This window comes from Oncorhynchus keta, chromosome 13 (genome assembly GCF_023373465.1).
Source record: "Oncorhynchus keta strain PuntledgeMale-10-30-2019 chromosome 13, Oket_V2, whole genome shotgun sequence".
NCBI lineage: Eukaryota > Metazoa > Chordata > Actinopteri > Salmoniformes > Salmonidae > Oncorhynchus > Oncorhynchus keta.
Genome location: NC_068433.1, coordinates 46,686,582 through 46,758,670, shown reverse-complemented (window position 1 = coordinate 46,758,670; position 72,089 = coordinate 46,686,582). Strand labels below are relative to the sequence as shown.

The 72,089-nt window shown below is 42.8% G+C and overlaps 1 protein-coding gene across 1 annotated transcript; it reads left to right on the top strand.

Annotated features, from left to right (window-relative positions):
- Positions 1 to 18,472: 18,472 nt before the first annotated feature.
- On the top strand, positions 18,473 to 46,990 carry LOC118392450 (leucine-rich repeats and immunoglobulin-like domains protein 3). Its single transcript, XM_035784455.2, has 19 exons — positions 18,473 to 18,931; positions 22,484 to 22,555; positions 22,664 to 22,738; positions 29,108 to 29,242; positions 30,849 to 30,992; positions 31,343 to 31,486; positions 31,748 to 31,891; positions 32,824 to 32,967; positions 41,376 to 41,456; positions 41,628 to 41,699; positions 42,327 to 42,398; positions 42,661 to 42,824; positions 43,413 to 43,751; positions 43,851 to 44,132; positions 44,325 to 44,783; positions 45,053 to 45,214; positions 45,399 to 45,539; positions 45,671 to 45,943; positions 46,231 to 46,990. The coding sequence occupies exons 1-19, from the start codon at positions 18,729 to 18,731 to the stop codon at positions 46,494 to 46,496; spliced, it is 3,372 nt and encodes a 1,123-aa protein (XP_035640348.2). The 5' UTR covers positions 18,473 to 18,728; the 3' UTR covers positions 46,497 to 46,990.
- Positions 46,991 to 72,089: the final 25,099 nt, after the last annotated feature.

Genomic DNA, 72,089 nt, shown 5'->3' with positions numbered 1-72,089 from the left:
TTCGAAGGACACTTCCGGTTATGGCGGGAAATACCGGGTTACCAGGGGAAAAAATGATTTATTCTCGGCATGGAACATTTGTAAAATACAGGAGAAATATTCAACCCTTGCAAATGGTGACTTTAAAACAGTTACAGAGTTGAATGCCTGTATTAGGAGAAAACTGAGGATGGATCAACAACATTGTAGTTACTTTGCAACAAAGCGCTAAAGTAATACTACAAATAAATTGGCAAAGCAATTAACTTTTTGTCCTGAATACAAATTGTTATGTTTGTGGCAAATACAATACAACACATTACCGAGTACCACTCTCTATATTTAAAAACATAGTGGTGGCTGCATCATATTACGGGTATGCTTGTAATTATTAAGGACTGAGGAGCTTTTCTAGGATAAAAAAGAAACAGAATAGATCTAAGCACTGGCAAAATACTAGAGGAAAACCTGTTTGTCTGCTTTGCACCAAACACTGGGAGATGAATTCACCTTTGAGCAGGACAATAACCTAAAACACAAGGCCAAATCTACACTGGAGTTGATTACCAAGAAGACAGTGAATGTTGCTGAGTGGCCAAATTAGTTTTGACTTAAATCTACTTGAAAATCTATGACAAGACCTGAATATGGTTGTCTAGCAATGATCAACAACCAATTTAAAGAATTGGAGCTTAAATAATTTTGAAAATAATAAAATGGGCAAATGTCGCACAATCGAGGTGTGGAAAGCTCTTAGAGATTCACAGCTGTAACCACTGCCAATGGTGCTTCTACAAAATGTTGACCCAGGGGTGTGAATACTTATGTAAATTAGATATTTCTGTATTTAATTTTCAATACACTTACAAACATTTCTAAAAATGTTTTCAAATTGTCATTCCCGGAGGATTGTATGTAGATGGGTGAAAAGACATTTCTGTAACTCTACGTGTGGGATAAGTCAAAGGGTTATAAAGACTTTCTGATGGCACTGTATACAGTATATACTGTATATAATACTATAGTAGTCTATTGATGCTAGGGAAAATGTCAGGGCTGCAGCGATCCATAACTTCGGTTGGGAATTCCTGCCCTCCCTCTACATTCTGAGGCAGTTGCTGAATAAACATGGTTAATTCAGCATTCTCAACAGAGATATGATAGTGATTACATGTAGCCAGCAGTGATTATTTCAGTGCAAAAGTCCTAGACCCTTGCAGACGGGCAGTTGCTGCTCTCATTATTCCATATTTATCCTCCTGGAACCGGGTCTGCAGCTCAGTCAGATGATTTATATATATTTTTTAATCATATTTAGATATTTAAAATAATTCCAAAAGTTGCTGCCCTTATTAATTAAGGGCCTCTTCACTCTCCTTAAGTCCACATAGTGTTATGTCCTGTTTGCTTTGGCATGATCACGATTCCTTTCTACAAATGAATAGTCCATGACCTCCAGGTTAAATTGATTTAAAAGTTTATTTACTCCTGGTGTGATTGCGATGATTTGCACTGTAGCCTTCAAACTGATCCAGTGCAAAGTAGTGGGGTTGGCTAGCCTGATGATGCCTGGCAAAGGTACTTCCAATCATTATATCTGTCTCTAACAAATTAGTCTTCCATAGTGGCCTCAGGGAAATGTCTACACATGTTAAAGAAAACAGTGTCCCTTTTCGAACTGCAAATAAAACTGTCCATACCACTTCCATGAGAAACACCACACTTTCCATCGATCACTGTAGTGGGGAACACTCGCATGTCATGGACTCGTGATGACATGCTCACCGTGACGAGGTGGGGCCGGGCGATGGTGAGCTAGATTGTCTGTGGAAGTCGAAGTAGTAGCCATGCTAATATCCTCATGGGCTACCATTGACATGAGCAAATAATTGCAGAGGGTCAAAACAGTTAGCTAGCTAGTAGGCATGTTAGATCAACCAATTAGATCCCAGGAACTGCCTACTGCCTTTTCAAAAAAAAATAACAGTCAGGAGACAATACAACACATCAAATTTGCCAAGTCTTGGTTGATCTTTGCCATGCGCAATTCAGTCATCATGCACTTTTGAAGGTTATTTCAAAAAACCTTCCCAATTAAATGTTGACTACAAAGTCTACCTGGCAGAATGATATCATGATTATTTCTATCAATCATGAGGGCATTTGCTTTGCAAACTCTGCCATCGCATGTGCACTGTAGGACTACATTGCACAGTACAGAAACACCACTAGCCAAACATCTACACAACTGAATTAAAGAGCAACTACACCATCCCAAAACATATTTTTATAGATTTTTCCAAGTCCTAAAAAATGGTCTCCTGATGTACAGTAGTTTGGGCTTTGTTGTGGACTCACATTGTTGTATTGTTTCTATAAATAAGTGTGATTTTGAAAGTTAAATCTGAAAAAAACTATAGGAAAAGAGAATTTTGCACACGTTCTTCGACGGGTAGGCTGTTTGGATTTTTTTTTGCATAATTACAGGACTGTATACCCACTTCTCCAGGCACCACTACACCACTGCACATGCCAGATAATGACAAAACACCTGATGCCACTAATCATGCTAATTGCAATAACCTACTACAAGGTACATAACCAAACAGATTATGTTTGCCTCACACGGCGCCTGTCTGAAACTGTAATTAGGCATACATTAATCCAAGCACAAATGTTACACTGTGCACATGGACATAAAAGTACATTTTATTCATCCATCTTGAGAAGTGATAGTTCGGCGTCCCATTGTGACATAGTTAAGCGGCTCTGAGAGCACCATCCCCAGGGGACACAGACGGACGCCACCTCCCTACAATTCCCAACCAACATGTCTCTGGTACACATCCTCTATTCATTTGAATGTGTTGACAGTTGGAGAAATTGCTTGAGCTGCGCTGAGAATTAGAAAAATATGAAATCCAATGGTCCAATATTCTAGAACACTGCTGTGTGTCCGGGTACACGCTTGGTACTCTGATAGAGCCTTTAGGCTTATCCAGAATGTGTCAATGATCTATCTTTCTGTATCTGACTTGGGGAAACCCCTTAGGCCTCATAATCACTCTCAAATGTCCATCCAATCAAAATCTATTGTCATTGTTCCCACTGTTATATTAGACATAGGAACATTCCACACACTATGCTTAGCCTGTAGGCTTATGCATGAGTGAATCCTCACTGAACAGGATACATTTCTGAAGGCAATGAACTCTAGTTTCTTGTTTTTTTACAGAAGTATCACACAAACTGAGTAATGTATTGACTGGAATAGAGAGCTACTGGTGCATGACATGTCAGTGACACAGAGATGCTGTGATGTTTTGCTCTCTGTAGCACCAGTGTCATGGCAGGATGGATTCAATTCATTGAGTGCATTGCTTCCATCATCACTGGAGCTGTACGTTAGGCTACATAGACAGTGGTAAAATTGCAAGGAGTATGAAAAGGGAGGAAACATTGTAGTCAGTGATACAAATCCACATTGTCTTTCGCGACAGCCCATCAAACATAATTTTTGGAGTTGCCCTATTATTGAAGATGTTATACACTACATGACCAAAAGTTTATGGACACCCGCTCAACGAACATCTAATTAGAAAATCATGGGCATTAATATGGAGTTGGTCCCCCCCCTTTTCTGCTTTAAAAGCCTCCACTCTTCTGGGAAGGCATTCCACTAGATGTTGGAAAATTGCTTCCATTCAGCCACAAGAGCATTTGTGAGGTCGGGCACTGATGTTGGGCGATTAGTCCTAGCTTGCAGTCGCTGTACCAATTCATCCCAAAGGTGTTTGATGGGGTTGAGGTCAGGGCTCTGTGCAGGCCAGTCAAGTTCTTCCACACCGACCTCAACAAACCATCTCTGTATGGACTTCACTTTGCGCACTGGGGCATTGTCATGCTGAAACAGGAAAGGGCCTTCCCCAAACTGTTGCCACAAAGTTGGAAGCACAGAAACGTCTTCAATGTCATTGTATGCTGTAGCAAAAGCCAAACAAAAACATCCAACTAGTATGTGCTTTCTATGAAGTATAGAAGTTTCAAGTGAAAGCCAAGAAAAATAAATGAGCTTTTCACTGCTGTAGTAAGTATAGTTACAACAAAGGACTGTGTGTATTTTAAATTGGACCAAGAGAGAAAAATACCATAAAAACGTTCAAGATAAGCACCTTCTTTGATGGGAAAACACCATCATAATATACAGTAAACTAATCGCCATGGTGCATGTAATCAGAAAATAAACAGAAAGTGAAATTCACAGAACAAACATATAAACGCAACATGCAACAATTTCAAATATTTTACTGAGTTACGGTTCATATAATAAAATTAAGTAAATTATTTAGGCCCTAATCTATGGATTTCACATGACTGGAAATACAGATATGCGTCTGTTGGTGAAAGATACCTTTAAAAAAAGTAGGGGTGTGGATCAGAAAACCAGTCAGTATCTGTTGTGACCACCATTTGCCACATGCAGCGCAACAGTTCTTATTCGCATAGAGTTGATCAGGACGTTGTTGATTGTGGCCTGTGAAATGTTGCCCCACTCCTCTTCAATGGCTGTGCGAAGTTGCTGTATATTGTCTGGATCTGGAACACGCTGTCGTACACGTCGATCCCAAACAGGCTCAATTGGTGACATGTCTGGTGAGAACTCGACATTTTCAGCTTCCAGGAATTGTGTACAGATACTTGCGACATGGGGCCGTGCGTTATCATGCTGAAACATGAGGTAATGGCGGTGGATGAATGGCACGACAATGGGCCTCAAGCGCTCATCACGGTATCTCTGTGCATTCAAAATGCCATCGATAAAATGCTATTGTGTTTGTTGTCCGTAGCTTATGCCTGCCCATACCATAACCCCACTGTCAGCATGCCAGTTACACGCTCCCTCAAAACTTGAGAGAAATAAACTTGTGCATATGGAACATTTCTGGGATCTTTTTATTTCAGCTCGAGAAACATGGAACCACCTTTTTACATGTTGAGTATATATTTTGTTCAGTGTATATTCAAAGAGTGTGTGAAAATAGACTTTAGGCACACTGAAATGAATTATTTCAATAATCAATATTGGCTAATCTAAAATAACGAATAAATAAAAAATCGATATAATAGTATGTATTGCCATGGGCCATGTTGCCATGGGCACTGTTCTTCGTATGACTGATGCCAACTGATCACCACCAGGTGGCAATATTGTCAATGAATATGTGTGTTGCCCAGCACATGAAGTGACTGGGTGATGTGTAGTAAATGCTGGAATACAATGTTGTTACTAGTAATAACCATGTAATAACAAATGTATAAGAGTAAATTATAGTAAGTTACCAACTTGTGTTCTGTGTTAACTGAAGACCTATTATTAAAGGATAAGGATTTGTGAGAATGTCAACATGCAATATGTGAGTTTTATTGCGGTGGTTGTATTTATATTGGTTTTGGCATGTAGAATTCATACTATGTATCCATATTCATACTCCCCTCTTGTAGTTTTTCTGTCTTGAGGTTTCCAAACCAAGATGTTTTTGCAAGTTGGTCTGTGCTGCTTTTTTTGCAAATTGATTGCTGAACCACAGTGCTTGCTGTGCTAAGCACATACCCCTAAAGACAATTCTTAATGGCTGTGCTTCATATTGACTGTAGATAACTTTTCTTTTTACTTTCCCAATCCATTCTATCTTTCGATCTACTAATCCGTTCAGATGTTAGATGATATCGCTCTTAGTTGATTTTATGGTAGTGTACTACTGTCCCAAGACTTTCAAGTCAATTAATCTCTAACTTCTGCCCCGAGATGTCACTAGTCACTAGAAACATCCCATGGAGGCTTCAAATAACCAGGAAGAAAATCAAGATCCCAATTAAATCAAATTCCATTGGTCGCATACACATATTTAGCAGATGTTATTGCGGGTGAAGTGAAATGCTTGTAAAAAAATATATTACTGCAAAGTTCCTAGGGAGCTAGAAGCAGAGCTGCCATGTCTATCGGCGTCATCTTCTGTTCAATTGTTGCTTACAACTTGACTTAGACAATAGTAAAGCAACTGTGCTACTCATGACAAATATTCTCATCCTGTCAACTCAAAATATGCAAGCCTGCTAGAGTACTGCTTAAGTGCACTGTACTTCTAATTCAAGCTTTATTTAGACACCATTTGATCCAGTGACGGATAAGACCACCGTAGGAAGCGGTTCTCTCAACACCTTAATGTTTACTGCTGTTGTCACGTTGTTTCCACAAAGGCAGGTGTACCCGTGGAAAAGAGCTTGGGTGTTTTGGTGACCCCTTTGAGAAGCTGCAGCTGGGGGTACTATAGCGTTGATAGGTGGAATGGAGATATGGAGGGCTTCCCCTTCCCCCATTCTTACCTCACCACCTCCCCCTGTGACATTGTGGGGGAAGAGAGGAGACAACCAAATCAAATCAAATTGTATTAGTCAGGTGTGCCGAATACAATAGGTGTAGACCTTACAGTGAAATGCTTATTTACTAGCCCCTAACCAACAATGAAGCTAAAGAAAAATAAGAAGGAGTCAGGAGTCTTATGGCTTTGGGGTAGAAGCTGTTTAGAAGCCTTTTGGACCTAGACTTGGCTCTCCGGTACCGCTTACCGTGCAGTAGCAGAGAGAACAATCTATGACTAGCGTGGCTGGAGTCTTTGACTATTTTTAGGGCCTTCTTCTGACACCGCCTGGTATAGAGGTCTTGGATGGCAGAAAGCTTGTCCCCAGTGATGTACTGGGCCGCACGCTCTACCCTCTGTAGTGTCTTGCGGTCGGAGGCCGAGCAGTTGCCGTACCAGGCAGTGATGCAATCAGTCAGGATGCTTTCGATGGTGCAGCTGTAGAAATCTTTGAGGATCTGAGGACCCATGACAAATCTTTTCAGTCTCCTGAGGGGGAATAGGTTTTGACGTGCCCTCTTCACGACTGTCTTGGTGTGCTTGGACCATGTTAGTTTGTTGGTGATGTGGACACTAAGGAACTTGAAGCTCTCAACCTGCTCCACTGCAGCCCCGTCGATGAGAATGGGGGCGTGCTCGGCCCTCTTTTTCCTGTAGTGCACAATCATCTCCTTTGTCTTGAGCAGGTGTATTCTTACCAAGCCCTCTAACCAAGGCCTTTCCATGCTTTCACATAACACACACAGAAACGGACAGGCACACATACATTCACGCACACGTACACACTCATGTGCACACACATACACACAGTTTCTGTCCTTCTAAGGAAAAAATTCAATGTATTTCTTTGCTAAAGTTCCTTATACCTACACAAAGAGTAGTGTGATTACTACTGAGGTATCCCATGCTGCCCTGAATAAACAACACTAGCCTTGCACGGTCGATCTACAAACAAAAGCTCAGGATGGAGGGAGGGATAGGGGAGGTAGGAGGGGGAGGTAGGGTGCATAATCAGCACTCCACAGGGAAACCTATAGGGGTTGTCTCTGTGGAGTTCACCCCCTCTCCCCCTTGCTTTCCAGAGGTGGTAAGGCCTTTTGTCTTTTTCCCTGCCCCCAATTCACCAAGCTCCCTGCATCTTCTTTGTATTTGACCTACACAGGGAACTGGGCTGTGAAATGAGTTATGCATGGTTATTTTGTCCCTTTCCATTTAATGATGTATTGTAATTGATAGCACAGTCCTTATGTATCACCTTGTGGTCGCCATTCACAGGAAATGCATCAGCTAGGCCTATAGTAGGTCCTCTTGCAAATGAGAAATCAGTTACATATTATTAGCTCTACATTGTTTTCCTTGACATCCCTTAACACTGCTGATTACCCTTAACACTGCTGATCACCCTTAACAATGCTGACCTGAGTGTTAGGGGGTTGCATGCCTGTCTTCAAGTCTTTGAAATGCAAATTCTACTAAACAGCAAATATCTAACTGATTTTGTCTTGAAAACCTGGAGATAGTTTCAAATTTATCAGGCTGATACATTTTTGGAAAAACCTTAGAGACCAATGATTTTGAAGAATGTTCTCCAATGGTCCACCATATAGGCAGACCTGGAATCAGTCTGGACTGAGACAGGGAGGTACAGTATGTCAGTATCAACCTCTGTCATGGTCCTAATATTGGCCTTCTCAGCTGTGACAGCTAGCTGGAGATTTGGTGGATCCATCATGCCTGTCAGGTTCCCTGCAGTACTGTGCTTTGCTTCACATTAAAGACTTTCTAGACCGGAGGCCCTCTATAGCAGGCAGTCCCATCTAGAGATCTGGAAATGCAAATGCGCTACGCTAAATGCTAATAGTATTAGTTAAAACTCAAACGTTCAGTAAAATACACATGCAGGGTATTGAATTAAAGCTACACTCGTTGTGAATCCAGGCAACAAGTCAGAGTTTTAAAATGCTTTTCGGCGAAAGCATGAGAAGCTATTATCTGATAGCATGTAACACCCCAAAAGACCCGCAGGGGACGTAAACAAAATAATTAGCATAGTCGGCGCTACACAAACCGCACAATAAAATATAAAACATTCATTACCTTTGACCATCTTCTTTGTTGGCACTCCTAGATGTCCCATAATCTCTATTGGGTATTTTTTTTCTCGATTAAATCGGTCCATATATAGCCTAGATATCGATCTATGAAGACTGTGTGATAAACAAAAAAAAATAGCGTTTCATAACGTAACGTCATTTTTTAAAATTAAAAAAGTTGACGATAAACTTTCACAAAACACTTCGAAATACTTTTGTAATGCAACTTTAGGTATTAGTACACGTTAATAAGCGCTAAAATTCATCAGGAGGCGATGTACCCTCCAAGCTCGTCATCAAGCTCGAGACCCTGGGTCTCGACCCCGCCCTGTGCAACTGGGTACTGGACTTCCTGACGGGCCGCCCCCAGGTGGTGAGGGTAGGCAACAACATCTCCTCCCCGCTGATCCTCAACACGGGGGCCCCACAAGGGTGCGTTCTGAGCCCTCTCCTGTACTCCCTGTTCACCCACGACTGCGTGGCCACGCACGCCTCCAACTCAATCATCAAGTTCGCAGACGACACAACAGTGGTAGGCTTGATTACCAACAACGACGAGACGGCATACAGGGAGGAGGTGAGGGCCCCCGGAGTGTGGTGTCAGGAAAATAACCTCACACTCAACGTCAACAAAACTAAGGAGATGATTGTGGACTTCAGGAAACAGCAGAGGGAACACCCCCCTATCCACATCGATGGAACAGTAGTGGAGAGGGTAGCAAGTTTTAAGTTCCTCGGCATACACATCACAGACAAACTGAATTGGTCCACTCACACTGACAGCGTCGTGAAGAAGGCGCAGCAGCGCCTCTTCAACCTCAGGAGGCTGAAGAAATTTGGCTTGTCACCAAAAGCACTCACAAACTTCTACAGATGCACAATCGAGAGCATCCTGGCGGGCTGTATCACCGCCTGGTACGGCAACTGCTCCGCCCTCAACCGTAAGGCTCTCCAGAGGGTAGTGAGGGCTGCACAACGCACCACCAGGGGCAAACTACCTGCCCTCCAGGACACCTACACCACCCGATGTTACAGGAAGGCCATAAAGATCATCAAGGACATCAACCACCCGAACCACTGCCTGTTCACCCCGCTATCATCCAGAAAGCGAGGTCAGTACAGGTGCATCAAAGCTGGGACCGAGAGACTGAAAAACAGCTTCTATCTCAAGGCCATCAGACTGTTAAACAGCCACCACTAACATTGAGTGGCTGCTGCCAACACACTGTCATTGACACTGACCCAACTCCAGCCACTTTAATAATGGGAATTGATGGGAAATGATGTAAATATATCACTAGCCACTTTAAACAATGCTACCTTATATAATGTTACTTACCCTACATTATTCATCTCATATGCATACGTATATACTGTACTCTACATCATCGACTGCATCCTTATGTAATACATGTATCACTAGCCACTTTAACTATGCCACTTTGTTTACTTTGTCTACATACTCATCTCATATGTATATACTGTACTCGATACCATCTACTGTATGCTGCTCTGTACCATCACTCATTCATATATCCTTATGTACATATTCTTTATCCCCTTACACTGTGTATAAGACAGTAGTTTTGGAATTGTTAGTTAGATTACTTGTTGGTTATCACTGCATTGTCGGAACTAGAAGCACAAGCATTTCGCTACACTCACATTAACATCTGCTAACCATGTGTATGTGACAAATAAAAATTGATTTGATTTGATTTGATTCTCTAGGTGTCCGTCTGGAAAAAATGTCAGGAGAAATCTCAACCAAAACATCCGGTCGGAGACCGGATGGAATCTTTTCCCTTGATTCGGTTTGACCAAGAATCAAAGCCGAAGCAAATGACAAGACTCTAGACATCGTGTGGAAGCTGTAGGTACTGCAACCTCGGCCTCATTTAATCCGGTTCACCTTTAACAATTCCTGGAAGTGGCGCATGGATATTTATTTCCATCTTCAGTGATCAGATTTTCCTGCACTTTTCGATGAAACGCACGTTCTGTTATAGTCACAGCAGTGATTTAACCAGTTTTATAAACGTCTGAGTGTTTTCTATCCACACATACTAATCATATGCATATACTATATTCCTGGCATGAGCAGCAGGGTGCTGAAATGTTGCGCGATTTTTAACAGAATGTTCGAAAAAGTAGGGGGTAGGAGTAACAGGTTAATTATCATGTACCTCCCCAGGAGCATGTAACTTCATGTAAAGTGAAACCCATGGGGTATAACCTTTATTATTACTATGTGGTTACAATGTAACAACCTTTGTGGACAATAGGCTAACAAGGAGAAATAAGGAGACAGCAGAACATTTGGGATTTAAGTGGGTTAAAATCTTCCTAGAAGTCACAGAGGGTGTACAGAGGAACATGTCAAAATGCTGAATTTTGGCACTTTGGCAAGTCTTTATTCATATAAAAAAACATATATTTGTTGAATTTTCCATGTGGTCTATATTAAAGGGCACTTAATTTAATACAACAGGCTTTAACATTAATTTAACATACCAAAGGGATGCAACAAGTACTAATTTGGTGGAACGACCCCAATGCTGATCACTGCTGATGATGACTGGGAAGTTTGGTAAAGTTTTCACAACCAAGTGAGGACTGACCTATTTTCCAATCAATAACAATAACAATTCCAATTTTTTCTCATTTTAGTTCCCTCCTTTCACATCCCTATGTAAGAGAGAGAGAAACATAATGGACGGCACAGAGTACCCGAAGACATCGAAGGGTTATTAAGTGTCTTGCTCAAGGGCAGATCGAAAACTGGCCCACACGCTAACCGCTAGGCTACCTGCCGCCCATTGTGAGATTGAAGGAAGTTTTGGTCCTACTAATGCTTTCTCTTTGCCTCACCAGAGGCCTGGAACCAGTTTGTCTGTCTGCCAGCCTGACCCCTGCTCTTTGATCAGAGAGCTGGCTGTGCTGAAGGAGAAACTGGGAACCACGGACCAGAAACTGGGAGCTGTAGAGGAGATGAGGAGTGTGAACAAAGTTCAAGAGGAAGAACTGAAGACTTTGAAGGAGGGTTTATAGTGTCTGGTTCTGGGCATTTGGACCGATCTCCAGCGACATCCATTTACAGTACAAACGAGTATTCTCCAACATTGGCAGTGGCTATATTCTTCCATTACACCAGCCTTTCCCAAACTCTGTCCTGGGGAACCCAAGTGGTGTACGTTTAATTTTTTGCCATAGCACTACACAGCTGATTTAAATGATGAACTCATCATCAACTTTTGATTATTTGAATCAGCTGTATAGTACTAGGGCAAAAAACTAAATGTGCACCCCTTCGTGTCCCCAGGACCGAGTTTGGGAAACACAGCGTTACACCATGTACAACCAAGGAAGTTTACCATCTGTCATGTCTACGATGAAGAAAGGCTACCTGCGTCTACCTGGTAAAGCACCAAAGAGCGTGACAATGACAGTAACACAGCCGTAGTGAAGCTGGAGGTGGGAGACAGTGTTTACATACAGCTATGGGCTGCCAGGGTTGTCTTCGATGATACCGGAATCTACAATGGTAATGCAGGTTTTAATCAAATACCTATTAAACAGTCATACTATCATAATGTATTTGTTTGTTGCTCTGCTGCATTTAGTCTTGGATGTCAGGATCTTACTACCCTTCACCAAAATATTTATTTGGTGGTTAATTTTAGATCGTTTCTTCTTGTCATACTGTTAATGTTAAAACTATTCACTTAAATAAATAAACAATAAAATGGATAATTAAAGGTGTGTTGCTAAAACCAAAAAAGTAACATGAATGGGGGCTGGTGTGTAGTTTCTTGAGTCTGTCCTGAGCTGTTGAGGCTGCATTTTTATTTATTTGTAAACACGAAAAAACTAACTGTCTATTTACAATTTGACTCAACCCCCTTTTTTCTTCCCTGTGTGGCTCGGATCTCCAGTGGGGGTTAATCTGTGCTGTTGGAACAGCTAGTGTTTCTTTATCATTGACTTTGACTCCACTACTCATTTCTCCTGGTAGGGGAGGTTTCCTCATGTGCGAAGGGCCCAGCAGGAGAGAGATCTTGACTGACTTGACTGACGCCTCCTTGTTTGGCCAAGTGCACCAGAAACAAACAAACCACCACCGTTTTCTGGTTTATGGATAATCCCCTATATATTGTAAAATTGCTGTAGCCGTTGTTCTATCTTAATTTGACCAACAAACAAAAAAAGTGTTGTACCTTTTCACTTCATATCTGTCAGGAGACATAACAAACTACAGTAGGACAGATCTTATGGATCACCATCACTGAAGACTATGTTGTCATGGTGATGGATACATGTCTACGCACTCAAAGTATTAGTCTGAAACATGATACATGTATAGTCTCCAGCCACTGAGTGTCCCAGAAGCTATTTGTCAGAAAAACAGGCTCATTTCCTGGGACTGAAATATTGCCTTTATCCATCATTATAAGATGGATGACCTGTCAGGTACCTGAGTCTGTATCAAATACATTGTGATTCTGTGACCCACTGCATTGTACTGGTGAGTGGGAGAGTGGAACAATTATTATATTGGAGATAAACAACACCAAGGGAATGTAATTTAAGATAAGCTGCAAACAAAATCAGGGGTTCTTCATCCATCTAGGCTATCAATGTCCTTGTTTGAGTTGTCAACATAGAAGTTCGCTGCCTCTGGTCTGGATTTATAAGAAATAAAAGTCATGACCGTCAAAAATGTTACATCATTTGGTATGTTTTATTGGAGTAATTATAGGTCATTTGAGACAATCCCTTTTACTGTGTTCAGTGGTTATAAGAAGTAGGGCTGCCAGAGCATGGAGAGTTCTAGAACCTCAGTCTACATGGGACTATGAAAAACAGTACTCATATATGGCAGTAAACAGGACAGATGACCTCTGTGGGACATTTCACACTCACTTGTGGGGACAGTTGTTGTTCGTGGGGACAGGCAAGCCTTATGGGGACAATTAAATGAGATGTGAGACACAGCCACATCCTGCCTGACAACTGTCGCACAGCCCTTTCTGTCATAGTGAGGGACTCACTATGACAGATGCCGAGATGAATGGTGCAGATGCCGAGCTCCACTGTAAAGCTATCTCTGCTCTTCCCATCTATCTGAGAAGGCATCAGCGATGCATCATCGTTTTCCTTCAGATTATGTCGCGAGTCATCTTTTAATAATGCTGGATTCCATTCAGACGTTCAGTGTTAACATCGTTGGCAGAGGTTCAGTCAGGGTCCTTTGGCTCTTTTTTCAGCTCAGCAGTTTTTCAAGAGGGGAAACTCAGCATCTGGGGAACTCATGTCTCCACTGTTCTTCTCATTGCCTTTTTGAACAATTAATAAGAAACCCAGGCCCTGTCAACTCTCTCTCTCTCACACACACACACACACACACACACACACACACATGACCATCATATTGTGAGCTGTGGAAATGTCATTAGATTTTGTCTCCCACAGTGTGAGGTATTGATTGAGGCAGGAATTAGGGCTGTCCTTCACCAGCAATACTGTAGTCATAATGTGTACTCGCACCCAGTGTCTGTGATTGCCTTATACCCTGCAATCCCAGTGTAGTAGTGACTACATTTGGACAATATCTACTTTTAGTACAGCTGTCCCCCATAACAAAATGACTTGTGTTTACTTACTGCTGTAATACCACCTACTTTAGTTGTTATAAATGACTGAAACAAGAGGACAACTAGATAATTACATATCTATAATCAATAGTGACATCAGGCTGTAGACTTTTAGCATTGAACCATAAAACATTCATACAATTTTCCACTAGCATTCTTTCAATGTACAGACATTAGCTACTAGGACCCACAATTTAACAGCAGTACACTTCTTTTTAGAGTCCCAAATTGGACAGGGAAGGTTGTGGGAATTTTATCCACTAAAAACACCTCACCTGGGATCAAACTCGGATCCCACTATGCACGCAGAGAAAGTGGTACTATGGCTTTATGGGTTATAGGGTGAGTGAGGGCTTGTTGACAAATTGCTGGGTGATCGACTGGCGACCACACTCAATGCCCACGGCTGTCATCTCATTAATTATAAGCGGCATGTATCCCTGACCATGAAATATGCATCTGCACACTGCCCTCTTTATGCCACGTCCCAGTCAGCACAATGTTTATTTTGTTTAGGGGTCTCCGACCTGTAATTGGCAAAGGCCACACAACTCAGACCTGAACACAGACCACTTTTGCACCCACTCAGCCACCCATCAACAGAAACCTCACACGGGGATAGGAGGCTTGTGTGTGTAACCTTGACAACGGCCACTCTGTTCTGACACTTGCCTGTGGTAGCGAGTCGATGAGCCGAGTAGTCTGGGAAAAATGATGTTGTTTGTGCATTTTGGTAGTCAAGACTTTTGAGGTGAGATGAGCTCTCATAAACCTGGTACGTGTCTAGATGTGTGTCTAGATGCTCCACATTCCAATGGCTGGTTTCACTCTCAGAAGCATGATGCATCAGTTTTCAGTTAGAATCTCATTTGCTATTGATCCATTTTCAATGTGACACAAACATATGTAGTCACATTTTAGTCACTCAGTCACATTATGAGGTGAAACTGTTCCTAAAATGTTGTATTTTCCCCATGACTGTTTTTAACTGTTGTTTATTATATTTCCATTGGATGCTGTCTATCAACTATTTTCCATGTCCTCCCCCAACCCAAATTAAAGTTGTATCAAGTGCAACTGTGTCTGACATTTTAGATGGAGTAGACTGCAGGTTTATACAGACACAGTACCCCATTCTGACTCTGGGTAAAGAAACGTGAATACACAGTGTCTGCCTTCTGTTGCTTGTAGAGAGACCCCTCCCTCCCATGCACACACACACACAAACACACACACCCGTCAACCCTCCTCAATGTTTTTACTGGCCAACGTTGATACCTGGACCTAGGCATGCTGGGTAGACATGTTTTAATTCTGTTACTATTCTGAGTATAATGACTGGCACCTAGCCACTTGGAGTCCACTGCCATCCTCTGTACGTGCTTCCGAGGACTTCCAGGTCTTCAATGCCTTTATTTTCTTACATTCCAGACACTTGTCTTATTAAACCACACTTGATGGACCTGTAGTTCTCATGTAAGAGAAGAGTACCTCAAAACTATCCTCTGTGTGGGGTGCGGTGGATGTTCGTGGCCAGCGAAGCATCCATCATCTAGGCGCCAAACAACTCGGCAGCCAAGAAGAGAAAATATGATTTCACCAAGTAGGGAATGCTTTAGCTGGCGTGTGTTTTAGCTGAACGAGGGTCTGCTTCAGTGCATCTCCAGACAGCAGAAAAATGTGCGTCTTTGTTGAATGTGTCTCGAATGTTTGTTTGGGAATGTGTCACAATAAATGTCACTCGCATTACACACAGCCAGATTACAAACAAAGCTCTGTTTTTGTAATGTTCTTTCGCTCTCTCACCTTTTCATAAAGGTTTGTGGAGACATGCAAAGACATGTATTGGTTCGCGTTCACCCAGTAGTTTTTATGTTAAAGACTGTGGGTTGGTTGGTTTAACAACTGCTGTTGTTGCACTCATCTCCTTGCTCTCAGTCTGAGAGTGAGACCACTGCAGAGTGTTGAAGCATGAGGAAGCGATCAACTGATCAGGGATTGGACTTCCTAGGGCCCTTTAGGCATGTCACCCACCATCCAGGCCTGGCTGGCCTATACGCCCCCCTCTCTTTCCACTAATCCAGAAGGGGTCCCCAGGGACCTAATAAATCACGGCAGTCATGCAGATAGGCATGCCTTTCCACCCCCAAACTCCCACACTGTGATTGTTCCAGGGTGCTATTACGAAGTCAGACGTTCTAGAAAATGTGCCGTTGTCTGCGGATTTAGTCCAATTCAATGTATTGGAATGAAGTGTTGAAGACTGGTTTTGCTGCTGGTAAAACAACAGATAACACATAGACACAGAACAACAATACTTTTGCTGTCATTGTTTGAGCATTGGCTATAACAGATTGCTGAAAAAACAACTACTGGTTCTAGGCTACGAAAGACAAAGGACCGTTTTTTTCAGGTTGTTACATACTTGTTCAATACTGATCACAAATAAACTTTTACAGAGGATTGAAACCGAGTTGAGTCTCTAATGATATGTTAAAGGGGACCATAATTCTATCTAGTTCTAGTACAATCCAATAATTATTGTTGATCAATCGTTTTTAATGGAAAACTTGACTATCCATTGGATTGAGTGGTATGATTGGTATTGAATGTGGCATACCAATACTGTCTTATCTATGCTTCTCACATTCATATATTGCCAACACACCATGTTGAATAGCCTACCTTATTTAATGTGCATACCTTAATACCTTACAAAAAGATACTCACTTAAATTGCAGCATTTAGTTTTTGCAATTTGACTGCAAACCATTCAGAATATATGCACCTTACATAATGGAAACCCACACCTCTATAATGTTCTTTAGACACTTATGAATTTGGAGTGCAGAGAGCTATACTTGTAAAGATAATTAACAGGACAGTCCAAGAAGATAGCTCCTAATTTGTTGCTGAAGTTTTAGCACAGAATAAAATAATGAAGTTGCTCTCTGGCTGTACTGGCGGCAATGAGAATTGATTCTCCTGTGCCCCAGTTTGCTTGTATTCTGATTCTAGAGGCCAATTTCATTTTCAATTGACCAGGTGACCCATTTTGAATACAAATGACTAAGCTAATTGGGGCAACTGGGCCGAAGGACAAGTCTCACACCTTGCCGTTTCAATTATTGATGCAATAAAGCAGTCAAGAGACTGCTTAAAGACAACAATACACATGCCTCAACTTAATGACTTTCATTGTGAGTTGGAGGGGAAAAGCTAATACAATGTATTTTCCAAACAAGAGGTACTTTGGGGGAAAAGGAAAGATTGAGCAGATTTGGGATAACCAGAGGATGTGCAATTTTCGGATGAAATTGGGGTGAGTTTTTTGTGTGTAATTGGGCAAAAATGGGGGAGGAAATGGAGTCAGTTATGCTGCAAGCAATCAGGACTTATTAGAAGCATGCATTATTCAGGTTGTTTTGCCTGAAGGAGTGGAGTGAACTGCAATTCATGGAAATGTAACCAACTGGTATCAGACCCTGGCCAAAGTACACCTACAGTATGTCCACAGTCACACCTAATAACATGGGAGATTGAATGATAAGCCGAAAGGGAAACAACTGTAAATAGAATTTACAGGAAACTGCTCTTTCACACTCCGCCTACAGGAACGCTTGATACATTACAATGGGCCATGAAGTGTCATGATGTGTCTTTCACATGGTCATAAATAATGACACAGGAGTTTCTTAAATTATCATAGTAGTTCTTGAGTGGTTTTTATTCTTACTTTTATTTTATGTTCTATTTTCTATTATCTATATTATTATCATTGTTGGAAAGAGCTCTCAAGGTGAGAATTTCACTGTACTGTTTTACACCTATTGTATTTCACATGGTAATAAGCAAAGAGAGGGGAAAGTAGCCTTCATCTTGCTAATCATTTATCAGAGATTACACATTGTTAAGCTTTCGCGAATTTACAACCAGTAATAAGTCATAAAAACAAATGACCTTTGGCCATGCGTTCTCAAAAACCTTAGTTTTATCTGTGGTAAGACTATCTTTGACACACATGATCAAATATTTCTGTGAAATGTCTCCATTCATCAACATTATGGTGTAAACAAAGTTGTGTAAAATTGGAATAAAATTCAACAGGAACAGTTGTAAGGTGGTTGCTGGATCGAATCCCCGAACTGACAAGGTACAAATCTGTCGTTCTTGCCCACAGTTCCCCGGTAGGCCGTCATTGTAAATAAGAATCTGTTCTTAACTGACTTGCCTAGTAAAATAAAGGTTAAATTAAAAAATAGGTCTACTATCTACACTCCCCTCCCGGTGCGCATCACTCCAACAACCAATAGATGGGCAGGCTGTTGGGAGCCGTGGAAGTAGTGGCTGCTGCGAGGGCAAAGCAAAAAGTATGCTAGTACAGGCAACAACTTTTACAGAGGTATGGAGAAGTTTAGGTCCCGTAAAAATATTTTACATGTTTGTAGTGTCAAAGGAATACGGTCGAGGAATTGGATTTAAGGACTAAACCGGACAACATTGTCCTTGAGTTGTAACTTTTACTATATTGTATTTTCTCGCGCTTTTCTCTAAAACTTGGGGAGGACTTCAGTGTGGCTAAAATGTCCGCATCTATGCAGCCTCTCAACCCTGCGATGTATGCGGTCGTTTTCTTACTGTTTTCCCGAATAGAACTTATACTTGGATATGATGAAAACACAAGGACGTGTCCGTCTCCATGCACATGTTTTGGAGACCTGTTGGACTGCAGTCGGTTGAAAAGGCGTGGAATTCCTGAAAATCTTCCCGAATGGACCGTACAATTGTAAGTCAATTTAGAAAGGTTTTGTTGACTTGCCATTTTATCTTCACTACCCATATATACGAACAGCTATCTTAATTACTTTCACACCTATGTTTGAAATGAGAAATTTGATAGATACAGGTTTTAACATAGTTACAACAAGTGTATGAATGGAATACTCGAATAGATAAATTACATATATGCAGAGAATTACGTGATTTGTTACATTGTTGCCAACTTTGTTACGTTGTTGCTAGCTGACGATTCGAAGAGAATGAAACCGTTTGAAAACAAAGTTTATTTCCCTTCACATCGAAAAGAAAGGGAAATCAGTCCTAAATCCTTACTTTTTATTCCCAAAGACTGGTTTGCTGTTTAGAAAGTATTTCGCAATGACGCAGGATAGGCCACTCCATTTTCCAAGGTGCAAGCGTTTCGTTTTTTTGTAATTCAGCAGACGCTGTAATCCAGAGCGATTTGATGCATTTTTGTACTGTTTCCCTTGCTGGCCCCGTGTGAGACTCGAACCCACAACCCCGGCGTTGCAAGCGCCATGTTCTACCAACTGAGCCATAAAGACATTTACTGAATAAAAGTCGTGTTTGTCACATTTAGAATTATATTATTGTTTTCTTTATCTTTATTTATTGTAATTTCGAATTCTGAAAGATGTAGTGATATATTGGGTCACTTTACCCCATTGTTTACCATTCCTTAGCAGCATTTGGTGTTATTTCAGATATAGAAAAATACTGTAAACATCAAGGAAATAGGGATTTTGCACTCGAACTACACTGTAATTTAAATCAAACGTATTTCTTGCAATGTCACACTGCCTACAATTATTCCATGTGAATACCTATAGGATATGTGAGCCATACTCCTCAGGAACAAGAGGGAAGCTCAGTCTTGTAAATAATAAAGCAGGCCGTTTTAGAAGAAGATATAACACTAATGACCTTTGTACATCAATGTCCCATTATCAGTCGTTCTACACTAGTGAATCATTAGTTGGCCTACCTACTGCATGGAGTTTTTTTATTAGGATTTTTCCAATCGCCCATTAGGCCCAACAAGACATGCCAACATCAGTAGGCTAGTGAGTTGGTAGTACTGTTTGCTTTTGAGTTTGTTGTTAGTGCAGTGAGGTACAATAATTTGCCAACGTTATATAGTTCATGGAAAACTTTCAACAGGCTTTTGGGATTTTGGAGCCATCACAATTTCCATGAACGAAGAGCATAAAATGCCATCATAAACAATTGATTACAATTCATTTTGACAACTTGTTGAACCTGAAGAGGTTGGGCAACTGTTTTTTCAGCATGTAAATATCAGGTAACATCATGATAAGGAGCTAATGCAGAATACAGATGTCCATTACACTAGGCCCTAGATGAGACCAACTGCTCAATGACAATTGTTTTCCTTTTGTTTATGAGGTGATACCATCATTGAGCCTTTCCATATTATGTGAGCTCAGAAGTTCTTCAGGCCCCAGGGCTATTAAGACAATAAATACATAATGTCAAATGAAGTCACTCCAGGCCAATCTCCCATGGTAATGCCTCAAATAGTTGTTTAACATGTATTAATAAGCAGATGTTCATAGGTCTGCCTGCCTGGCTTCCAGTCAGACTGCACCATGTTGATATATCCTCACTACTAGCTTGGGTTTTTTCTAGTTCATATTTCACAACACATCTAGGCTAGTTAGTCCCCTGTTAGAATGTTTGTTTGGCATTTACAAAATGTGTGCTGCCTGCTCTGGAAATTTTACGTTGCCAGAAAACACAGGCACAGCCTCGTAACCGACCAAAAAGGGAGAAAAAAAGTTCCACATGGGGGGGAAAATTCTTTGCACTCCGGCATGCTAATTTACGAGTGTCTCTCCAGCACATCTTAAACTGCCCGGCCCTTTGTTTTCCAGCACCCCATTATTTCTGCTGAATTAGCATCTCCAGAGCCACCGATGGTACTGATTACGGAGCCACTGTTGGATTAGTTCGTACAAACTCTCTGAAAGAGAGCGAAAGCGAGGGAAGGAGGGATGGATGGAGGGAGGGAGTGAATGTGGGAGGGAGAAGCATTTGGTTTGAGCTTCAGATTTCTCAGTGAGTGAGCGAGGGGTACAGGTTTTACAATTCAAATGTAGACAAGTTAGAATTTTCCCAAGTTTTTTAGGGTTTATAGGAATGTAGCATAATATGCATTTGACGAGGTAAGCACTCAGGAGACTCACTCAACATTGCTGTATTACCAGACTATTCCACCCACAGCCAGTTCTCACCTCACTAAAAGCAGATGTGATTAACTATTAGAATAACTTGGCATTATAAAATAACTTTACATTTTCACAGATTTACCTGAGCGAGACGGGCTTCAGTGTCTCCTGAAAAAAATCCAAGTTAAAGTGTGATATCAAGCCCTTACGTTATGGCACTTCAGAGATAAGGAGAGGAAGCGCTCTGGATTATAATGTGAGAGCTTTAGCTGGTGGGAAAGGGTATGCCTTTTATCAGTTTGGAAGTCAATGACCTATTTTCCCTTGTGAATCTGTATTAGTCCAAGTGCTTTATAACCACATCAAAGAACCAGCAGGTCTATCTTATCTCATTACTAAGAGGATGGATAACTTGGTTTCATTCACTTGTCAGACACGGATAAATGTGTGGCGCACATTTTCATGTCTAATAGACACAGGCCAAGGCCTATATAGCTGTACCGATTTAATCTGGTCCACTTCTGGACCTGGATTTTTGAAGGAAGTGTAAGTGTCAGAAACCCTCAGGGTTTATCTGGACATTTTTGATACGACACATCTCTACTTCTCCCATATGGCCCGATTAGTGTAACAAAAACATACAGCTGCGTGTTGGCAAGGGAAAAAAGTTTCAGAGAGAGAAGTAAAACTCTTGTTGAAGAGTTGAAGGAACTATTTGCTGAAGAATAAAACCAGGGCCAGATCTAGAAAATGGCTTAGAAACTCGCTTTCCCGGCATTGTGAATAGATTACCAGTTGTTCGGTTTTTCTCCCTCCCTCCTCTCAGCTCCAGTTGATGGATTCCAGATGGGGGGCAATCCAAAAAAAGGGTCTGGCACCACAATGTTGATCGTGCACAGCAGCGTCAATAACTCCACAGATTTATAACACTCTGGGACAGGCAGGCTTCTCTAGGCATGTTTTCCACCCCCTCTTAAAAATGGAGAGAAAAAATGGAATCTCTCCCTTCCGTAACTTAGCTGGTTGTCTGTTTTGGCTCGGTGATTCAAGAGCGGATTGGATCCATGAGCTTGTCTGGCTGGATTTTCTCTCAATGTTTATAAAAATAGGCTGCTATGCCAAAACTAGGCCTATAGCTAGTTAGCTTTACTTTTTTGCATACAGTGGTTTGTTTTGAAAATGACTCAGTTGCTTTCCGACATTACTTCAGTTGGAGCTGTATAGGCTAGGCTCACTCAGACAAGTTATGTCTCCTGTTTAAAAACAGAAAGGCCAGTATATGATTGGTTGTGAAGTGAACGGCCCTCCATGTTGTGTAACTTTCCTCTAACAAACGTCTTTCTTCACAGGGACCTGAGCCATAATAAATTGCAGTCGCTCGACAGCACTGTGTTTAGGAAACTGCGGCACCTAAGTGAGATGTAAGTATACTCTGTGTTCTGTACTTCCTAGAGTAAACAACGTCAGTCACAAACACTCTCCCTCCACACCACATGTGACAAACAACCTTTGTGCCTGTGTGTTTACAGAAAGCTAAACAACAATGAATTTGAGACGGTACCTGATTTGGGCCCTCATGCGGCAAACATCACCACCCTCATTCTGTAAGTATTACTTTTGAAACAACCCTCCCCCACCAACCCACCCATCAGAGTTGTCAGTACTAGTTAACAGTGTAGAGCTGCTAAGCCCTGCTCCTCCCTCCTTGGTGGAAGCCCTTTTGGCTGAGTTGGTTCCCAGACTGGGTTGTCCCAGGCATGGCAGCCAGTTTGAGACAAGTCACTCACATGTCTGAAAATGAATGTCATCGTTAAAAATGGAATCGCCAGAGGTGGTTCCAGTGTTTCCATAAGTGCTGATCCAGGATCTGTAAGATTAGAGTTTTCTGTCTGTCCATTTCCGTTATAGATAGTCTGTATGAATAGTGTGGCATTTCATCCATCTGGAGGTTGAGTGTTTGTATACACTCCTAGTAGTATGGCTCCAGAACATGATGGAGCAATGTGGGGCTTTCATGTGTTTTCAAAGACAAATAGACCCATCAGTGTCAGAGGTTTCAAAGCATTGATTTCAAACTTTTCCCCCGGCACAATGTCTCACAAAATCTACGGATAGGACATTTCTCCCCCACAAGAATGCATCCATCTCAAAAACTAGAAGAGGCATATTGCTCATCAAGCCTGAACTTGACAAGCAGTAACACCAGAGAAAGAAGCCAACAGCCAGAGGGGTTTCAGACGTCGGCTATTAGTCAATTTGTCTTCAGACTTTTAGGTGTATAGCCTATAGGCCACAGATGTGGCTGGCGGTATTACCTGGAACTAAAATAAAATACAGTACACCAGGGTATGTTTGATTTCCAGTAGGGCTGATTCATTTATGAACTTCTGAACATTATCCATCAGACAACATTCAGAGGTTTTAGGAGTTGTACAATAGTATTCCCCTCTACTCTCAATTCTCCACTCAAGATGCATATTTGGTTGCTGTTGCTTATTGAAACATATCATGTATGAATAAGAGAACAATTCCAATAGATTTCACCGTTGAATGTTCCAAAGTATGTCAGCCAGCCTAGTTGTCATCACCAATGTGCTTTTGGGAATGATCAATTCATACTTTCTTACCACAGCGTGCGTTCATTTGTGTCTGTGGGTGCGTGCATAGTATTGCCAGTTGCATTGCTTAGTGTCTACTTGGCAACTAAAATCTCTGAGGGGGGGATTTAAATACAAAATCCCTCTCCCCACTCTTTCTTTTTGTTGCTGGTATTGGCATCATTGATGGAGAATATGTGTGTGGTATTTCCTATTGGAAAAAGAACAGAGTTTTGAGAAGCCATCAGATGACTTATTTTTCAGACTGGCGCCTGTAATGAGAAGCAGGGCTGCTGCGTTAGCATCTGACCCAAATGGCTAATAACACAGTTAACACATCATCACAACTTTGTTCCTGTACATTATCAGATTGCAGTAGGACCGCATCAACTACAGTGCTATAACTGATACATAATACACAACGTCTACCTGAAGGGAAACATGGTTGAACGATGAGAGAAAGAGTTATAATGTTGGTTTGGATCCTCGAGTACCCCCCACCAGTACACATTTCTGTTGTAGCCCTGTACAAACACACTTGATTCTTGCTAATTGAGGGCTTGATGATTAGTAGACCAGTTGAATCAGGTGTGTTTGTCCAGAGTTACAATACAAATGTGTACTGTTGGGTGTACTTGAGGACCAGGGTTGGGAAACACTGGTTTAGTAGGTTTTAGGTTATTGCAGTATTGAGTTACAAAGTTACAATGTTTGTTGCCAAAAGCTTTGTAAGCAAGACATCCAGGTATATCTGTCAGCTTAGTTACCCACAGAACTAACACTTTATAAGAAATAATGAATTGGTAGATAAGCAGAATATGAAGCTCTTTCCAGTTCCAACCTTTTCCATACAAAGAGATTGCATCAAACCGTCTTCTCCAAATACCTAATCAGCCCTGGAATCACCAGATAATTTGTAGAGCCCACCAAACTCAACGAGAGGTGGTTTCACAGCAATCTGGTTTAAGCCCCCACCCCCTACCATAAATTCCTGGGAAATTGTTCAATTAATTAAGATGATCACGACTCAATTACTACCAGCTGCAGGGTTATTGCCGTTTGTTTTTACTCTGGGCTGTGGGGTCAAGGAAGTTGACGAGAGCTGCCGCTATGTCTGCCTGGCTGTTTGAATAAGTGGCATTCGATACCCCGGGGCTTTTCCCCCCCTTACTCCCCTCCCAGGCTAGAGTAATGAAGGAAGGGGAAGAAAATCTCCAGTGTGTGCGAATGGAAGGGAAAAATCAGACTGTACTAAATAGAGAAAAAAGGGGGGGGGGTTCAGGATTAGGAAGCCTCCGCTGTTGATTCAATGTCATTGCGTTATTAAAAAGTAGAGTGTTGCTGCCTTTGGTGTAACTTGTTTGTGCATGTGTGTTTCTGACTGACAGCGGCCTCTGCGGTTTAGCTATAATTTATGTGGATTTTTTTTATTCTTTTCATTCAAAAAGGAACATTTCTGTTGCAGCGTCACTTGTCTACAATCGTCTCACACTGTGGTCTTGTTTATGTAGGTCATATTTCTTCAGATAAACAAATTCAGAGTGTGAAGGCAACTCAGTCCAAAAATATAGAGTAGATTTGCTCGAAAACAGCCAAATTAGACACAAGCGTAAATCATATTGAGATGTGCTGCTGTGTGGTCTTATTTCTTTAATGTTTGCTTTTTTTTTTTACTGATATCAATAAAATTCCTTAGAGTACACTTAATGAGTCTGGCAGCACATTTCAGCGGATCTAGGATCAGCTTACCATTAATGAAGAGTACACCGCCTTCTATTCAAATAGTTATTAAGTTGTCTACTATACCCAAAGGCTTGGAGTTTCCTCAAGTTGGGAGACATGCATGTGCTACCTGCTTAAGTTCATGAATAAACAAAGCACAGTTTGATAGATGCTTTAAATTCACCCGGTCATACATTTTAATGTGTGTTAAAATGAGATGTGTGTGTACAATGTGTGTTAAAATGAGAACCTGAGGAGACCCAAACAAGAATGACAGGCAGGTCTTGAAACTATTAACATAGTAACCTTATTTGTGAGAAAATTGGTTAAACAAATTTGAAGTGTGTGCCATCCAAATGGACAATGCACCGCTTGTTTGTCCGTGGAGTTGGCCCGACGGGTGGAGATCAACAGATAAGCACATGAAACTCTCCAGTACACAGCGTTTTGGTTGGCCTTTCAAAAGCTCTCATTAGATCTCTGGGCAGATGTAGGGGAGTAGAGAGAGATGGAGAGAAACTGTTTTGTTGAATGGACCGTAGCCACGTTCTCCTCCACGTCTATCCCTGTAGGCCTCAACTGCACAGTCTCAGTTGATATCACAGTCCTCATCTGCCACAATGTTTAAGGTTAGAGTTGGCTGGGTGTTGAGATTCTGTAGTATGTTGTACTTACAGGTTAATACAACAGGGTTCAATTAATTGCTCAGTGGTCTCTGAGATTCAAGCAAGTGAAGCCATTACCCGTTCCTGTAGGTCCTCACCTAGCCTATCTGTAGAGGGCTGGCCTCTGCTGTGTGTAGTCCATGTTTTGCCAGATGGTCTTGACCACATCCTTCAAAATAGGGGTCCTCATGAGGGTTATAAAAGGCGTTGACTTGTGCGGTCTCTGATTCAGACACATTTCAGTTGAAGGCATTCAGTTGTATAACTGTATATCCTCCTTTCCCTTTCTTTGTACTTCCCAGGACATTACTTTTTTTGTGGATTCTTATGCATATACTTATTCTTATGGATTCTTATGCTCCATAATGTCAAGTTTTCAAAGCCATACGCGAGGCTCGTTTGGCCGTGCTGCTGCTCCAGTTTCAACTGTTCTGCCTTATTATTATTCGACCATGCTGGTCATTTATGAACATTTTAACATCTTGGCCATGTTCTGTTGTAATCTCCACCCGGCACAGCCAGAAGAGGACTGGCCACCTCACATAGCCTGGTTCCTCTCTAGGTTTCTTCCTAGGTTTTGGCCTTTCTTGGGAGTTTTTCCTAGCCACCGTGCTTCTAAACCTGCATTGCTTGCTGTTTGGGGTTTTAGGCTGGGTTTCTGTACTGCACTTTGAGATATCAGCTGATGTATGAAGGGCTATATAAATAAATTTGATTTGATTTGATTTGGTTTGTAGCAGCACACTGGGTTCAAGTGGGAAGTGTGTCAGAGAGTAAGCATTTGGGGCTTCTCCGATGGAGGGACTGCTCATTCTCCACAACTTAGCTGAGGGTTAGCATCACATGCAGCTAAACAGAATCCTTGATGTATCTGGCCCATTTGCACTCAAGCTAAAAAGGTTTGTTCATATATGAGTTGTCTGGTGGTGGAGTCTAGGCTTCAGGGTGATGCTCCACAGCTGGCCAGATGTTTACTGTGTGGGGAAAGGAGAGGGGGTTGGGATACAAAGACCAGGGACTCATCATCATCATCATCATCACCACCACATCACACCTCCCTCCAGCTGACAGGCCCCAGGGTCAGTCCGTCTTTTGTAGAGGAACATGGACTGAGCAGCCAGCGTTGACAGTTTCTTTCCAACTGCCCCCTTCCCTCAAAATATATTGAAGTCCGGGGCTCCACAAAACTGGAAATACAGGTTCTTTATTTTTTTTCTCCCAGCCCGTCTTCTCCTCTTCTCTCAGCGAACATGTAAACCCAGGCCCAGGGGGTGTGTGCCCCTTTTGTTTGGGACCACAGAGGCCGTGGTGCGTGGAAAGTCCTTTGCAAATCTGCACACAAAAGGCTGTCTTGTACCCTCTCTACTGAGGGTGGTGTGCTGCACTGCACCTAGCTCAGCCTGTGGCTGTTGCCTAAATTGTGTTATTATAAAAAAAAAAAAATGAAATCATTTTTTTAGGCAGTGACTGAGTGTTTAAAATGAAAAAAAGGGGGATTTGGTTTCAGCCTCCCAGAACCTACCCTCTACCCCCACCCTCAGCCCCACACTCTTACAGTCGGTTGGCATAGAACCAAGCTTTGAGTCTTGGCCTTGACGGAGGCTAGGCAGAGGGACGTGCTGTGGCAGGTTCTACCCCTACGTGCCCCAGAAACCCCATCAGCCTCTCCTCCCTGGGCCTCTATCCATATATCCTCCTGGTACTGCCTTTGTTCCAGGTTGGACTGACTGACAGACACACTCGTCTGTTTTCCTCTGTATGTTTTGGTGGTAAGGCTGCCAAGGGGTGTCATTGTCTCAACGTGGGGAGCCTAGTCATAAGAGAGGTATGGATGGCAGATTTAGGGAAATGTGTGGAAAATGACTGCTCCGTCCAAGTCAAAGATCCCACTTTCTGAGGCTTCATGATGGACTGAGAAGCTATGTTGCCACTGTGCTCAATTTCTCGCTTGATTGTATCTTCAGTGCTTTTTTAGTCTCGCTTTGGCCAGGCGTACAGCGGAGCTGAGCCAGTTTGAGACTTTGTGTCTGGCTCTCGACTAGTGCTGGTTCAGTGTGTCCGTTTCATTGTTGTTTTCTTATTGGCAGCTTCTTGAACCAGTACTTCTCAGCCATGTCAATGTTCATCCATTTCTCCAAAGGGCTGTATGTTGACATGTGCATTGCATGCATGCACAGTATAGGGAAAATGCTAACATTCACTTTGGTCAGTATAAGGAAAATGCACAAAAAACATGTATCATAAAGAAGATAAATTTAAGAACTGATGCGTTAATACAAGTTATCATTTTTGGGGGGCGGGGTTGTTATGTTAGCCTTGCAACTAATACTGAAATGGGGCCTGCAGTCTGGTGTATTAGAGGGAATTTCTACTCTTTTCCCTCACTCTCCCTTTCCCTCGCTCTCCCTTTCTCTACCCGTCGAGGCCCATACACAAAGACGGCTCTGTACAGACACTGTTTATAACTAAGCAGTCCCTGCACTGCAATTTAGGAGGCGTGCAGCTCAGGAAATTGCCAGCCTCTGCTGAGGCATGCTTTCACTGAGGGAATGGTATTCATCAGCCAAGTAATTGGCAGGTTATTTTTTTAAATACCTTGTTAGTAATTACCTTATAAACAAAATAACACAGCACTAAACCAAACGGCTGTTTTGACCTTTTGAGATGAGTAGTGACATTGGTTAGCCTTAGTATTGCCCCGTCCTCCCCCCTTTCCTAGACAACCAGGGAACTGTGTTATTTTTCATGGTTCAGCGAGAGACTCAATGTTCTAGGAAAAATGTATAATATTAACATAATAATAATGGGAAAACAGGGGTAGCGAGGGTCGAAGGGAAATGCTCGGGCGAGGTTGGTCATTTTTAAATACCGCCCGCTAATTGACTGCTCTGAGTGTTTGTATGTCTGGAAACGTTAGATTGGTGACCCGCGTTGTTAAAATACACTGTATTTTCTATCGTTCATTGAGACGTTCGATCTGTGTTTTCAGAGCAAACAACAGGATCACAAAGATCTCTCTGGAGCAGCTGAGGCCCCTGCAAGGCCTGGAGACCCTGGACCTCAGCAATAACAGCATAGTGGATATCAAGGCTGACTCCTTCCCTGCGCTGCCTCTCAAGAACCTGTGAGTCCGTCCGTTTGGACTTTTTAACTCAAATGCATGCTTAAACCTCCGTCCAAGAAAACTATATAAGTGTGTCGTGTCTTTGGCTATGTCGGATTAAGTGATATGACATGCTATTCTATAAATACATTTCTCCGTAATTAATATTACCTGATTGAGCTAATCATGTAAATGTAATTAACTAGAGAGTCGGGCACCACAAAATAATATTTATAGAGCTGTTATCTTCCGAATAAACTCTTAAAGACCTAGTAATATTTTACATCAATAGCAATCAATATTAATCGTCATCTTAATTCAGTCTCATCTGAAAGTTCTTAGTTATCTGCACGAACCCTGGCTAACAAGTTGAATCAGCAATACAAAATTGGGTTTAATTATTTACTAAATACCTAACTAATCACACAGAATTACACATATACATATTTAAATCATAACTTGATTACAAATTACGTCATAAAGGAAAACGTCCCTAGCTGGGGCGGAACAGATATGACAGCTTGTTACACAAAAGAAAAGGGGCTGGGTTTGAGTGAAAGAGCGGGAAGACTGAGGAACAAAGGGCGAAGCTGTGCTATCGTAAATACAGTATCTTATGCATTCTAAATTACCGCCCATTTGGAAAAGGAAAATGCAATATATATTTACTCTGAGCTGCGCTTTCGGTAGGTTGGTGGTAGATGGAAGGCTGTGTTGCCCAACCGAGTCCTTTGTCCTTTGAAGAATGTCTCTGGTGGTCAATTGGGTACGTTGTAGTAATGTCGTTGTGTGATAGACGGGATACTCTGTTTGTTCCTTCCTAACCCTGATTTGCAGCGGCTGTTGCTAACTCAACGGCTAGGAGGTATCACTTCTGTAGTGAATAAGAGTTCAAAGTTCATACCATTCGCAACCAAAGCTCATGCTAATGTTGGCTTCGTTCTGAAGTTGTTATCTGAACCATTCTGACATCGGACCGTCGTCCTCGGAACAGGAGGTTATGTTGTCGTCAAGGGCTTATATAGGAAGGGAGAGGAGGGTGTGTTTGAAAAGTTTTATCGCCCATGTCCCTTCACAGGGGCGGGCCACTGATTGAGCAGAGCCCTATTGTATGAAAACCCAAATCTCACATTTTAGAAGCTAAAATCACATTTCATCCCAACATGAATAATTTCACATTCAAACATTTAAATTGAACAACAATTCCATGTGAATGCGATAACTCTGATGTGTAGACTTTCCACTGTAGAGTTTATGTCATCTTATCATTGATGAGAATGTCTCAGATGACAACCGAACTGACATAATATTCATTAAGTACCACCGCATATGTTCAATTGGTCGGAATATAGCCAGAATATAGTTCATTTCCCCCCACCTTCTGATGTTCCCAGAATCTCTATGTTAACCACGGGTTTTGCAAATGTAACATCAGTAGGGTAGAGAGAGGGAAAAGGGGGGAAGAGGTATTTATGACTGTCATAAACCTACCCCCAGGCCAACGTCATGACAAGTGTTTGGATCAAATAGTACAATTTTGGCGGAAGAACAACAATGTTTGGTCATTTTTCCTCTTTGCAATTAATTATGTGATCAATATCTCATTATGTATTTTCTTCTCCTCTAGTATCATGAACAACAATCGCATTTCCACCCTGGAAACGGGCTGTTTTGTCAACCTGTCCAGCACTCTGCAGGTCCTCAGGCTCAACCGCAACCGCCTCTCAACCATCCCTGCCAAGATCTTCCAGCTCCCCAACCTCCAGCACCTGTAAGTGACAATTGCTCTTTGAGCGCTGTTGGGGTTGACCTCAAACTATACTATGACTGCTCTTTGAACGGTTGTGTAACAGTCCACGACTTTTCACTACTCTTTGATGTTTCTCTGACTGCTCTGTGAACTTCCTGAAAACACATTGTGACGGCACTCATTGACAGTGTGTTGACGTGTTCAACCACTCTTTGACCACTCTTCCAACAGTCATTGACATCTTCTTGGCTTCTCTTGGATGAATTAGATTCCGTTTCAGCCTCACTTCTTGACTTGAGTGAACTCTTCATCCTTCCCTGCATATATGATGCTGCAGTTCTCTTACGGTCTGGTTGTGGTCCAACCTGCAGGGAGCTGAACAGGAACCGGGTGCGCAGGGTGGAAGGCCTGACGTTCCACGGTCTGCACGCGCTGCGCTCGCTGAAGATCCAGAGGAACGGTATCAGCCGCCTGATGGATGGAGCCTTCTGGGGCCTCAGTAACATGGAGGTCCTGTAAGTAACTGTCCTCTGTGACAAGAAAGTGTGTATTTTTTTACTAGTGTACATTGGTGGATTTAACAGCATATGTCTGGGTGCAAGTGTCTGCATACTTTCTTTTGATACATATTTGTAGCCGTATGTCTAGTCAATACAACAATACAGTGTGGTATCAGTCCAAGCTAACATACGTCTTCATCTCTGTCTGTCTGTGTGTGTCTATATGTCTATGTTGATGACTGACCTCTGTTTGTATGTCTCTGTGTGTCCCTGCAGGCAGCTGGACTACAACAACCTGACGGAGGTGAGTAAGGGCTGGCTGTACGGCCTGCTGACTCTGCAGCAGCTCCACCTGGGCCACAACGCCATCAGCCGGATCCGGCCTGACGCCTGGGAGTTCTGCCAGAAACTCAGCGAGCTGTGAGTGACCCTTTTTTCATATTTTTCTTCTTCTCCCTCCCTCTCTTTTCCCTCTCACTTTCTCTCCTATTCACACTGTGAACTCCCAACACCTCTCTCTTTCTCTCCCTTGCTCTCGCCCACCTTCCTCACAGTCTCCAACTCTCCACTCCCCCCCTCTCTTCCTCCACCCTTAGTGCTCAGTGCCAACACCAATGCAAGGCTCCTAACAAAGTATTACTCCCCCTCTTCATCCCCGTCACTATAGCCCCCTTCGTTTAATGCCTCGTCACGTCTATAGGGGAGAAAGGGGGGAGAAGGAGGAGGGGATTTCACAACCAGCGTGTCTGCAGCGACATATTGTTTCCTTTGTTGTTAACATTGTTTATGGCACTGGCCAATTCCTAAGTCCGCCATGTTTTGTTGGTTTCTGAAAGGGGAGTTGTTTTTTTTCTTCCCATTTCTCTTATCAAGTGAACCTGAGAGTTAACCAAATTGGCAGTTGACTGATCTTTTTCGCCCACTCTTTGGTAAATAGCCTTCTTCCTGGTTTGTTCGTTTTTTTCGTCTGATGCTTGCGTTTGGGGATTTCTAGGACAAAGTTAATACTTTTTATACTGTCTGCATACGGTTAAACAAAGTAGACCAGCGGTGCAAGGTACAATCTACCTTTCAAAACGTTTAAAATAGTCTATAACCCAAAGTTTTTTTTTACTGGATATGCCTTGATAATAATTAGATCATATGTTTTAGTAGTGGTTATTAATGCTTATTACAAAGTACTTATTGGTAATTCACAGACTTATCTGGCTAGATTTGGTGCACGTTCCTAGTGATCTGAGGCCAATTTATCCTCTACCTCAACTGTTTATTTCTAACCCCCCCCTCCTTTCCATTTGCCCTTGGGGTTTGAACTGTGTGATGCTGATGCTCCTTCTCTCTCCACCCGACAGGGACATCTCGTCCAACCACTTGACAAGACTGGAGGAGTCCAGCTTTGTGGGCCTCAGCCTGCTTGACGAACTCCACATCGGGAACAACCGTGTGAGCTTCATCGCAGACGGAGCCTTCCGAGGACTCTCCCACCTACAGATGCTGTAAGTTTGAATCATTACATTTCATTGAATTCCTTGTCAGAGATGGCAGCTCTATTGTATAATAGTGCTGAAGCATTAAATACTTATTTTCAACGTCCCACTGGCAGTGAGTGTATTAGCCATGGTTAATATCACTAATCCTGGTTCTTAGTTTCCCCTAAAGTTGTTTGAGAAGCCTCAAGGCTCATGAGAGTTTAGGGATGAACTTGATTTAAACTCGTCAGTGACATGGTTATAACAGTCATCAGTCTACACTTTTTAAAATATATATTTGACCCCTTTTGGTAGTTACAGTCTTGTCCCATTGCTGCAACTCCCGTACGGACTCGGGAGAGGTGAAGGTCGAGAGTCATTGACACACTGCTCGCTTAAGACAGCCGCACCAATGTGTTGGAGGAAACACCGTACAGCTGGCGACCGAAATCAGCATACATGTGCCTGGCCCGCCAAAAGGAGTCGCTAGAACGCAATGGGACAAGGACATCCTGGCCCACCAAACTTTCACGTCGCTGGGCCAATTGTGCGCTGCCTCATGGGTCTCCCGGCCGTGGCCGGCTGCGACACAGCCTGCGATCGAACCCGGGTCTGTAGTGACATCTCGCCTTAGACTGCTACTCCACTCGGGAGGCCTCATCAGCCTACACTTTATCATTGTTTTGTGTTCTATAAGAGAAGCTCTATATCACATCTATGGGAGTACATTAGCAGCTAGCTAACTTCTGCCTGCTTGTTGGATTTCGCTCCCTGTCCCTCTCCACACTCATCGAGGCATGAGTGGAAATATTCTGCCTTGTTTGTTTTCAGTATGTGAAATAGCTGAACGTACTGCCTGTGGTCCCCTCCCCCCTCCCCCCACACACATAAAAACCTCAACAAGCCAGCAGAGTGAGACTGAGTCCACCGCTCCATCCCCCCATCTCCAGACCGGCTCCATAACATTGCCCCTTGTCCCTCTCTTAAATGGAACCAAATGTTAACTGTGCGTGAAAGGTCAACAGAGGGCAGGTGTGTAGGTAGGTGGATGGGGAGTTGGGGTGGCTTAGAGGGATTTACCCCCCAGCCCCTCTCCACAACCCACTCCTCTACCCCCTCCACCCCTCCTCAACCCCAATCATTTGTAACCAGGCATGCAGAGGAGGAAACTAGCTGTTTGAAAGTATTTAAAGAGACTTGAGAGAGAAGGAGCGGGGGAAGGGCGAAGACGTCCAGCAAATCTCTAACAGACATGATGTACTGCTGTGTGCACATGACATTCAGTTAGTTTGAAAGATATTTCAGATTTTTCAAAACCCTTTGATATTTAGTTCAAAAAACAATTCCCCGGGGCGGAGCTAGCATGTTGGAGTGAATGGCTGTGTGTGAGAGGCTCCTGCAACTTTTTTGCGAAATAATCTAATTTAACCTACTTTATGGCACTTTTTACAACAAACCTTTCTTTCTAATACAAGATTGTAACTTTCTGTGTGAAAATGCCGAGTAATTTTTTTTATTCGCAGGTAGGCGAATAATTACAATTTTGCAGATTAACACTGGAGTGATAAATGATCAGATGGTCATGTACAGGTAGAGATATTGGTATGCAAAAGAGCAGAGAAGTAAATAAATAAAAACAGTATGGGGATGAGGTAGGTGAAAATGGGTGGGCTATTTACCAATAGACTATGTACAGCTGCAGCGATAGGTTAGCTGCTCAGATAGCTGATGTTTGAAGTTGGTGAGGGAGATAAAAGTCTCCAACTTCAGCGATTTTTGCAATTCGTTCCAGTCACAGGCAGCAGAGTACTGGAACGAAAGGCGGCCAAATGAGGTGTTGGCTTTAGGGATGATCAGTGAGATACACCTGCTGGAGCGCATGCTACGGATGGGTGTTGCCATCGTGACCAGTGAACTGAGATAAGGCGGAGCTTTCTGGCGAGAGCTTTCCGAGCTAAAGGTTAGCTGATGACCGGTTAGCTGAATACCGCTAGCATAGCTGGTGGTTAGCTGGCTAGCTTCAGTTGAGGGGTTCCGGTTCCGAAGTAAATATAAATACTTTAGGAAAATTAGCTACATTGGGTGAGGCGGGTTGCAGGAGAGTATTTGGAAGCTTAGGTTTAGCAAAATGTTTTAAAGAGATATGCGAAGAAAAATATGTAAAAACGAAAAAGAAACAATATATACAAGGGACACGACACGACAGGACGACTTACTGCTACGCCATCTTGGAACCTAATAAGCCACCAAAGGACAATAAATCCACAGCGGAGGCCTACTCCCCACTAAACAACGAGACAGACATGGCGGAAGGCACAGGCAACAACGCGACACTTACAGAACTTACCCGGGCTTTGGGGGAGCTACGTGGTGCTGTAGCTGAGGATCTTAATACTACTATTGCTGAACTGGACACCAAAATCGAGAGCATCATTCGAACGGTCGCTTCGCATGGCCAGAGTATTGTGGACCTTGAGAAAGATTCTGAATTCAACGCTGGTAGGATCGACGAGTTAGAGGGGCTATGCACGTCATTGCAGGATAGTGTGCAGAGGCTTTCTGTGAAAGTGGTCGACCTGGAGGGCCGATCCAAACGTAATAACCTTTGCGTTGTTGGTCTGGCAGAGGGGGTGGAGGCGGGCTCTCGCCCCACTGACTTCTTCGCCAAGCAATTGAAGGATGCAATGGGATCGGATGTTTTGGCTTCGGATCCCCAGCTGGACCGTGCACATCGCTCCCTTGTCCCAGTGCCTGGATCGGGCCAACGTCCTTGCCCAGTAATCATCTGTTGTCATGGTTTCAAAAGCAAGGATCTTATCCTGTGTGAAGCTCGAATGAGGGGCAACCTGTCACATAAAGGGCACCCATTCCGTGTCTATGAGGATTATGCGCCTGATGTGGCAAAGCACCGCGCCGGCTACAGAGATGTCATGACCACGACTAAGAATTAACCCCCCTCCCTGGGTTTTGGACGCAGAGAAATTTATCTGGGAATATACGCCAATCCCCCGTACAGGTTAGAGTGCCTTGTCATTGTGTGTTAGGGTCTGCTCATGGACTCAAATCCATACTATACCATAACGGGTGAAACCGTATTAAACGGGCTCAGCAAGGGCTGCCGAACATGTAAGACGCCGAGCCGACCAATGGATGGCGGTCAGAGCTCTCATTTAACGTTAAGTTCACTTTCATCCCGGCTGTGCTCAGAGCGATGCATATTTGGGAGGCCTTCCAGATTTGATCACTGACACCTTCGGATGGATAGACTTACATTCCCCCATTTTTGTTTTGTGATTTATTTTTCAATCCTTACATTATTCTTATTACCATTTATATATTGCTTGCAGGGGACTGGGGGTGATGGTTGGGCAGACGCAGACGCAGACACCTGGTTAGCAAGTTGATGTTTTGTGCCGTTCTGCCTTTGTCTAGCCGTGGGCCGCTCTCCCGACTAGATTCCCACCAGCCCTCTGTAGTGCTTGTGTCTGTGTAGGTGTGCGTACATATAATTACTATTTGTACTTTATTATTATTTTCGCTTAGCATTTTAGTATTATGTATGTGTATATTTTAAATCAGTGTAGATTGTTATTCTGGGGTATGAATGTTTGTATGTGTGTATGTGTATATGTGCATATGGATGTATATACGTGTGTATATACATATATATATTTTAAATATATATTTTTATATACGCATTTTTTTGTGTGGGTGTGTATGGATGTGTATATGTATGTGTGTATATGTGAATATGTGTATATATGTGTATGTATATATATATATATATCAAATATTTTATTTGATTTATTTACAGTTTTTAATCTTAAAAAGGAAAGAAATATTTCTATACTTTTTTCTTATTTTTTTATTTTTTGATGGGGGGTACGTTTAATTTAGCAAAATCCTTGTTCCGATCTTCTGACCCACAGTATGTAAAGGTACTGCTGTCTATGTCGGTTGCGGATGGTTTATGTTTAGACCGGCATTGCTTAGCAATATAATCTTGTGAGGTTATATCTTGCTTATCTCAGGGATTGACCCAAGATGCCGCTTAAGTGCGCAATATGTTTAAGTTGCAACTTATTATGTTTAGGTTAATTATATGCTAATGGGAGCCTCCTGAGTTCATATGTTAGTAGAAGTTCTAGGATAGTGAGAGGTGAACGTATAGTTGGGATTTTATTTATGTTTTACCTCTTGTTCGAGGTCGCGCCATGCTTTTTTGGCATCGGCCAGACAATGTGTTTATTATTTTTATTTTTTATTTTTTTTCTCTCCTATTTGTGTATGTCTGTTAAATGTGGGTTGATGTGGGGGTGTAAGTGTTGGGGAAATTAGGGGAACAGGGTGGGAAGTAAAGTTGCTTGCATGGGGGAGGGGTGGGTTGGATACTGCTCGGGTGTAGGTGCTACATATGCTGATCGTGATGGTTTGGTGCGATTTCTAACCTTTTTATTGAGTTACATGTTATGCATAGGAACGACAAACAAGAGGAGAGCGGGGCTTACATTCACTTCCTGGAATGTCAAGGGTTTAAACGAATCAATTAAGAGAGGCAAGGTCCGAGCCCACTTGAAAGCACTCTCGTCTGATATTATATTTTTGCAAGAAACCCATCTGAAAAATAACTCTCATAGCAGACTTAAATGTAGGTTGGTGGGGCAAGTGTATCACTCTAATTTCTCTGCCAAAACGAGAGGCACAGCGATTCTGGTACGGAAAGGAATTCACTTGCTACATAAAACCACTATTGCGGATAAAGAGGGTCGTTATGTGATCGGAATAGGAGAAATCCACTCTACTTCAGTAACTCGACTAAATATCTATGGGCCAAACATTGATAACCCCTCTTTTTTTCAAAGGAGTCCTTGCCCTGATTCCAGATATCTCCCATACTAACCTGGTCATTGGAGGGGACCTTAACTGTGTGCTAGACCAATATTTGGATAGATCCTCTACCCGGTGAACCCCTACCTCCTATTCAAGTGAATTCTTGAATACCTACATAAAAAATGTGAACTTATTTGATATATGGAGGATCGCTAACCCTACGGGTAGGGAATACTCCTTTTACTCTCATGTTCACAATGTTTACACTCAAATTGACTACTTTTTGGTTGATGCTAGACTACTCCCATATACCTGTAATGTGAGGTATCATGCATGATATTATAATCTCGGACCACAGTCCACTCACCTTCTCCCTGAGATTGGGTGACATTGTACCAAACGAGAGGGTCTGGAGGTTGAATCCTCAGCTCCTCACAGAACCAACATTCTGTGAACATCTTAAAGACCAAATTAAATTTTTCTTTGATATTAACGACAACACAGAGACTTCCCCAGCATTATTATGGGAAACACTAGGAACACAAGGCTTATTTGAGAGGCTGTATCATCTCCTTTCAGACTGCCAGAAGTAGGCAAAACAGAGGAAAACTGGAAGAACTGGGACAAATTCACTTACTGGATAGGGAGAATGCTATCCATCCATCTATGGAGAAACATAAAAAAAGTAATTATTTAAAATTGGAATATAATTAGATTCTCCCAAGCAAAAATATTTTGAGTTTGGTGACAAACCACACAAATTACTCGCCAGACAACTTCGAAAACATGTGAGTGACCGAATGATTCACAAAGTTAAATCTGCATCTGGGAAATTACTCTCTTCCCCCAAAGACATCAATGATCAATGGTCAGTTTTATGAGACTCTATATACATCTAGCAGATCCTAACCCCTGCCCTGAAGCAGGAAGATTCTAACTTCCTGAATAAGGAAATATCTCTTGAAGAAAACCGAGAAACAATGAAATCTCTAAAGAGTGGCAAGACCCCGGGCCCAGATGGATACCCTGGTGAATTCTATAAAACATTCAGCAACATGCTCTCTCCCTACCTGCACAAAATGTTGGTTCAGGCCAATGAGGATGGAGCTCTCCCTTCTACTTTGGATGAAGCGTTCATTACAGTTATACATAAGAAGGGTAAAGATCCGGAAGAGGTAGGATCATACAGACCAATATCTCTCCTTAATAGAGACTAAAAGATTTTTCGCAAAAACTCTGGCTAACAGGCTTAGCACTTTAATTGGCAAATTGGTCCATTCGGACCAGACCGGCTTTACCCCTAACAGAAACGCATTCTTCAATCTCAGGCGCCTCTTCAACATTATGAGGTTACCCAACGTGGACCATGCCGTTATATCTCTTGACGCCGAAAAGGCCTTTGACCAAGTTGAGTGGCCCTATCTATTCAAGGTCCTACAGAAATGTAATATTGGAGATGGGTTCATAAATTGGATCCAGCTTTTATATAGGAACCCCTGTGCGAGAATACGCACTAACCAATCATTGTCGCCCCGATTTAACCTTTACAGAGGGACACGGCAGGGTTGTGCGCTGTCGCCTATGCTCTTTGCCCTAATTATCGAACCTCTCGCTCAGGCGATTAGATCTCATGCAGCAATACACGGCTATAATACTAAAGATACTCTAAATAAGATTTCCCTATACGCAGATGACATCCTCCTCTATGTAACAAAACCCCAGGCTAGTATTCCAGCTATTCTTGATGTGATCAATTTGTTTGGTACCTTCTCGGGATACAGAATCAATTGGAACAAGAGTGAATTAATGCCCATACGATTGCAAAACACCTCATGGCTAGAACATCTCCCAGTTAAGTTATCTTCAGAAAAATTTACCTACCTTGGAATTGTAGTTACCAAACAATACTCCTTACTATTTAAAGAGAATTTCCCCTCACTGATGCAAAAACTCAAGGCAAACTCCCAATTTCTCTGCTCGGAAGAATTAATGCCATTAAAATTGGTCTTCCTCCCACAACTGCTCTACCTACCTATACCAGAACATCCCACTATTCATACCTAAATTATTTCACAAACAACTGGACTCAATTATCAATCCTTTAATCTGGGATTATAAAACACACAGGATAGGTAAAAAAAAACGCCTCTGTAAATCCAAGATGGAAGGAGGATTGTCTCTCCCAAATTGTATATTTTATTACTAGACCGCTAACCTCCGCGCTGTTACGGTACTGCTGGATCACGCACTTCCGGCATCCAGCTGGTTTAGTATGGAGCGTGAGGAGTGTCACTCCTTCTCTATTGGAGCTGTGATTTTGTCGCCTGTCAATCTGGAGATGTCACTTTATTGTAACAATCCTATTATACATAGCACAGTCCGAATCTGGAAGCAAATTAAAGTCCACTTTGAGCTTAGACCAATGTCATTCATGCTCCCTGTCGCCAGGAATCACCCTTGATAACACCTTTGAGCGATGGGGAGATTTGGGGATAAGTACCATAGGGGATTTATATAAAGAAGGGACCTTTGCTTCCTTTGAGTTGCTGAGGGAAATGTATAATCTTCCCAGAAGTAATATTTTCAGATATCTACAAATTAGAGACTATGTTAGAAAACACCTCCCAACATTTGGGAATGCTAAACCTTCCATGTTTGACGGATGCATAAAAATATGCCCCACCTCAGACAAATTTATATCGCTTCTATATGATGCTTTTCAATCTGTTAGCACACCTTCTACAGATGCCATTAAGGCAAAATGGGAGGAAGAACTAGGGACTGACATTTCGGTGGCAGACTGGGAAGAGAGCTTGGAGTATATCCACACATGCTCCATTAATTCCAGACATCGTCTCATACAATTCAAGGTATTACACAGATTACACTATTCCAAAACTAAACTGCATAGGATATTTCCTGATACATCCCCTATGGGCGATAAATGTCAGGCTGCGCAGGGTACACTACTCCACTGCTTTGCCCTGTGCTCTAGCTTGCATGGTTATCAGTGTGGAATTTTTGGGATACTCTCTGAAGTTTTGGAGAATTCAATAGACTCAGACCCGCTTCTGATGATCCTGGGAGTGTCTGAGTCCCTAAACGGATTAACCAATCCCCCAAAACAACTAATCTCTTACAGTCTCATTTCGGCAAAAAAAAAACGGGGGATAAGTGGGGGGTGACATCTACCCTCTTTCTTTCTACATGTCCTTGTTCTGTATGGAAAAAAACAACAACAAAAAAACAATTCCTCAGCCATTAAACTCATTACTAAAAACGTATAGTTTTTCACTAAATCTAGTAGCACCAACGTGTGGGTTTGAGTTCCTCCCTGTTAAACACGTTGTATTGCACATGAAGCAGTATTATGCTGCGAGACACGGAGAAACCATCGCAAAAATGTTAAAAACCTCGGAAGTTAACGAGAAACATCCTCCAGTGATGGAACCACTTTGAATACAAATGTAAAGACTTTGACTTCTTTCTCGTCCTCCAGACGAAACGCAGAGCCGCGCCAAGGTTTGTGAAGACTATAATAAGTGCAGTTGTTTTCTGGGTGTGGATTTTTACACTGTGGTTTGTCTTTGTTTCTCTGGAAATAGAGATCTGCAGAACAACGAAATCTCCTGGACCATTGAAGATATGAACGGACCATTTTCTGCACTGGACAAGCTGAGGAAACTGTGAGTAGGCTTGACTTTACCATGGCGTTGTCTTCTAACTTGTTGGTTTTCAGAAGATAGATTAGAAACTATAAAATGGACCATGGGAACGGATTTGAACTGGAAGTATTTGCTTCTTATCGTAAAATAAATGACTGTATTTGAATGAAAACTCAAATATACTTTTCTCAGGTTCCTTCAAGGAAATCAAATCCGCTCGGTGACCAAGAAATCGTTCTCTGGTCTGGACACACTGGAGCACCTGTGAGTTGACCTTCAAATCAATATTATCATCCGTCTGTCTCAACTGTCCTAAAGCTGTTAAACTAAATATGGGAGAATTCATAACCATGAGAAACAACGCCTGTTAGTGAGAACCACACGACCTTATTGTCTCTGCTTCTCGTCCCTGCTTCTTGTCCATACTTTGATGAAAAACAGAGCTGTCTGGTATTCACCAACTCCAAATGTGGGGAGACTATTGATCACTAACTGCTTAGGCATGGCGAGAGGAGTGTGTGTGTGTGTGTGTGTGAGCGCCTGTGTGTTTGTGCTCATGTGTGCAGCTTTCTGTGTACAAGTGTGTGTGTATGTGCACATCTGTGTGTGTTTTTCTATCTGTGAAACAGCTGCATTTGATTGTAATTAACTTTTTTTCCCAGTCGTGTCTGAGCTCAAAGGAGCTGAAGTCGGGCCCCTCTTGATTAACAAAGCACGGTGCTGCCCAGATTTCTATTGTTCTCAAGACCTTTTCTTCCCTCTCTCTCTCTCTGATTATTGAAGTTTTTAGCAGTCTTCCTCCAGATAGGCCTAGACGGAGGGGAAAGTCTGCCATCTTTCTGTGTGCATTCCCATGGTTCTGATCCATCCGTTCTTCCCTCCCCTCCTCAGAGATTTGAGTAACAACGCGATCATGTCAGTCCAAGGGAATGCCTTTGTGCAGATGAAGAAGCTTGAGGAACTGTAAGTATCTCTGGGTTCAGTCACACTGTATTCATATTCTGCAATGCCAATAGACCAGAGTCACTGTTCTGGACTAACTGAGGAAAGGAAATAATCTTTCATAGACAATTACTTCAAAAGCACCTATACTGATAAAAGTGATTATCTTCAAATGGAACGACTATAAAACTGTTCAAGTATTATGGATCATCTTTGTGCTGGGTCTCTCTTGTGATTCCTGGCTCTTAATGCAGTACGCCCCCACCCCACCCCCATCCCCCAGGCACCTGAACACATCCAGCCTGCTGTGTGACTGCCAGCTCAAGTGGTTTCCTCTGTGGGTGGCGGAGCAGACCTTCCTGCCCTACGTGAATGCCAGCTGTGCCCATCCCCTGATGCTGAAGGGCAAGAGCGTGTTCACCGTCAGACAGGAGGACTTTGTGTGTGGTGAGTGCGACTGACACACACACACACACACACACACACACACACACACACACACACACACACACACACACACACACACACACACACACACACACACACACACACACACACACACACAAGCCTCTTAATGTAGCCCTTGTTAAAAACAACCATTTAGCCGTGACAGGTTTTCCATTTTATGAACTGACCCAGATTGTTCCATATTTTCCTTCAACTCATGGACACTCTGATGGAGCCAGCATTGTAATGGGACTATGTGGAAACTCAGAGAGTTAACAGCTTGGCCGGGTGGAGTCAGAGAGAGCAGGGAGAAAATAAATAATTGTTGAGGAATTTCTGGGATCAGTTTCTTTAAGTAATGACTACTATTAGAGCTGAGGTGCTTTGCCTTCTGAGCTTTCAACATTTCTCCAGTCAGGTAGTTTGAATCTTGGCGGATAAAATAGTATAATTTCCATATTTAAGCTGTTTGTCGACCATCACGGTTTAAACAAAAACTGGTTAGTCTCAAAATGAATGTCAATTTGAGTTTAGCCCCATTCACATCAAATGGAAACTAATGTTTTTCCCCTCTTGTCTTCCAACCAGACGACTTCCCCAAACCTCAGATCACGGTGCAACCTGAGACCCAGTCGGCCATCAAAAGCGCTAACGTCACCTTCGTGTGCTCGGCGGCCAGCTCCAGCGACTCACCCATGACCTTTGCCTGGAAGAAGGACAATGAGGTCCTGAATGACGCTGAAATCCACAACCAGGCACACCTCAGAGCCCAGGGGGGAGGCCAAGGCCGTGAAACAGAGGTTACAGAGTACACCACCACACTGCAGCTACGCAGTGTAGAGTTCACCAACGAGGGGAAGTACCAGTGTGTCATCTCAAACCACTTTGGTTCCTCCTACTCCACCAAGGCCAAGCTCACTGTCAACAGTAAGTTACATAACCTACTGGTATTGATTTTGATGTTCGTCTTGAAGTGGTGCTGCCGTTAGATGTCAAATAAAATGTCCATCCCTTTTGTCCGTCCAGTGCTTCCGTCCTTCACCAAGATGCCCATGGACCTGAGCATCCGGGCCGGTGCCACGGCCAGACTGGAGTGTGCCTCCGTGGGTCACCCGTCTCCGCAGATCGCCTGGCAGAAAGACGGCGGCACGGACTTCCCCGCCGCCCGGGAGCGCCGTATGCACGTGATGCCTGAGGACGATGTGTTCTTCATCGTGGATGTGAAGACAGAGGACATCGGGTTGTACAGCTGCACCGCCCAGAACACCGCCGGAGCCATATCAGCTAACGCTACGCTAACTGTGCTAGGTGAGAATTATTCTTTCTATTTTCACCTGCTGTCGAAGAACTTTGCATTTATATGTGGGCGCCGCTTCATTTTGACACAGATCATTATTTTATGATATTCCATGAGTGTTTTCCCCCACAAATCGACATATAAATCAGGCGTTTTGAGACTGTAAGGCAGCTAACACTCCCCCTTACCCCATTCTCCTCCAGAAACTCCCTCCTTCCTGCGCCCTCTCATGGACCGCACCGTGGCCAAAGGGGAGACTGCGGTCCTCCAGTGTATAGCCGGCGGCAGCCCTTCCCCCAGGCTCAACTGGACCAAAGACGACAACCCCCTTGTGGTCACAGAGCGCCACTTCTTTGCCGCCGGCAACCAGCTGCTCATAATCGTGGACGCAGCGGAGGACGACGCCGGGATGTACACGTGCGAGATGTCCAACACGCTGGGCACCCAGCGGGGCAATGTGCGCCTAGCCGTACTGCCCAACCCTAACTGTGACGTGGGGGTGGGCGCCTCGGGAGGCGTAGGCTCGGACGAGGACGGCTGGACCACAGTGGGTATCGTCATCATCGCGGTGGTGTGCTGCGTGGTGGGCACCTCGCTGGTCTGGGTGGTCATCATCTACCATACGCGTCGGCGCAACGAGGACTGCAGCGTCACCAACACAGGTGAAGAGAGGGTGTCATTTTATTTTGTCAGATGGGATTGGTTTTGAGGAGTTCAGTACTTCAAACAGAAAATAACATTTTTGAGGGAGCTTGAGTTTTGGGCTCCAGCTCCACATACTTTGGCTGGCATGTTGTTAAAACCACACCTTTTACGAATGCTTTGAAATGAATCAGTGACAGACCATTGCCGTGAACAGATTATTATAATTATTGTATTTCTCTATGAAAACATTTCTGAGACTTTTCCCTCCCTGGTGTTTTCCCTGCAGATGAGACCAACCTGCCTACAGACATCCCCAGCTACCTGTCCTCTCAGGGCACGCTGGCCGACAGACAAGACGGCTATGTCCCCTCAGAGAGTGGCAGTGGCAACCACCAGTTCATGGCTTCCTCCATGAGTGGATTCTACATGCAGCCTAAAGACATGAATGGTAAAAGAGGAGCTCTTTCATTGGAAATGCATAGGGACTTTTTATGTTATGAATATATGCATCAGTCAACTGTATTCTGAGCATTTTTCTATGTGTATTGTTTCACCTGAATACATATTGGAATAGTTTAAGTAATTTGAGGCAAGTACCAATGCGTTACTAATGTGTCATGTGACTCGTACAGGTCTGTGTCAGCTAGACACAGGAAGTGAAGCGGACATGGAGGCGGCCATAGATCCCCTGCTCTGCCATTACCAAGGACCCATCAGCTCTCTCCTCAGGAGAGGCAACATGTACACCGGAGAACCCTCAGAGGCTTTCACAGGTTGATGCAACAGATATATATTTTTTAAATATTGTACCATAAGAAGTATTTTCCCCTAAATTAAACAATATCATCATGTGCTGCTGTCATACTGATCTGATTTCCCATGACTCACTGTAACCCCCCCACAGGCTGTGCTATGGACCAGCGGCCCATCTGCATAGATTCCTACAGTGGCAGCCTGACCAGCTCCAAGAGGAGAGACTACTATCCATGTGGCGGGGCCCTCCAGGACCCCTTTGACCACGGGAGCCCCAGTGTGCTGATGCAGATGCCCAACAGCAGCAGCTTCCACGGGCCACCCCACCTACAGGGCGAGGGCCCCGCCTCCATGGACGAGGGAGATGGAAGCGAGTACGGCCGACCTCGGGAGACAAGGCTCTCCTCCTCCAATACTTTCATGGGTATGTCTGAGGATGGGTATGTCTGAGGATGGGTATGTCTGAGGATGGGTATGTCTGAGGATGGGTATGTCTGAGGATGGGTATGTCTGAGGATGGGTATGTCTGAGGATGGGTATGTCTGAGGACATTGGATTTGGGTCAAGTCAAGCACATTTTAAATCCACTCAGAAATGTAATTCACTCAATCAGTAAGTGATTTATTGAATATTAATTTTCTTGACAACTAGCACAACATGTGAATGTCTCAGGCTTTACCCTGTATCTCCCTCCATCTTTCCCTCGTGCAGGAACGTTTGGGAAAGCCCCCTGGAGACCTCAACAGGAATTCTATCCCGGATTTGGACCACCGCCACTGGCCCTGCACAACAGCATGATGCTACACGAGAATCCCTACGCAGCCCTGGACACAGACTCGGAACGCGAGGAAGACAAGAACAGCGTGCAGTCAAAGAATTCTAAATCGGAATCGGAAAAGAGCGGCGATAATATCTATGAACAACCATATGATCTCAACAGGACTGCTACTCGTCAGCAAGGTCGAGCGAGCACATAGCTGAATATGTGCGTTCAAACAAACTGACATTCCTTTGAGTTTTTCTTCATTATGATGGTGGCCCCAAAAAAATACTACCTCAGTGAATGGACACTTTCTCAATGATGGACACTGCAAATGTGCAACGCTTGAATGTAAAAGGATAATGCATTGTGCCTACAAAATGCTGAAAAATGATATGAGGAGATATTAACAGTGAGGACTGTTCTTTTTTTAAGAAAGAAAAATGGGAAACATCTTCAATTGAAGATAGATATTGAATATATATATATACGTTTTTATACAAAGTTTATTATATTTTGTAAATTAAGTGTAAAAGTAGAATCCATTATTTTTGCTGTCCGTTTTCCTGTAAATGAGTATTTTGTGTTGTGCGACCGACCACGCCTGTTCAGTTATTCTAGCTTTTGTTTTGCTTTGAGTTAAGCACCCCTTTGCACATACCTATACATAATAAAACACCATAACATGTGCTGCTACGTACATTAAAAGTACTGTGACTCCTTCCTATCTTTAAATGGCTGTACCACGCACAGACACCACTGTTCTGTAATGGAGGACGAAGAGAATAGAGGTATACGAGAGTATTGCTGAAGCCGGGAATGAGAAGGGGGGGTTGATGTGGCTTTTCCGAGCCGAACCACAGACCTCCAATGACGGCTTGCGCCTGCCATGAGGCCCCCCACCATGCTATCCAAATAGAATCCAACAAGTGTACGCTGGGAAAGTGTGTGTGTGTGCGTGTACGTTTGGCATTTGTCTGTGTGTGTGGGAAGTTCAGGGCTAGCTTCTTCAGTCTTTGGCTCAGTGTAGACTCAGTACCCTGGAGACAATCGATGGAAGGCCAAATTAGGGCAGACATGTCAAGGAAAGGAACAGTCACATGAGGTCTCTGGAACTGTTGGAGCTGGCCGTCTGGTCTGGTCCTGCTCTCTCCCAACCAGCCAGTCACAGGGCTCCCCTCTCCCCCTCTTTGGGCCTTCGTCTCTGGGAAGGAGGGTGGGGGTTGCTGCGCTTGCTGTATCCAGCACATGGAAGCTTTTCACCAGATGATTCACTCCCCAAGCCTGTCCCCTTCTGGCTTTTTCACATCTTGGGTTTGTTTTTTCAGGCCTCTCCTTTTCAACGTGGAGGAAAAAGGTGTTATTGTCCGCTAGCTGTCGAAACTTGCACTTGGAAAGTGTCTTGCGGCCTCTCTCACTGCCACACTGGAGATGTGTGTATAAAATGGCTGATTCACTGAGAGGGGATGGTGGTGCCAGTATTTTGAGGTGGGCTCATAGAAAGACACCTTACTAAGGGGATTCAGTTCAGCCGTCCACTTCATCTGCCAATCTTCCAATGTGGAATACATTACAAAAGCTTATAAAGACCTCATTGAGTTACAACACATTTTCTAGATGTATTCAAATGTTTTGTTTAAACCTTTTGTTTGATGGAATCATATTCAGAGCGGTTTGTTTGAAAACCCATCCATGTCCTTGAGCCTCAGCGACACACCTTGTTATTCACTGAGTGCTTATTGGGGAGTATACATTCACCCCAGTGTGAAGGAATGAAACAATCTGTTGGAAGTCTTGCCAGCTCTTTGAGGAACTTGGGATAAGCACAAGATGGTGGAACCAGAACCACACACATTTAAACACCTGGAAGGCAGCTGCTGAAGCTAGTCCTCAAACCCAAGGCCTCCCATTGGTTTAGAGAACCTTGTGGGGTCTAACAAACATGACCCGATACAGATGAGGTGGTGCAGAAAGATTTGATGTTTGATCAACTTGGAGAATTACCAAAGCCTGCAAGCATTCACTTCAAACCTTCCGGGAATGTAACCAGTGTAATGAATTCATGGCTAGATAATTGATGTTTGATGAACACAAAGAATGCTGAGGTTGATGTTATTAGTCAGTAAAACCAAACTTCAGCTCGTGTCTTTTTCATTGATCTAGGAAATGTATATGTTGTTCCCATTACTGAGTTAGTTAGCTGCCCGTGTAAATAAAAAATCCTAGTTCATGAACTATCACCAAGGGTTTCTTTATGTTCAGATTATACCTTGTCGATTTCCCCACAATGTTGTTCAGATGAGACTTCTCACTAGCAAACATAGTTTTGCACTTAACTGTTACTATGTATTACTATATCTACACACCAAACTACTATGCATGTAGCAATTACCTGTGTGGATGTAATTTACCTCCACATTTTTGGGTGAGGCCAAAATTGTTTATTCATTCCTCTGGGAAAGTTTCGAAAACAACTGCAATCGAGAAACAATTTGTGCCATAACAAAGGGCTGGGGGGGGGGTTTAAAAGGTTTACTTGAGAGAAAAAAAGAAATGATTTAGAGCCAGTAAACTCCTGCAGAGACTTCAGGCAGCGAGAACCTTCACGTTTCCAGCCGGGGGAAAAAAGAAAACACTGGTCAGATTGCAGAATAATTTCCCCTCTTTGATTTCGGCTCCAGAGAAACGAGACAGGAAGTCGACTATTCCTCAGACCACCAATGACTTACAGTAGGGGTTAGTGAGTCCCCCCCAACCCCTGGTCCTGGATCAGCTTCTGAGCCCCACACATTGACCCACACCAGTTTACTGGGAACAATCGAACACTGATCTTGGGATCAGTTCCTTAGGCCAGCATTGGACTCCCCACCCCTGTGAATGAGCCCAGAAAATGAATTTAGCGTGCCAGAGCCTTATCTCATTGCCAGACACTCTGAAATTCGTAGCTAATTTGTCTTCATTGTTGCCAGATGTGGCAACATGAATACAGATGTTTATGATGTTAAATGGCCACGGGCGGCTCGCTGAAATTGTATTATTTTGTTGTGAAGCTCAGAAAATCTGCTGGGGGAATGGAGCCTAACTCTTACTATCTACCTCAACATCCCTATGTTCAGTTTTCAAACTCTGTCGGTGAGAAGTGTTCAGACCGTGCATAGAGAAAATCATGTTTATTCAATGACATGAGTAATTATAATTTTTAATAAATATTCTCTCACAAAATGTTTTTTCCTTTATCTGCTTCTGAACATGGTGAGGTCATACATTCACTGGTCAGTGGATATTCTTTCAAGCCCTTCCAGACAACTTGAAAACAAACTGATGAGCGCTTGCTTCTACCACGCATCATGTAATTTCTCAGCAACAGTACTACCCCTAAACCAACGCAAATTTGACTTTGTTTGCAAGTTTGGTCATGCAGTCACAGTTTACCCTTCTCAAGTAACTCAAACCCACTGCTGATTTTGCCTGAAGGACGTTCTCGGTTTTTGGCTGATTGTCATTAACCGCATGATAAAATGTAGATCTTCCACAAGCGGGAGCTAGCTGTAGCATCTTGAGAGTTGGCTGATAACACTGGAGTAGTGGCCAGTGAGAGATACCTCCTGACCAAAGACTTTGACTGTTCTCTCCGCTACCGCACGGCAAGCGGTACCGGAGCGCCAAGTCTAGGTCCAAAAGCCCCCTCCCTTTGTTTTTACACTGCTGCTATTCGCTGTTTATTATCTATGCATAGTCACTTTACTCCTACCTACATGTACAAATGACCTCGACTAACCTGTATGCCGCACATATACTCGGTACCAGTACCACCTGTATATAGCCTCATTATTGTTATTTTATTGTGTAACTTTTTTTAATAACTTTTTTTAACTTTAGTTTATTTAGTAAATATTTACTTTGTTATATTTTCCTAAAACTGCATTGTTGGTTAAGGGCTTGTAAGTAAGTATTTCACTGTTGTATTAGGCGCATTTGACAAATACAATTTGACTTGGTCAATTATGCAGCAGCATACAATGCATTTTTAGATTCACCTTGTTGTGCTGTGCTCACTTAAACAGGAAGGTGGCGCAGCTGTCCTTCTTGTGGGCTCTAGAAATAGGCCTGAAATCCCGACTTGGAATTCAGAGTTGGATGACCGTTCAAAATTATTTTCCCTATTTTGAACTCACTGTAGTCTGAGATTTCCTAGATCTGAGTTTCCAGTTGTTTTGAACACAGAATAAGTCATGCTGGATAGACAGCCAATCTATTCAAACTTTTCTGGCCCATAGCGTTACCCCCTTTTTCGTGATATCCAATTGGTAGTTACGATTTTGTCTCATCACTGCAATTCCCCAGCAGAAGGTCGAGAGCCAAGCCGCACTGCTTCTTGACAACTTCTTGTCTAGCTTGCTTGCTAAGATTTTGAAAGTATGATGTCGTCATGCTCAGTCCAATCAAACCTAAGTTAGATATAACGTGATTTTATCTCTGACCAATGACCTTGAGCCTTCTTGGATGAGCACTTCTAATGTAAGTCTGTGGCAGCACCCAAGGGGCCTGAATTTTTGAGCTCTACTTGTAGATTTTGCAGTGACATAGTGTCCCCATGAGTGACAGAACACTGAGTCAATCACGGCGTAACTAGAGAACATTACCAACCCATACGCTCCGTATTTTCCTCTGGCCCAGCACCACAGAAAGCACTGAGCTGGGCTGAAACACCTGCATTTTGGAGCTGCCTTACTCAAGAAGGCAAAAAAAGACCATGTTTGTATGCGGCTTTATTAACTCATTTATTATTTTTAGTTTTTGCCCCACCTGTCCTGAATGATGCGTCGTCACTGTAAGACTGTTATAATGCTCATAGATTATGCATGTATGAACTACATATTGACAAATCGAGCCCAAAGCGGAAGGTTTAAAAAATACTTCCGTAAGTCGCCAAAGTTCCGGAACGTCTCTTTAAGTTAACCATCAGTGAATCCCACCCTCTCCGCCACTAAAAAGCTCTCCTTTGGCTCTCCCATCGAACCATAGGGGCTCATATGATTAAAAGCAGATACAAGCATTTTTGTCTTGCAGATGTTGTAATAAATCACTAGTTGGCCCTGCATAGGCAACTGGCTGTCTGACAAATGTTCAACAATAACTAAGCCCCCCACCCCACCCTTCCCGTAAAAACTATTTGAAGAAAAAAGTCTGGAATTTCTGCCAGGTTGCTTTATAACTCTTTCGGGACAATTGTAAACTCCCAGCCATGTCAGCACAGGTGAAAACCTGAAGGAACCATAAAGGAAGGAAACAACGCCCACAGCCGGCTTTCTCTTTCTCTCACACTGGGTTATTTTCACCATGGAGGCTACGGTCTTAAAGTCCCTTGTCTCCAATGCAGTCTCCACTGTGACTAATTCCACACAAAACGATGATGGCTGAACCAGCCAGACTGCCTAAGCCTCCATGGATGGTGTTAGCTAACACCCCCACCCCATTAAAAAAAAAGCCATAATGGCTGAGACGACGGCCAAGGCCATGAATCAGTCCCTTGAAGAAGATGCTGTCTCACCATAGCCTCAAAGCCACACTACTCACTACTCCCAACCCATTGCATTTCACACTGATAATGGTGGATTAGGACAGGGTCCCAGAGGATGTTATGTTTATAACCCAGGGGAGAAGACATCTTGCTATGCAGACACAAATACAAGAATAGTGACTAACACTGTACTGTCTACACAACTAATCTACTGTTAATTAGACTAAAATGCAGTAAAACATCTTTTCTTCAGACCTTCAAACTCTAGATGGATTTGAATTCCAGTTCTCCCCATCAATTAAACCAAGATGTGTCTTATTCATCACCATTTAAACTTTCTGTGCTTTAGTGTACAGTTACATGCCCCCATTATAGTTGACACAAACCCTGAAGGTGAAATATAGTCTAACTAACTCATAGTGGTGTGCCCCCTTTCATTCTCCATTTCCTGACCGTGTAATAGGGGTTTGTGACATTTTGCTCTGAGTGTAGTGGACGTGGGGAGTAGTGTAGTGAGGGATAGGGGTGAGAGAAGAATGGGGGAGTACAGCGACGAGAGGCTAAGTGTCAGGATTTATGGAGGTGATGGTGACAGCAACCCACTAGAGACCATCAGTCTCGTCTGCACCAGGGTTACCTCAGACCCTATTAAGGTTTTTGTTTTGGTTTAAAGCTGCTTTGAAAGCTGACTGCGAGGCGTCCTTTCTTGTTTCATAAGTAGTACGTTTCAGTCCATTTATTTGTGTTGTCAGAGTCAACCGTTTGATTAATTCCCTTCCCCTTGATTAACAAAAGAAGGATTCGTTACTTTGTTTTGTCGGAAAAGGATAGTCATTATCATAGTAAAGACAATAATAGAACAGTTAGTGTATCAATTAAATAACAGTAGCTAATGGATCTAAACATAGCGTTACAATATTGGTGGTGTCAAACACTCCATAAATAATCCCTTAACAAATGGCCAATAAAGAGCTAAATGTTGTCTGTGTTAAGCCTGACTGAAATTATAGCCCTGGATAAACCCAGACTGTTTAAGTGTACGTCTTCGGGGCATCTTTTGTGAGCGGAGAGAGAGATTTTTTTTTTAAAGAAAGGTGACCTTGCCTGTTTAATTGAACTCCAGGTGGTTTCCGCTCGTTCTGTTAACACGATCGACGGTCCAGCCTCTTTGCATTCTTTCACTGTACTGTATGCAAAGAGCCACTGCGGGGAGCAAACAATGCTCTTTGTGCCCAGTGGGCACTGTAATTGGCAGGCTATCATTATGATATTCATTTGTTTGGGCTTCTCTGATCCCTCTTGAAACTCTGTTTCAAAATAAGCTGTGTGAAAAGTAGAAATTCTGTGTTAAAATTATTGTTAAAATTCATTTTGATGTGAAGAAACTCATATTGCAAGATGGAGAGTGGGACCGGTGTTTGTAGATTTAAAGGAAGCATAAGGTTAACTTACAAACTTTATCACTGTATCATGCTTTGACCTTGGCAACTATGACATTATCGGTCATTGACACAAACCCACACTTCATGGCTTACTTCACTTAGTGAAGGACCTTGGAGGCCACCGGCACAAACATCAATCAATCAAAGGTGCCCCATAGTCTCTGTAGATAGAAGATGCCCCTAGGCACTGATAGTTCTTCCACCGCCTTCTTATTACAACTTCATATTAAAACAATAGATTCAGTGTTACAATGTTCCGTATTAAAGCTGTAGAAAACAGCAAATTTGGGGAATAAACTAAAATATGCACGAACATTGCCCTTTTGTGGTGCTTTCACCAGCCACATGAAAGTTCTAATATCATGTGGCTAGTACCCCCCTTAAAAATGTGTGACTGGCCAGAGGGCCAATTCTCTTATCCATAGGGGATCTGCCTTGCACGCTTGACGATGGAGAGAGGGTCATTCACTCGTGAGGAGGGCCTGATTGGCTTGACCCCAAGGCTATTCCATGTAAAATACCCCCCCCCCCAATCTATCCACAGTGAAGCGAATAACATGGCTGGGTCTGCGTTGTTGAAGTGAATGCCATGTTAATTTCATCCGATTTAAGAATTTCAGAATTTATTTACAATTACAAGGAACCTAAAGATGAATGCTAACTTGAGGCACCTGCTCGAAATTGAGATGGTATCGTACATCAATGCCAATAGGAGATTTGCTCACAGAGAGGTCGAGGGGGGGTTATTAAGTCGTACATTCTTAGAGTAACTGACCGGTTAAATGGAGCAAAACTCGAGGTGTCACACAGTGTCGGATCATGTAGGCGACGGTGACACTCTCACACCGAGGCACCACCTGATTGATCTGACCCTTGACCTGTTGGAGCACCGCCACTTCAGACACTCCAGGGTCAAACACGCTGACACAATAACTCAGGAGAACCTCACCATACGCACACACAACTGTTCAAAACAAACACCCTGCAAAAATGGGCAAAGACCTGACCTCTTTCACTTATTTGCTTCATTTCTTAAATAAAGAGAGCTTTCCTTTAAAGACATTGAAGATGCTGTCCTGGAATCGAGGTGCAGATGAGTCTTTGTCAAGCAATGACATGACATATCCATTGGGAGTCTACCTACCGCATTGCAATGGGACAAGTCAATGGATGTACTTTGAAAAGGTGTGAGTGATGCTACTCCATAAATGGATGGAAGAGGCCCTTTTGTTGACTAGGAGCAAGCAAATACCAAAGGGCTGTAAATGTGAAGCCAAGCCCCCTGTCATCAGCTCAAACAACACCTGAATGAGAGGAGGGATAAGGGAGAGGAAGGGGTAGGAAGGCAGAAGGAGAGCACACAGACATCGACCCCCCCAAAACAAAATGACTCCATTGATTTTAAGTGCTCTATATAGAAACCAGATCTGATGACAGAAAACAAACAGGGGAAGAGGTTTAGAGAAGCGGGGGTGTTTGGGTTGGTCTTTTACCATGGTAACCAATCCACCAATCCACTGAGAGACAAAGCCACCAAATGGCTGCTGTTTTAGAATACTCCAAATGACTAATATGGCTACATACAGTGTGGGGAAGATAGCTAGCCAGTACTGTGCTATGGAGATTACCTGAATGTGCCAGAGACGTTACATTATAGGGAGTACTTCTATATTTCCATACACAGTATTATAGGTATTCAGCTCCACAAGTTTATCTGTGGAACATCAGGGAGCTCTGCAGAAATGTTGAGCTCAAGTCTTGGCTAGTATGTTAAGGCAATTATCTCATCTTTTCCTGGGTTTTGCCAGGGATTAATGGAAACGATCTGTTCGATCCCTTGTTAACATGCAAAGAATCCACTCTTGGCTCCATGGTGTATTTGTTTGCCTCGTGCTCTACTGGTGCTGTCTGGGGAGTCCTGATGCACCGCTGCCCTCAAAAAAAGCTATTTGAAACACATAACTTGTGTGTTTTCCAGGCTAATCATGATATGTGCAGTCAATATAGAAAATGTACATACTTCACATATACCATGTGCCTTAAGACTATTGAACTGATAAAATCTTACAGTTGAAGTCGGAAGTTTACATACAGAGCCAAAAACATTGCAAATCCGTTTTTCACAATTCCTGACATTTAATCCAAGTAAAAATTCCCTGTTTTAGGTCAATTAGGATCACCACTTTATTTGAAGAATGTGAAATGTCAGAATAATAGTAGAGAGAATTATATACTTCAGCTTTAATTTCTTTCATCACATTCCCAGTGGGTCAGAAGTTTACATACATACACTTAATTAGTATTTGGTAGCATTGCCTTTGAATTGTTTAACTTGGATCAAACGTTTCAGGTAGCCTTCCACAAGATTCCCACAATAAGTTGGGTGAATTTTGGCCCATTCCTCCTGACAGAGCTGGTGTAACTGAGTCAGGTTTATAGGCCTCCTTGCTCATACACACTTTTTCAGTTATGCCCACAAATTTTCTATGGGATTGAGGTCAGAGCTTTGTGATGGCCACTCCAACACCTTGACTTTGTTGTCCTTAAGCCATTTTGCCACAACTTTGGAAGTATGCTTAGGGTCGGAAGACCCATTCGCAACCAAGCTTTAACTTCCTGACTGATGTCTTGAGATGTTGCTTCAATATATCCACATCATTTTCCTCCCTCGTGATGCCATCTATTTTGTGAAGTGCACCAGTCCCTCCTGCAGCAAAGCACCCCCACGACATGATGCTGCCACCCCCGTGCTTCACGGTTGGGATGGTGTTCTTCAGCTTGCAAGCCTCCCCCTTTTCCCTCCAAACATAACGATGGTCATTATAGCCAAACAGTTCTATTTTCGTTTCATCAGACCAGAGGACATTTCTCCAAAAAGTATGGTCTTTGTCCCCATGTGCAGTTGCAAACCGCAGGCTGGCTTTTTTATGGTGGTTTTGGAGCAGTGGCTTCTTCCTTGCTGATCGGCCTTTCAGGTTATGTTGATATAGGACTTGTTTTACTGTGGATATAGATACTTCCTGAGCGGTATGACGGCTGATTGGTCCCATGGTGTTTATACTTGCATACGATTGTTTGTACAGATGAACGTGGTACCTTCAGGGGTTTGGAAATTGCTCCCAAGGATGAACCAGACTTGTGGACATCTACAATTTTTTTTCTGAGGTCTTGGCTGATTTATTTTGATTTTCTCATGATGTCAAGCAAAGAGGCTCTGAGTTTGAAGGTAGGCCTTGAAATACATCCACAAGTACACCTCCAATTGACTCAAATTATGTCAATTAGCCTATCAGAAGCTTCTAAAAGCCATGACATCATTTTCTGGAATATTCCAAGCTGTTTAAAGGCACAGTCAACTTAGTGTATGTAAAATTCTGACCCACTGGAATTGTGATACAGTGAATTATAAGTGAAATAATCTGTCTGGAAACAATTGTTGGAAAAATGACTTGTGTCATGCACAAAGTAGATGTCCTAACCGACTTGCCTAAACTATAGTTTGTTTACAAGAAATGTGTGGAGAGGTTGAAAAACGAGTTTTAATGACTCCAACCTAAGTGTATGTAAACTTCAGACTTCAGCTGTATATGTAAAAGTACAGATCTGTGCTGTTGGAGAACTTGCAATAAGGTTATGTAAGAGCCTGTGTGTGAAACCTCATTTGGGTTGTGTATAGTAGGCTACAGTATGTTTTGAGGCTGGTGGTTGACAATAGAAAAAGCCTCCACATCGCCATAAAGCGAGCATGTTCGGGCGTGCACTGTTGTAGAAACACTGCTGCTTTTAAAGCAACTAAACTGTCTAATATTTATTGTTTGGTTTTGGGTTACAGCACTGAATTATGACACTGGACTTGAGTAGCAACAAGGCCCACAGTGGAGACAGAGAGAGGGGGATTTCCCACTTTCCCTGCCCAGACCTGTACATCCCAAATGGCACCCTATTCCCTATGTCGTGCACTACTTTTCACAAGGACCCTGGGACCAGAGGGCTATGGATCCTGGTCAAACGTAGTGCACTAAATAGGGAATAGTGTGCTATTTGGCTTGCAGTCTGTTGGTTCGGTTTAAGATATAACACCAACTCCAGTTGATAGATGAAGAGTTTCCATATCAGGTGGATTTGTCCAGAGGTGCTCTCCGTTGATGGATCGGTCTACCTTAGCCAGGGTCTTTTTGTAGGTGACGGCTCTCTCTCACTCCGAAGTGATGGAGAAGTAAATTTAAGCCCCTTTAGACATCTTCTGAAATGTACATCTCCAAGCCCACCCAGCAGAATATTGCAATAAATGTTTATTAAGTTACACAACCCTCCTCTCCATGAGTTTACTTTCTGGGTATGGTGCCAAAGTCTTGTATACAATACCCCCTCCCCCCCACATCAATTTAGTACGATACAAATGGAAATATAGCTTTTTTTCTTTTTCTTCTTCAAGACTCTCTACAACATGAAGACTGAGGCAGAGGAGCTCAAACGTGCAGTTAATTTTGGTGAGCATCACACTCTTTTCATAACAAAGATTTTCTAATGTTTTCCAGACCAGCGAAGGGTGGAAAAGCAGCGGCAGCAAGCACTGTGGTAGCTCCATCAGTGGGTTAGATAATGTCCTGGCACTGCTAGCTTTCTGAAACATAAATAAGATGATTATAAAAGATGGTGGTGGTGATGGCAGAATGAGTCCAGCAGCTCTCTGTCTCTGCTGCCTTGTGCCCCCTGCTGGAAAACTCAATGCACATGTAAAATAACATTTGATCCCTGCCTTGAATCTAGGGGGATTCCAATTCTACATTCAGACTAATTCACTTCAGTCAAAGGCCTCAGTTAGCTTTTTAGTGGGGCTAAACTGTCCTATTTCAGATGCCAATGTGTGTGTTCACAGTGAGTGAGAAGTATTGGGAGACATTAAAGTGAACACAGACAAAGGAATTAAAGTGGACGGGAGGGAGAGAGAAAGTGAACGGACAAGAGGGAGAGAGAAAGAAAGAGAGAGGGGTGGAGGGACGGAGGTAGAGAGAAGGTGAACGGACAAGAGGGAGAGAGAAAGAAAGAGAGAGAAGTGGAGGGACGGAGGTAGAGAGAAGGTGAACGGACAAGAGGGAGAGAGAAAGAAAGAGAGAGGTGGAGGGACGGAGGTAGAGAGAAAGTGAACGGACAAGAGGGAGAGAGAAAGAAAGAGAGAGAGGTGGAGGGACGGAGGTAGAGAGAAGGTGAACGGACAAGAGGGAGAGAGAAAGAAAGAGAGAGGTGGATGGACGGAGGTAGAGAGAAAGTGAACGGACAAGAGGGAGAGAGAAAGAAAGAGAGAGAGGTGGAGGGACAGAGGTAGAGAGAAAGTGAACGGACAAGAGGGAGAGAGAAAGAAAGAGAGAGAGGTGGAGGGACAGAGGTAGAGAGAAGGTGAACGGACAAGAGGGAGAGAGAAAGAAAGAGAGAGAGGTGGAGGGACAGAGGTAGAGAGAAAGTGAACGGACAAGAGGGAGAGAGAAAGAAAGAGAGAGAGGTGGAGGGACAGAGGTAGAGAGAAAGCCTGCAGAGCCCTACATCAATCCTGGCTTGAATTACTATCATTATTGTAATGGCTCTGTAATGTTTTCTCTCCTGGGGCTAGTAATTGTTACCAAACCTGGTGTTCAGAAGTGCAGGTGGACAAATTACTCCCTACATAAAAAACAGCATTACTTTCCATGGTAGTGGGTGGAACTTGCTTCGCTGGAGTTAAACTAATCATGTCCACAATGGAGCAGGTAGCTGGGGAGAAAACATGCACAGTTTGGTGGCAGGATTGTCTGATTATTTCCCTGAGGAGATCCTTTTCTTGTATTACTTGTTCCTTTCCACCCCTACTGTTATATCCTAAAATTATTCTAGGTTATGTACCCCGTGTGAATGAAACTGTTTTCCAACCTCCCTCCATTGCCCAGCACTATTGACTTTGATATGCCCCCTCGGTTAGCTAGCAGACACCACAACACCACTCAGTTCTGAAAGCATTTGGTCATGCTGTTCCTTTGTACAATAAAGGCTGAAAAGTACTGCTAATAGACGTTTGATCAATGGCCTTCCTACTCCCTACTAAAATCAAGTGGGAAGACATCCACTCTTGGCTTAATGTGACATCCCTCAACTGTAGCCTGGTGGGTAGAAGCGTTGGGCCAGTAACCAAAAGATTGCTGGATCGAATCCCCAAGCTGACAAGGTAAAAATCTGTTGTTCTGCCCCTGAGCAAGGTAGTTTAACCCACTGTTCCCTGGGTGCTGATGATGTTGATTAAGGCAGCCCACTGCACCTCTCTGAATCAGAGGGGTTGGGTTAAATGCGGAACAAACATTTCATTTGAATGCATTCAGTTCTACAGCTGACTAGGTATCCTGCTTCATCCAGACTTCTGTGTACTACAACCACATCACGCATTTATGTGGTTATAGGGAGGGAAACGGCCCTACCATTTCCGCATGGACATACTACTCATGTTCCAACCATGTGCTGACCCCTTTAAACCTCCACGCTCCATATAACCCATATGAAAACCTCCCTCTAGCCGCCTCAAACTACCCATGAGTCTTAAAAACCACCATATGGTCCTCTACGTCATGTAAATGCTGGACACGTCACAGCTCTCTCCAAAGTCAAGAGCCGAGAACTCTTGGCTCTGTTCAAACGACTTGTTGCACTGCGTTTTCAGACATGAATGTCACTGGGTGGCTTTTTTCCCCCTTTCTTTTCCTGACAAACGTCTTTCTTTTCAAACCCAGATGGCCTTCAGTTGGACTCTTCAAAGTCGGCGCAGACGGACGCACATCAAAAGGCAAATTCCACGGCTTTCAAAGTGTTGTAATTACCAGAGTGCAAGAACACATATGTGGGCCATATTGCATCAATCATCAAAGAAGCACGTCCAAGTTTAATCACTTCGCCACGGTTGCAATGATCATTCTGACACCCACAAAGTGTTTCAAACTTATATTTTGAGATAAGAAAAGAAAGAGAGGGGAACTATGTTGTATAAATGGTATGAAATGGTTTTTGTATCTATAACCAGAGAAGGTGAAGCTGTTCATTTCTGTGTAGGCCGTATAACCAGATCATACCCACCAAGTTCACAGTTCTTCAGATCAGTGGTTTTGTTGTTATGAACTTGTATGGCCTTGGATAAATAACATGAAAACCGATTGTTAATCACCACGTGGAACAAAAACGAAATGTTCTCTCAGTTTCTGTGGCAGTACTGCTTGGGGGGAGCATGCATTCCCAGACTAGCAGCTGACTTCACCACAATAAAGGGTTTTTAGCTCGAATTAATTTCACTCAATTCACTTTTTCTTCAAGCAACTTGACCCCTATTGTGTTAACTTTGACACAAATCCTGATTAGTGTTATATTGTTATATATTGTCTGATTTGAATTTTCATGTACACACCTCTTGAACATGATCCTATTATTTTGTGTCCAGCAAAATTTGGGGTTGATACACTCCCCCATTCTATGTGAGAAGAGTCATGTTTCTGGTCATTGACTCACAACCCCATGGCCAACCGCAGGTCTGTGCCCTTGTATACATTCCTTCAACCCTCTCCTCTCCCCCCGCTCTCTCCACCCTCTTGTACAGTGCTCTCGTCTGATGGAACGTGCCTCAGAAACCATTTCCATGCTCTCTCACAGAGAAAACTTGCAAACAGCTGCATTTTCCATTAGAAGTGGTTAGAAAGTCGTTTTTCTTTCGGTAGGGCGTAGGGGAGCGAGGGAACAAGGAGAATGGGAGGGAGGGGTGTAGATGAAAGCCAGAGAAATCTAGAGAGTTTAAGTGAGAAAACATGTGGCGGTTGGTCATCTGCATGGTTCCCACCTTCCTTTATCAGCAAAACACAGCCTTGGTGAAACATGTTAGAATACAAATTCTATGACATACGGATGGATGAGCAGACATGTGAAAAGACAAGTAGGTAGTTAGGTAGGTAGTTAGGTAGGATTGTGAATCCTGACCGCCATTAAGGTAGCCAATCTCCATGAACTGATCCTGGCATATACCATCCAATTGGCCCAGCGTCATCCGGAAGCTCATTGTAAATAAGATTTTTTCTTAACTGACTTGCCTCGTTAAATAAAGGTTAAAAAAAATAGATAGGCAGGAAGCAGAGGAGAATGGTGGGAGGAGCTATTGGAGGGCAGGCTCATTGTAAAGACTGTAATGGAATCAATGGAACGGAGTCAAACATTGATTTCCATATGTTTGATGTGTTTGATACCATCCCATATATTCCATTCCAGTCTGTACAATGAGCCTGTCCTCCTAAAGCTCCTGCCAACAGCAACCTCTAGCACGAATGTATGCAAGGAGGTACAGTACTAGTTAGCTTGGTATCCGGGGAAGGCCTCTCATAACTTGCTCATGCTTCCATTCTCTCTGTTTTTCATTTTACAGCTGGAAAACTTTCCCTACTCTCTTAAACGAACATACTTGTTAATGCAGTGTGTTTTGTGCGTTGGACTATTCCCAACAGCACCTGGTCATCTAATTCTCTCCCAATCTCTGAACCTCTGAATATTCACAATTCTGCAGTGCCTTTGCCCTTCAGAACCTCTTTGATAGACAGTTTGGTTGACAGGCTTCAAACATAAAGATATAAAACTGTATTTTTGTTGTGAAGAATCAACAACAAGTGGGACACAATCCTGAAATGTGGAAATACATTTATTGGATATTTCAAACTTTTTTAACAAATCAAAAACTGAAAAATTGGGCGTGCAAAATTATTCAGCCCCTTTACTTTCAGTGCAGCAAACTCTCTCCAGAAGTTCAGTGAGGATCTCTGAATGATCCAATGTTGACCTAAATGACTAATGATGATAAATACAATCCACCTGTGTGTAATCAAGTCTCCGTATAAATGCACCTGCACTGTGATAGTCTCAGAGGTCCGTTAAAAGCACAGAGAGCATCATGAAGAACAAGGAACACACCAGGCAGGTCCGAGATACTGTTGTGAAGAAGTTTAAAGCCGGATTTGGATACAAAAAGATTTCCCAAGCTTTAAACATCCCAAGGAGCACTGTGCAAGCGATAATATTGAAATGGAAGGAGTATCAGACCACTGCAAATCTACCAAGACCTGGCCGTCCCTCTAAACTTTCAGCTCATACAAGGAGAAGACTGAAAAGAGATGCAGCCAAGAAGCCCATGATCACTCTGGATGAACTGCAGAGATCTACAGCTGAGGTGGGAGACTCTGTCCATAGGACAACAATCAGTCGTATATTGCACAAATCTGGCCTTTATGGAAGAGTGGCAAGAAGAAAAACATTTCTTAAAGATATCCATAAAAAGTGTCGTTTAAAGTTTGCCACAAGCCACCTGGGAGACACACCAAACATGTGGAAGAACGTGCTCTGGTCAGATGAAACCAAAATTTAACTTTTTGGCAACAATGCAAAACGTTATGTTTGGCGTAAAAGCAACACAGCTCATCACCCTGAACACACCATCCCCACTGTCAAACATGGTGGTGGATACATCATGGTTTGGGCCTGCTTTTCTTCAGCAGGGACAGGGAAGATGGTTAAAATTGATGGGAAGATGGATGGAGCCAAATACAGGACCATTCTGGAAGAAAACCTGATGGAGTCTGCAAAAGACCCTGAGACTGGGACGGAGATTTGTCTTCCAACAAGACAATGATCCAAAACATAAAGCAAAATCTACAATGGAATCAAAAATTCAAAAATAATTCAAAAATAAACATATCCAGGTGTTAGAATGGCCAAGTCAAAGTCCAGACCTGAATCCAATCGAGAATCTGTGGAAAGAACTAAAACCTGCTGTTCACAAATGCTCTCCATCCAACCTCACTGAGCTTGAGCTGTTTTGCAAGGAGGAATTTCAGTCTCTCGATGTGCAAAACTGATAGAGACATACCCCAAGCGACTTACAGCTGTAATCGCAGCAAAAGGTGGTGCTACAAAGTATTAACTTAAGGGGGCTGAATAATTTTGCACGCCCAATTTTTCAGTTTTTGATTTGTTAAAAAAGTTTGAAATATCCAATAAATGTCGATCCACTTCATGATTGTGTCCCACTTGTTGTTGATTCTTCACAAAAAAATACAGTTTTATATCTTTATGTTTGAAGCCTGAAATGTGGCAAAAGGTCGCAAAGTTCAAGGGGGCCGAATACTTTCGCAAGACACTGTATATAGGATCTTAATTTGACCAGTATCGTTGTAGAAAAAATAATCCTGCAGCGCCAGGATTTGACTGTTTAGTCCTTAATGTTGCTTGATCAGTGGTGAGCTGGACAAACGTAAGCTACATGAAAAGTGCAATACTGTTAATATATACTGAATAAAAATATAAACGTAACATGTAAAGTGTTAGTCTCCTGTTTCATGAACTGAAATAAAAGATGCCAGAAATGTGCACAAATTTGTTTACATCCCTGTTAGTGAGTATTTCTCATCTGCCAAGATAATCCATCCACCTGACAGGTGTGACATATCAAGAAGCTGATTAAACAGCATGATCATTACACAGGTGCACCTTGTGCTGGGGATAATAAAAGGACACTCTAAAATGTGCAGTTGTTTCACACAACACAATGCCACAGATGTCTCAAGTTTTAAGGAAGTGGCATTTGGCATGCTGACTGCATGAATGTCCAACAGAGGTGTTGCCAGATAATTGAATGTTCATTTCTCTACCATAAGCCACCTCCAACATAATTTTAGAGAATTTGGCAGTACGTCCAACCGGCCTCACAACCACAGACCACGTGTAACCACACCAGCCCCTGACCTCCACATCCGGCCTGTTTCCCTGCGGAATCGTCGGAGACCAGCCACCTGGACAGCTGATGAAACTGAGGCGTATTTAAATCTGTAATAAAGCCCCTTAGTGGAGAAAAACTAATTCTGATTGGCTGTGCCTGGCTCCCCAGTGGGTAGGCCTGGCTCCCAAGTGGGTGGGCCTATGCCCTTCCAGGCCCACCCATGACTGGGCCCCTGCCCAGTCATGTTAAATTTATTCCAATGAACTGATTTCAGTATATGAATTGTAACTCATTTTTAAAAATGTATATCACAAAGCTCATCTGTATTCTCTGCAGCACAGGAAGATTCTCAGCAACAAAAGAGTGATCAAATTAAGATCCTACATCTGTACTTTGTTTGTTTTCACTCTCTCCTCAACACCACTGTCTGAGAGGGCACAGAGTTTCTTTCCTACTCTCAAATTAAATAATTAGCATGCATTCATTATGTCACGCTGTGTGTATGGTTTCACAGCTTTTGCTTTTTAATTGCACACTGCCTCGGGGCGACCACAGCATAATACAAAGGCTGATCAATAACAGTGGATTGTATTGTAGCACTGGGCTCGTGGCTCGGCTGCCTCACTCGCCTAGCTGTTACTAATGAGAGTGAGATGCAACGTCGACGTGGGCCAGGTCAAGGACTGGGTCAGAGACGTACCGTGGAGGGCCATCCTCCCGGATAATGAACCCCCTGTGGATTGTGGGCCAGCGCAGGTTAACGAACATGCAAAGTGCAATTAGAGACTCGTTTGACCGGGGCACCCTAAAGAAGTTGATGAGGAGTTCATGTGGGTGAGAAGTCTTTCTGCTTTGATGTTGGATCAAAACATTGGATGGTTGTTTGGTTTGGTTGGATGGGAGAGAGAGTTGTGATTGTCTTTGTGTGTTTTTTATGATCTCCGTACTTAGGACTTTGTGTTCCTTACGGAACATAGGCCATCGATGAATCGCCTCCATCTCTTTCTGTCTTTTGCCTTCCACTCCAGGCGTTGCCATGTCAGACCCTCAGCCTTCATCTCCTGCTCTGTGCTTTGTCTCTGGGCCATTCTAGGTCTTCCTCTTATGCGCTTGCCTTGTGGGTTCTATGTTAGGGCCTGTTTTGTGATGTAATTATTGTTTCTTCAGAGTGTGTGACCTGTCCAACTTCACTCTCCTCTTGAGTTGTTCTTCTAGTGGTTATTGTTTAGTTGTTTCCCACAGCTTGATGTTGCTGATGGTATCTGGCCATTGGACTACCAGAAGGTGTCTGAGACAGTGGTTGTTGTAATTTGTTCAGTATGTTAGTGGTGGTTCTCCATGTTTCAGATCAGTACAGAAGAATTGATTTCACATTTGAGTTGAAGATTATCCATTTTGTTAAAGGTGAGATGTTTTTGGTTTTCCAGATCTTATTTAGATTCAAGAGAGAGAGAGAGAGAGAGAGAGAGAGAGAGAGAGAGAGAGAGAGAGAGAGAGAGAGAGAGAGAGAGAGAGAGATAGAGAGAGAGGTCATGAGCAGATGACCTCCCATATTTTTGAGCATGTTCTTTTAAAAATAGATAGATTTAGAGTTAGGCAAACTTTGATTTTTTTTGGCAGGGACATATACAAGATGCTACCCTAAACAATATAACCTTCACTCCAAATCAAAACTCCAAACCTAAAACCTGATTTTAGACAGAATGACCTAGAATGCTTCCTACACCCAAGGATTAATATTCCCAAGCTATACATCAAATGCTCTGGGAAACAAACAAACAAATCACCATCCAACTTGTAACTGAGTGACTAATGCTTAGTCTGAAGCAATTGTTTTACTTTCAAAAGCCAAGAAGAAAAAAGAAATTACAATTATATATTTTTATAAGGACTGAAGGCTAAGGCTACCAAGCTAGCTAGGACAGACAGATACAACTTACATTAGCACTGACTTGTGAAGTGAGATGTGCCGAAGCCTTTGAGCCCAACAAATGGCAGGTTACCCTACCCAAATCCAGAGGCCTTGAAGCCCCCTCCTGCTGTTCAGGGTGTAACACCTACTGTACTCCTGTTGCCTGCTGCACTGCTCCTTGGATTCCACCTGGCAATTTGTTCACCGTCTGCCCTGGTTTGTCTCCCCCCACCCCAATCAAAACATTGGATGGTTGGATGGGAGAGAGAGAGTTGTGCCCTGGTTGTCTCCACCCCCCGCTCGCCTCCAGCACACAGGCACTGTTGGGGGCGAGTGACTCTGAACTTACAATAGCTAGCTCCAAGTCATTATATATTTAGTTTTTTTCTTGTGCATTTTGCTATTTGACTCATAACTCCTGCATGCTTTGTTGACCACAAACTTTCTTTACCCAATCGCAGGACAGACTATGTTTGTTCCCACACTCGGGACTCTGACTCTCTAATGGTTACACAGACTTTTGGCCTCACATCCCATTCTAACCACCTCTCGCCGGCTTTGTATTCCTGTTACCTGAGGAAATTGCTGTACAATATGATCTTGTTGCCATCTGATGCACATCCAGATGTCATAAATCAGCACTGCAGAGCTCTCCCTGTCCTCTGCCGTGCCCTGATCGTATTACTGATGATAATAACTGGAAATGTGCATGTATATCCTGGCCCATCTATTGTTGCTAGACCCAATTCTGACTTGTGCTCTGATATCTACTTCACTGATTTCTGCTCTTGTAAAAGCCTGTATTTTCTCCACATTAACACTTTAACATCAATTGAGGGTTCACAGCTCCAATCCAGATGTGTTGGTCATTACTGAGACGTGTTTAAGGAAGAGTGTTTGAATACTGATGTTAACCTTTCTGGTCACAACATTTTTCAGCAAGACAGATCTTCCATAGGTGGGTAGTGGCAATCTTTACCAAGGATCACCTTCATTGCTTGGTTGTCTCCACCAAGTCTGTCCCCAAACAATTTGATTTGCTGGTTTTAAGTATGACATTTTCAAATAGCTCTTTGTTGACTGTTGCTGGGTGCTATTGTCCTCCATCAGCACCAGCCTGTATGCCCTAAGCTCTCTCCTGGCCTCTTACACTAAGTCTGAATTTCTCCTGCTAGGTGACCTAAACTGGGACATGCTTAAACCACCTGACCAAGTCCTAAAGCAATGGGACTCCCTAAATCTTTCTCAGATTATTGACAATCTCACAAGATATGTGCTGCTATTTTTATTGACTTGGCCAAAGCTTTTGATACGGTAAACCATTCCATTATTGTGGGCCAGACAAGGAGTATTGGTGTCTCTGAGGGGTCTTTGGCATGGTTTGCTACCTTTCTCAACGAGTGCAGTGTATAAAGTCAGAAAATATTCTGTCTCAGCCACTGCCTGTCACCAAGGGAGTACCCCAAGGCTCATTCCTAGGCCCCACGCTCTTCTCAATTGACATCAACAACATAGCTCAGGCAGTAGGAAGCTCTCTAATCCATTTATATGCAGATAAGCAGATGATACAGTCTTATACTCAGCTGGCCCCTCCCAGGATTTTGTGTTAAATGCTCTACAACAAAGCCTTCTTAGTGTCCAACATCACTGAGTCGCTCCTCTTTTCAGTTCGCTGCAGCTAGCGACTGGAACGAGCTGCAACAAACACTCAAACTGGACAGTTTTATCTCAATCTCTTCATTCAAAGACTCAATCATGGGCACTCTTACTGGCTGCTTTTCGTGATGTATTGTTGTTTCTACTTTCCTACCCTTTGTGCTGTTGTCTGTGCCCAATAATGTTTTTACCATATTTTGTGCTGCTACCATGTTGTGTTGGTACCATGTTGTTGTCATGTTGTGTTTCTACAATGCTGTGTTGTCATGTGTTGCTGCATTGCTATGTTGTTGTCTTAAGTCTCTCTTTATGTAGTGTTGTGTTGTCTATCTTGTCATGAGGTGTGTTTTGTCCTATATTTATATATTTTTTTACTATACTTTTTTAATCCCAGCCACTGTCTCCGCAGAAGGCCTTTTGCCTTTCGGTAGGCCGTCATTGTAAATTAAATTTGTTCTTAACTGACTTGCCTAGTTAAATAAAGGTTCAATTTAAAAAGAACTTGTGTTGAATGCTATTCTTGCTTTACCAATGATTTATTTCACATCTTTCTCCATCCACAGTTATCACACTACCTAGGTAGGAGAATCTGACTACAGTACCTCCTCTAGGTGGTTGTTTCCATGGTTATTGGTGCGTTGTCTTTATTGTTGATCCTCACGACTTTCATTTTCGGGGGGTTGATCTGAAGTCCAAGCATAGCTGCATTGTTTCTACAGTATGGGAGTCGCTGGTGAGTGTGTGCTAATAGTGCCACATCATCAGCAGAGATCCTCTAGCTGCTCAGCCAGGCTCCTCTGAATACGGGTTCGGTTATTGTTGGTTGTTTGTTTCAAGATCCAGTCGACACAAAAGTGGAAGAGGATGGAACAGAGCAGGCAGCCCTAATTTCTAATGGACTTCCCTCATGATAGGTTACAGGTTAATGATATCCTGAATTTGGGTGGGATTCCATAGTGTGCCATAAGTTTCCAAAGCATCGCTCGGTCTATACTGTGAAACGCCTTTTCAAAAATCAATCAAATTGACCTAGACAGGAGAGTTCCATTCTATGGATTACTCAAAGATAATTCTGAGGGTTTTTCATCCACCACTTCCTGGAGTCTCTCTAATCACCTTAGTAGTTGCTAATGAATGTAAACACACAGTACACTTCTGATCCTAAGTTGATCAAATGTTTGACCTTTCATCAAAATAAAACAAATTCCTACTGTAACTGTGTGCTTGGCAGTATGTGTTATATAATCCATTTTCCCTCAACAAAGTGCTGAACATTTTCAGGGAAAGGCATCAAATCTGTTCTTATCTGTGTCCCTGGCTCTGCGTCTCAGTGAAGTAATCCCTGACGGTCAGAGTTGTTCGGGTTCACTTCCTTCTCATAGCTGCAGGACCACACGCACAGGGGTGTGACAAAGCCCCCAGATTGAGGGGACACTTATCAGGACTTCCAAACGCAGGGGACAACTCAAGGTCACTCTAAATTGGCTCACGAGAGATCTGCCCACCACCTCAAGGCAATCCTAGTCCTGCTGCTCCCTTCAATGATGTGTAACTCCCCTGGCCACTCTGTGGCGCAGAGAAGGCAGACCGCTGTCTTGCAAATGTGGCAATAGCTAGGAGAATGGAGTGATTCTCCTCTGTGTCCTTGAAGCAGAGACTGACAAAGAGCTCAAAGTCAGGGAGCGTTTAACACCACCATACTGTTATGTTATATCAAGTTTGATGGTAGGTTTGGTCTTCATATTGACAGTCACTGTCACTGTTTCAAAGTCAAGTGCATGCAAAGGCTCTGCTGCACAAACTTCAAGCTAATTGCCTCCCAGTATCAGGGGGTTCCCTCCCTCCCTCTCAGAGCAGCGAGAAAAAGCAGAGCCGTGGGCTGTGGTAGTTACTGGGGTGCCATGCCTCCTCATTGGAGCTCTGGGACAGTCCTGTTGTGCACAGCAGCGGGGAGCAAATGCCGATTTTCTCTTTCTCAGTTCCCTGTAGAGGAGTCATACTATTCTATAGCCCTGGTCCTCTCAGAATGTTGATCCTTGTGGCATATTAGTCTACATAGTAAATATGGATTTACACTCCCCTTCCCCCACTGCAACTCTGCCTAATTCTAGCTCCTGCTGTTGATATCTATATTTGAACATTTGTTAAATATGAAAAGGCATGGAGTAATTTACCCTTGCCTTGAACATACATGGATTGAATCATCCTCTTAATTTTGACCCTGCACACATACACTAATGATAACCAAAATTCCATCTTCATTGATGCTTGAAAAACTTTGCTTTCATTCAAATGCATTTTTAATCAATAACATCAGTAATGTGAGGCCAAACTGGGTTGTTTTGCAATTATGTGCTTGAGTGTTGCTTCAAGGCGGACGAGTGAGGTACATCACATTTGCTTCCAGATTCACGGAAAGAGAATATTAATGAATTAGCCAATATTAATGACAAAATGTTTGTGGAGGAAAGTTTGTTAAGGTTATTGGAGTTAGCTGAAAGGATTCATTAATGAGCACATGGCTCACAGAGAGAAAAAGCAGCCCCCCTGCTCTTCCCCCAAGACATTGTCCAATGGTTGTTATGCTAATCACTTAATTAATACCATGCATATCATTAGTGGAAAATGAAGATTCAAATGCCAGCAGACATTAATTACCGCTGAAGAATTTGTTGAGCATTTCTGCCATGAATGCTAACAATCTGCCAAGAGTCATTTATGAACATTCGTTTCATCTCTGTCATCTAGCAGACACAATGAGGTGCAGTGTTAAGATGGTTCGTATCACTAAACCACCTGTTATTCTGCCCTGGCCTTACATGCTATGTATGTCTGAGAGCAGAGATTAATACAACTGTTGTTGAATATGTTACACAGTTACACATGTATTATACTGTGGTAATGTAGATACAGTGATGACTTCATAATGATCAAGCCAAAGTAGGGACTCTAAATTGAGAGGGGACTAGCCTAATTATATTTTTCACTCATTAAAATCATTTTGCAAGAATAATAAGCCTACAGTGTTTCATTGGATCGTTCATTGCAGAAGCTTGGCAATGAACACATTTTTCTGTGGGGGATGTTGAATATATAGCTGTTTTAAATTATAAATTGATCTCAATAACCTCCGTAACTCTGTGAACACAGAGTGACCTCTGTGTTCACTTAAGAACTGTTTAGCCAGGTAATTCATTTGCTAATATGTGCAGTTCACCGTTAAAACTAGCCCGAGACTCAGTACCAAACCTTCATTACATTTTAAAATATATATAAAGAAGAGGATGATGGCCATTGGGTCTGTGCCAACCTATAAACACCTTCTTAATTAAATTCCCTACACACATAATTAATTGATTTCCAATGGCCACGTTGAGCACCTCTTACAACAGTTACCTGCTGGGCAAGTTAATCGTCAGGTTAGATGCTTAGCCTGAGGTGGATTTGTGCTGTGAATTATAATGATAGCTAGTCGTTTCAATTCCGTCAGAGTGAGCTGATAACAGTTTTCCCAATCATATTAATACCCATAATGCCACAATGTGGGCACTTCTTGATTTACAGTATGCCTACATATTACATATATTTCAATTATATCATTCATAACATAAGTGATCACTTAACATCCTTAAAGGAGGTGCTAAACCAGCTGATATTTGTTTAGTTTCATTACATCATGATATTTTCGTGTATTGAGTGATTTACAAGGACATTAAATGATTCAGGAATCCATCTTTAGAGAAGCAACCTTGTCCTCAATAAGCTGAAAGTCATTGTCCACTTCAGGCTAAAGAACAGGCACTGATGAACTCAATATTTTTATTTTGTTATAGCATTACCCAAGAGCGAGGGAGATTGGGCAGTGCATGACCATCTTAGCAAAAAGAGTGACCTAACCTTTTATATCACTCCTCAGAACTCTTAATTTGGGCTTAAATGAAACCTCATAAAGCATCCTAAAAAGTGTGAGAAGGAACTGTCATTTACATTTTTATGGTAATCACCATACACAACAGATATGGAGAAACAGGCAATAACTGGCTAAAATACACCTTGAACATAATGATGGACACATGGCAGGGTATTTTGAAAGACAGATAACATTGGCAGGATCAATATACTGTAGATTCTACTGGTCTCGTCTCTCTCCAGCTGGTTTTTACCCATGTTTCATATTTACCGGTAAGTAGTGTATTACACTTCAGCATGGTTCTTAGCTCACTCTCTGGACTGGAAACGCCATCCAAACAGAACGAGTACCTGCTTCAGTCCTGGCATAATAAGCTTGGTTTCACACCTGCCTCTTCAAAACTGTACCGTGGCACAAAGCATCTACCCAGGGCTGTCCCTGCCAAAGAAAAGTCAAGAACAATCCAGTGCCAACATTACTAATGAGCCATGCTTTCAAAATGCTGGGAACCTATTTGTGGAATTTTGGCACAAACCGGATTCTTGTCATAGTTCCTTCTGTTTTTCAAGATGAAAGATTTCTTCCAAAAACACAAGTGAATGTTTTTAGT

Excerpts from the sequence above, each read along its gene's own strand:
- LOC118392450 (XM_035784455.2), top strand. The coding sequence starts at position 18,729 with ATGTCCGCATCTATGCAGCCTCTCAACCCTGCGATGTATGCGGTCGTT. Across the intron at positions 18,932-22,483 it reads CCCGAATGGACCGTACAATT|GGACCTGAGCCATAATAAAT; the intron begins GTAAGTCAATTT and ends CTTTCTTCACAG. Across the intron at positions 31,487-31,747 it reads CTCAGTAACATGGAGGTCCT|GCAGCTGGACTACAACAACC; the intron begins GTAAGTAACTGT and ends GTGTCCCTGCAG.